We start from the raw sequence: 72,089 nt of genomic DNA, 5'->3' as shown, positions 1-72,089 counted from the left end.
CATTCCGTTATCCTAGTTTTGCTTTTGTTGATATTCATCTTATATCCTCCTTTAAAGACACTGTCCATTCCGTTCAACTGGTCTTCCAAGTGCTTTGGTGTCTCTGACAGAATTACAATGTCATCGGCGAACCTCAAAGTTTTTATTTCTTCTCCGTGGATTTTAATACCTACTCCGACCTTTTCTTTTGTTTCCTTTACTGCTTGCTCAATATACAGATTGAATAGCATCGGGGAGAGGCTACAACCCTGTCTCACTCCCTTCCCAACCACTGGTTCCCTTTCATGTCCCTCGACTCTTATAACTGCCATCTGCTTTCCTTAAAAATTGTAAATAGCCTTTCGCTCCGTGTATTTTACCCCTGACACCTTCAGATCATTTATGTAGATAGATAACAACAGCGGACGTACCACACTTCTCTGTGGCACTCCAGATGAAACCCTCACCTCCGATGAACACTCACCATCGAGGACAACGTACTGGGTTCTATTACTTAAGAAGTCCTCACAGTGGCGCTAATACTTCCAGTCTTACGCGACTGGTGCATAATCTGAATAGACATCATCTTTCAGATGTAGACACACGCGTACCAACTGTCATTTATATAGCACAATTCCTTAATGGTATTGCGTTTTTTTTCTGTCAGTGTAGTTGGGAAAGTTGTAATTTATCTTGATGCCACTTGGTACATCTACATCTACATGATTACTCTGCAATTCACATTTAAGTGCTTGGCAGAGGGTTCATCGAAACACAATCATACTATCTACCTACCATTCCACTCCCGAACAGCGCGCGGGAAAAACGAACACCTAAACCTTTCTGTTCGATCTTTGACTTCTGTTATTTTATTTTGATGATCATTCCTACCTATGTAGGTTGGGCTCAACAAAATATTTTCGCATTCGGAAGAGAAAGTTAGTGACTGAAATTTCGTAACTAGATCTCGCCGCGACGAAAAACGTCTTTGCTTTAATGACTTCCATCGCAACTCGCGTATCATATCTGCCACACTCTCTCCCCTATTACGTGATAATACAAAACGAACTGCCCTTTTTTGCACCTTTTCGATGTACTCCGTCAATTCACCTGGTAAGGATCCCACACCGCGCAGCAATATTCTAACAGAGGACGAACGAGTGTAGTGTAAGCTGTCTCTTTAGTAGACTTGTTGCATCTTCTAAGTGTCCTGCCAATGAAACGCAACCTTTGGGTCGCCTTCCCCACAATATTATCTATGTGGTCTTTCTAACAGAAGTTGTTCGTAATTTTTACACCCAGGTACTTAGTTGAATTGACAGCCTTGAGAATTGTACTATTTATCGAGTAATCGAATTGTAACGGATTTCTTTTGGAACTCATGTGGATCACCTCACAATTTTCGTTATTTAGCGTCAACTGCCACCTGCCACACCATACAGCAATCTTTTCTAAATCGCTTTGCAACTGATACTGGTCTTCGGATGACCTTACTAGACGGTAAATTACAGCATCATCTGCGACCAACCTAAGAGAACTGCTCAGATTGTCACCCAGGTCATTTACATAAATCAGGAACAGCAGAGGTCCCAGGACGCTTCCCTGGGGAACATCTGATATCACTTCAGTTTCACTCGATGATTTGCCGTCTATTACTACGAACTGCGACCTTCCTGACAGGAAATCACGAATCCAGTCGCACAACCGAGGCGATACGCCATAGGTCCGCAGCTTTATTAGAAGTCGCTTGTGAGGAACAGTGTCAAAAGCTTTCCGGAAATGTAGAAATACGGAATCAACTTGAGATCTCCTGTCGATAGCGGCCATTACTTCGGGCGTGATTCATAATGTTTGAATAGAGTATATGCTCCAAAACCCTACTGCAATCCGACGTCAATGATATAGGTCTGTAGTTCGATGGATTACTCCTACTACCCTTCTTAAACACTGGTGCGACCTGCGCAATTTTCCAGTCTGTAGGTACAGATCTATCGGTGAGCGAGCGGTTGTATATGATTGCTAAGTAGGGAGCTATTGTATCAGCGTAATCTGAAAGGAACCTAATCGATATACAATCTGAACCTGAAGTCTTGACCGTAGCAAGCGATTTGAGTTGCTTCGCAACCCCTGAGGTATCTACTTCTAAGAAACTCATGCTAGCAGCTATTCGTGTTTCAAATTCTGGAATATTCCATTCGTCTTCCCTGGTTAAGGAATATCGGAAAACTGCGTTCAATAACTCCGCTTTAGCGGCACAGTCGTCGGTAGCAGTACCATCGGCACTGTGCAGCGAAGGTATTGACTGCGTCTTGCCGCTTGTGTACTTTACATACGACCAGAATTTCTTCGGATTTTCTACCAAATTTCGATACAATGTTTCGTTGTGGAACCTATTAGAGGCATCTCGCATTGAAGTCCGTGCCAAATTTCGCGCGTCTGTAAATTTTAGCCAATCTTCGGGATTTGGCATTCTTCTGAACTTCGCATGCTTTTTCCGTTGCCTCTGCAACAACGTTCGGACCTGTTTTGTGTACCACGGGGGATCAGTTCCATCTCTTACCAATTTATGAGGTATGAATCTCTCAATTGCTGTTGCTACTATATCTTTGAATTTGAGTTACATCTCGTCTACATTTGCATAGTCAGTTCGGAAGGAATGGAGATGCTCTCTTAGGAAAGCTTCTAGTGACACTTTATCCGCTTTTTTAAATAAAATTATTTTGCGTTTGTTTCTGTTGGATTTGGAAGAAACGGTATTGAGCCTAGCTACAACGACCTTGTGATTACTAATCCCTGTATCAGTCATGATGCTCTCTATTAGCTCCGGATTGTTTGTGGCTAAGAGGTCAAGTGTATTTTCGCAACCATTTACAATTCGCGTGGGTTCGTGGACTAACTGCTCGAAATAATTTTCGGAGAAAACATTTAGGACAATCTCGGAAGATGTTTTCTGCCTACCACCGGTTTTGAACAAGTATTTTTGCCAACATATCGAGGGAAGGTTGAAGTCCCCACCAACTATAACCGTACGAGTGGGGTATTTATTTGTTACGAGACTCAAATTTTCTTTGAACTGTTCAGCAACTATATCATCGGAGTCTGGGGGTCGATAGAAGGAGCCAATTATTAACTTAGTTCGGGTGTTAAGTATAACCTCCACCCATACCAATTCGCACGGAGTATCTATTTCTACTTCACTACAAGATAAACCACTACTGACTGACACAAACACTCCCACCACCAATTCTGCCTAATCTATCTTTCCTGAACACCGTCTGAGACTTCGTAAAAATTTCTGCAGAGCTTATTTCAGGCTTTAGCCAGCTTTCTGTACCTATAATGATTTCAGCTTCTGTGCTTTCTATTAGCGCTTGAAGCTCAGGGACTTACCCAGCACAACAATTTACAACTACAATTCCGACTGTTCCTTGATCCAAGGACGTCCTGTATTTGCCACGCACCCATTGAGATTGCAGCCCACCCCATACTTTCCCGAGGCCTTCTAACCTAAAAAACCGCCAGTGCACGCACCCAGCCTCCGCTTCCCGCGTAGCCGCCAGCTGAGTGTAGTCATACTGTTGTAAATTTTGTGTATGAATCTAGAAATGCCCTCAGTTCTGAAGACTGTCGTCTGGTAACACTATCCACGGAAACGGAGCGTTCTGCACGAGGCTATTTGCTAAACGCTGACGTCTCGCTTTGGTGGCGGGCAGCGCAGCGTGCGTTGCGGCTGTCCCGCGCGTTGTGTTGTGTTGTGTTGTGTTGCGGTGTGGTGCGCAGTGGTACGAGCCAGAGGCGGCAGCAGAGGCAGCAGCAGGGGCGGCGGCGGCGGCGGCGGCGGCGGCGGCCGGGCGCGTCCGACGGGTGCCGAGCGGGCGCAGCCAGGGGGTGAGAATCTATGCATATAGATTGCTTATTTTCCAGCGGGGTGGGCGGCCAGCCAGCCAGCCAGCCGGGCCGCCGGTGGCACGGGGAGGGGGAGGGGGGAGGGGTGGCAGAGCAGAGCAGAGCAGAGCGGCGGCAACGCAGCCTCATTCAATTTGCCGGCGCGCCGCGCTGGTCGGCCCCGGGGCTCAACTGCGGACGCCGCGTCGGACGAACCGGCCGGCACTGCGCGCAGTGCGTGCGTGCGTGGCGACCCGCCTGCCGGCTGCGGCGAAACGCAATTACGTGGCCACGCCGCCGCTCCCAGCGTTATTCCCGGCGTTATTTGCAGGTGATTACACGCCGCGAGTCTCGTCTCAATGGTATAAATCTTTAGCGCGAGAGGAAAATGCTTCGGCAAAACCGTGGCAAATATGACGGCATATGCTGGTAGGTAACGAGGCCACCGTGTAGTACGTCATTTCCTACCAGCACTTGTCTACTAGGTCTGTGGCTATTGTGCACGACAGGGTCGATTTCTCTGGGAGGGAAGTTCTTTTCCGCCTCGAGCTGATGGGTCGGTTGTTCCTTAATTCTCGCAGATGACTTGTGGTCCTTAACGACTAGGCTTCCTGTGGCGCTGTTATGTACATAGTTCCGCGTAGTCAGCGCGTACACAAGTTTCACACTAGAGCGCGCCCCGCTAAGCACAACAGCGCAGGCGCAGCGCTCGTCTGTCTCCGCACTACGAGATGGCGCTGCCATAGAGACGGACCAAATTCTGCTTCTGCCGATCCGCGTATTGATATGTAATGCAGCCAATGGGGTTGCTGCTAACGTAGAACCTTTTCTCCTTGCGGATCACACTCGCGCAGTGATACGTGAACACGAGAGGTATTATAATGAGTGTACAGACCTCCGATTAGTCAGTCTGCATTTGTCTGCAACACTCTGTACAAGTTCTACATTTGTCTGTACCAGTCTATAGTCAAGTTTCAGTCTGCGCCTAATAAGATTACCATATTCCTGTACATAGCCATGAAGATAAATGTATAGACACTTTTGTCAAGTATCAGAGATATATGTGAGAATAAGATTAACATACCAGTACCAAAGGAACTTCAGATTGTCAATTGTAAATAGCATCCAGAACCAAGTTAAGTGAGTTTTATGCTTGTTGTTATTTTAAAAAATGTGTGTGAAAATTGATCAAGTTCTGTTTAAAGTTGGTCACCATCAATCTGCTACTCTAAGCGTGCAGTGGCATTTCTCTCGTCTGACCTAACGGCAGAAGATAAACACGCCACGATAAGACCACGAGACATATTGCTGACACTCGCCTACTTCGTTAGAGCGACAAGTCAAATAATCTGATGGTGTGTGTACTGAAGGTCGTACAGTATGCACACCACAGGCGGCTTTGTTTTCCAAAACTCGCAAGGAAAGTCCTCACAGGGATCAGTGCTTTAAACAGCTCCGATAACTGTCAGCAGCAAGTCGCCAATGAAAATGCCTACATTCTCCTACTGATTCCCATTTACTGAAACGCCTAAACGTTAAATTATATCGTGGAGCGGTGTCTGGAACTCTGCCAAGTCGAAGGATCTGATGCCAGCCCTGATGGAGTGTAGAAATGGCATGTGCTCTGGAGTGCAGGCGTTGTTCCCATTGGGCATTCCTGTAATTCAGAATAGTTGATTAATTGTAATCAGCTAAGTTAGACAGCTCAGTACACAAGGCTGAAATAAACTACAAGGGTCACTCCAAAAGAAATGCACCCTATTTTTGTAAAAATACAATTTTCATTCTGCATGTGTGAGAGTTTTACATTGTATAGATACATCCTTCCCGCTTGTTTTCAAACTTAGTTCAATCTGTTCCCGTGAGTGGCGCCGTCACAGCATATCTTCGAGGTGGCTGCTACACTTGACGTTCGTCAGAAGCAACGTGCTGTCATAGAATTCCTGTGTTGTGAAAACGAGACAGTGGGAAACATCCACAAGAGGTTGAAAAAGGTGTATGGAGACGCTGCTGTCGATCGCAGTACAGTTAATCGGTGGGCAAGCAGGTAACGTGATGAAAGCGGGCACGGCAATATTGAGGACTGTCCTCGCAGCGGCAGGCCTCGTACTGCACACACTCCAGACAATGTGCAGAGAGTTAACGAACTGGTGACTGCTTACAGACGCATCACAGTGAACGAATTGTCACGCTACGTTGGGCTAAGGGAAGGAAGTGTTTGCAGAATACTGAATACTTAAAAAAGGTTTGTGCCAGGTGAGTTCCCAGGATGTTGACAGTGGCTCACAAAGAAACAAGAAAAACGGTATGCAGCGAACTAATGGAACATTACGAAAATGGTGGAGATGAATTTCTTGGAAGAACTGTGACAGGTGATGAAACATGGTTCCATGATTTTTCACCTGTGACGAAGAGGTAATAAATGGAGAGGCATCATGCAAATTCACCCAAGAAAAAAAAAATTGAAAGCTACACCTTCTGCTGAAAAAGTTATGGCTACGGTGTTTTTCGATTCCGAAGGACTCTTGCTTGTGGACATCATGCCAAGTGGAACCACCATAAATTTTGATGCATGTGTGACGACACTGAAGAAACTTCAAGCTCAACTGAGTCGTGTTCGACCCCATCGGCAAATGCAGGATGTTTTGCTGTTGCACAACAATGCACGGCCAGATGTCAGTCAAAAAACCATGGAAGCGATCACAAAACTCGGGTGGACAACACTGAAACTCCCGCCTTACAGTCCTGATCTGGCTCCATGTGACTATCATCTCTTTGGGAAACTGAAAGACTCTCTCCGTGGAACAAGTTTGAAGATGATGACTCCCTTGTGCACGCTACCAAACAGTGGCTCCAACAGGTTGGACCAGAATTTTACTATGCGGGTATGCAGGCGCTGGTTCCAAGATGGCGTAAGGCAGTTGAGAGGGATGGAAATTATGTGGAGAAATGAAAATATTGTTCCTAAAGGATGTATCTACACATTGTAAAACTTTCAAACATGTAGAATAAAAGACAGATTTAAAAAAAAATAGTGTGCACTGCTTTTGGAATGACCCTCGTACCATCTGGCAGTGTGCCATCTGAGGTCAACTGGCGTTCACCCTCCCAATCCGCAGACGCTGATGAAAAGCAGCCGGTTTTGGAAACTCTTCGACGGTTTTCTGCTTTGGGGCAGGAGACGTCACGACCCAGAAGAAAACTAATATCGATTTTTTTTTGACACGCTGCAAATCTGTCATCGGCGACGACGGTCCAGACTTCATGGTGAAGGGTAATTAGGTGCTTAGGTTCACTTAATTATGAATAAACGTTTGCGGTGAACTTCATAGGGCCTGTATGTCGGTTCGAAAGATGCCGCCAGTTGGTGGAATGGGTTAGGATGTCATAGTACCAAGGAACGTGGTACGTTATACCGATGCCATGGGAGGTGTATTGTCCTCCCCAGAATTCTTATGTAGTACACCGAGTTACGCAAAGCGTCTACTTTGTTGTGCGAGGCTGTTGTCCGTTTGTGAACTGCTTCTAATACTGTATACATGTGGAAGACAGCGTGCAAGTCAACGATGTGAATATAGTGGTTGGCAGGAAGTAGCCATCCGAGTACCACATTTTGTAAAACTTGTAGAAGGCCAATTTGTGTCGGACTGGCAAGACCCAAGACCGAGTTGCCATACAGTGCCTTACAGAGCACCATCGCCTTTAATAATCGAATTTTTGCTGTGGCACTGAGATCAGTACTCTTGAAGGAGTTTCTTGGCCATACTAAAAGCTTTGTTCCTGAGGAGATCAACGTGTTTATCGAGAAAGCAAAGCAGTGTTTGTCCAAAGTGACCCCAGGTAAATCACTATTGCCCACCCATGCAGTCTCAAGTTGGTAGTCATCGATGGGCGTTTTTTGCAACTAAAATCGAGATGTTCGCCAGCCTTAAGGATGACAACACAAATCACGGTAGTATGTGAGGAGACACTTCTCTCCCATTTTGTTGTTAGTACCATGTGCTATACTGGTTTTGCCATCAAAAAAGTAAAACATCATTCAACTATAAGTCTTGCAGAATAAGCATAAGAGGATGTGTTACATCGTTCTGTGCAAGCAGCGCTCCACTGTCGAAGCTACTCTATACGTTATGTAGGAGATTTACTTTGGTGGTGGGCGATAGTACATTTTTATTAACTGTACCTGGTTACAATAGCCTTGTCATGTTGATCTTCATTATTTGACTATGATATTAACAGAACTTCAGAAATACGATTTATATGATTTTTATACTTCTTTTAAACCAGTTATTTAGTGGATCTCTTAACCACTATGATATTAATCACTACGCTAGATTTTAGCTTTTGACGAATCTTCAAAAAAAAAAAAAAGTTCTAGTTTTTTATTTCGAAAGTGTTGCAACAGTTTATGATCATTTGCGTAAGGTTTGATGGACCGCTTCATCACTAACAGGTGAATAAATACATTGTTGGTTGGTTGGGGAAGGAGACCAGACAGCGTGGTCATCGGCCTCATCGGATTAGGGAAGGAAGTCGGCCGTGCCCTTTCAGAGGAACCATCCCGGCATTTGCCTGGAATGATTTACGGAAATCACGGAAAACCTAAATCAGGATGGCCGGACGCGGGATTGAACCGTCGTCCTCCCGAATGCGAGTCCAGTGTCTAATCACTGCGCCACCTCGCTGAATAAATACATTGCAAACGGGCGTTTCTTGGTGTACTTTAAATGTGATATGCAAATAGGTTTTGAACTACTATATCAAAATAAACTGACTTACTTCGTTTTTGGTATATAAAGGGCCTCACTTATATGACATGACGCAAACTGAGACCACTGTACTTGTTGGAAGCAACTTCGTCAGTTTCCTTCTGCCAGTAAAGTCATATGGTGACATGTACTGCCTGGGACTTTGTTGGATTATAACTCACTCAAATGATGTGTTGACTAAAATGTATCATTTCTATCGGATAACGTGGGGTTTTACTTACTTTTTTATGCAAACAATTCTGACTGTGTAATTTCCTTGTGTTTTAGAACTGAAGATGTCTATTTATAGCTGAAATCTCGAGATGCAAGGATAATGGAAAACCAGTGGGATCGCAACTAACTGCTATGTTCTTACCTTCCCAGCCATGGCTGTGGAATTCTGGTCGTATATTGTCCCTCTTTCTGGCTAGTACTGCAGATTAATAAGTGTGTACCTGTTCGCTAAAAAGATATACTCAGAGTAGAACGCGGAACCATAAGCTAGCACGAACTGATGTGACATAGAAGTGACGGATTTCCCTAGGAGTAATTCAAGTCAAAAAATGTCATTTGTTTCTGTGTAGACTTCAGAGTGATGTCCTTGCATGATGCTTTCCCTGTTGATAATTATGATGATGTTGGATGTGGTCATCAACATCCTTATGAAGTGTCAGCGTATCTTCCTAACGGTAAAGGTGGGTGAGAGGGTGGGAATGAAAGCTATTCCTACGAGCTCACAGACCAATTATAGAAAAACGCCGTCATGAACACTAAACTATGACGCTGAAAACAGATTAATGAAAATGCGGAGGTAACTGGGAGAGCTATTCATTCAGCGCACGCTGACCACACCCTCCCGTCCCCAAAGCTTCAGTGATGAAGCCAAACAAATTCACAAAATTAAAAAAAAAAAAAACCTGGTATTAGCTTCGGTCAGCATGGTGGCCAGATCTCCAGCCAAACAGACGATTGTCCTTGTGATATAGTACACAGGCAACCAAAACATGTTGAACCGGAGGTGGCACACCACAAACTTCACAGACTGTGGGGTCCTCCTGCCAGAGTAGGAAACCGTTTGTTAGTGGCCAGTGTCCTATGTCCAGTCTGGTGATCAGCAGTTCTTTCCATCGGTGTGGTTCGTATTATCTCCGCCATGTCGGTGTAGTCAATTGAAGTGACCGCCATTCTGTTGCTCACCATTCCGCTATTCAATTTCCCACTGACGCATGATTATCTGCGTGTCAGTCCTTACTGGTGAACACATTCTACTCCAGTGGTCGCATCTTGGAATACTTCCAGGTAGTAGAGAGCTACGGGTTTAACTGCAGTTCCAAGCGAGTACGGCGACCCTATTGACATGGTACGACAGAGCTCAAGCTTATTCCAGATACGTCAATAAATGTCTGTAATCAAAACCGCGGAGCGGTACGCCGTTTAATTTGTCACGAACTCCGTACGTCGCCAAAAGTGCGTGGGTTCCGCGTGCGACTGCCAGTGTGCCTCTTCGAGGTACGAACGATAGAAACGATTCTACCAGAATACACTACCTACTTTAAGAAAGAACGACGAAAATGTGTTTTGTACTACTTGGTTAAAAATGGAGCGGTCCACACTGTAAAGACATTGCTCTCCCCGAAAGTCGATAATATTTTTTTTCTTTTCTGCATTACCTTGTCATTGTACGTTGTTGTTGATGTGGTCTTCAGTCCTGAGACTGGTTTGATGCAGCTCTCCATGCTACTCTATCCTGTGCAAGCGTCTTCATCTCCCAGTACGTACTGCAACCTACATCCTTCTGAATCTGCTAAGTGTATTCATCTCTTGGTCTCCCTCTACGATTTTTACCCTCCACGCTGCCTTCCAGTACTAAATTGGTGGTCCCTTGATGCCTCAGAACATGTCCTACCAACCGGTCCCTTCTTCTGGTCAAGTTGTGCCACAAACTCCTCTTCTCACCAATTCTATTCAATACCTCCTCATTAGTTATGCGATCTACCCATCTAATCTTCAGCATTTTTTCTGTAGCACCACATTTTGAAAGCTTCTATCCTCTTCTTGTCCAAACTGTTTATCGTCCATGTTTCACTTCCATACATGGCTACACTCCATACAAATACTTTCAGAAACGACTTCCTGACACTTAAATCTATACTAGATGTTAACAAATTTCTCTTCAGAAACGCTTTCCTTGCCATTGCCAGTCTACATTTTATATCCTCTCTACTTCGACCGTCATCAGTTATTTTGCTCCCCAAATAGCAAAACTCCATTACTGCTTTAAGTGTCTCATTTCCTAATCTAATTCCCTCAGCATCACCCGACTTAATCCGACTACATTCCATTGTCCTCGTTTTGCTTTTGTTGATGTTCATCTTATACCCTCCTTTCAAGACACTGTCCATTCCGTTCAACTGCTCTTCCAAGTCTTTTGCTGTCTCTGACAGAATTACAATGTCATCGGCGAACCTCAAAGTTTTTATTTCTTCTCCATGGATTTTAGTACCTACTCTGACATTTTCTTTTGTTTGCTTTACTGCTTGCTCAATATACAGATTGAATAACATCGGGGAGAGGCTACAACCCTGTCTCACTCCCTTCCCAACCACTGCTTTCCTTTCATGTCCCTCGACTCTTGTAACTGCCATCTGGTTTCTGTACAAATTGTGAATAGACTTTCGCTCCCTGTATTTTACCCCTGCCACCTTTAGAATTTGAAAGAGAGTATTCCAGTAAACATTGTCAAAAGCTTTCTCTAAGTCTACAAATGCTAGAAACTTAGGTTTGCCTTTCCTTAATCTTTCTTCTAAGATAAGTCGTAGGGTAAGTATTGCCTCACGTGTTCCAACATTTCTACGGAATCGAAACTGATCCTCCCTGAGGTCGGCTTCTACCAGTTTTTCCATTCGTCTGTAAAGAATTCGCTTTAATATTTTGCTGCTGTGACTTATTAAACTGATAGTTTGGTAATTTTGACATCTGTCAACACCTGCTTTCTCTGGGATTGGAATTATTATATTCTTCTTGAAGTCTGAGGGTATTTCGCCTGTCTCATAAATCTTGCTCACCAGATGGTAGAGTTTTGTCAGGACCGGCTCTCCCAAGGCCATCAGTAGTTCTAATGGAATGTTGTCTGCTCCCGGGGCCTTGTTTCGACTTAGGTCTTTCAGTGCTCTGTCAAACTCTTCACGCAGTATCATATCTCCCATTTCATCTTTATCTACCTCCTCTTCCATTTCCATAATATTGTCCTCAAGTACATCGCCCTTGTATAGACCCTCTATATACTCCTTCCACCTTTCTGATTTCCCTTCTATGCTTAGAACTGGGTTTCCATCTGAGCTCTTGATTTCATACAAGTGGTTCTCCTTTCTCAAAGGTCTCTTTAATTTTCCTGTAGGCAGTATCTGTCTTACCTCTCGTGAGATAAGCCTCTACATCCTTACATTTGTCCTCTAGCCATCCCTGCTTAGCCATTTTCCACTTCCTGTCGATCTCATTTTTGAGGTCATAGTACGTATGTATCATTTATTTAAACTATTCTTTATTTGTTAATACGTCACATTGCTTCTTCATTCATTTTGCTTCTGGTTTTATATGCTTTGTAAATCTTTGGTTAGGCTAGGAGAAGTACTGTGTCAGAGAGAGAGCGAACGACTATCGATAGAGATCGTGCGAATTGTTGTGGTATTGTGGCCGGTTCGCGGGTGGAGAAACGTTTCAAAGTTCGGCGTGAAAGACGATGGTACGCGGAGGAACAATTAACTACAGTGCGTCTGCTGTGTTCATAGGAGTTCGTGCATTATTTAGTGAACAGTAAAACCTGACAAGCATATCGAGTATTTGCGGTGACGATTTTACATACTGTGTGAACTCGTGACAATCAGCCGTGAACCAGACACCATTGCCGTGTGGAGACCCTAACTGTTAGAATTACTTGGAAGTGGAACAAACCAAAATGTCAAGTAAAAGAACAGTGCTGTGATTTGATCAAGAAACATTTATTATATCATCCAAACTGTCTTAAAGACGACGTAAATTGAACTGATGTTTGTTCCCGGGTTCGATTCCCGGCGGGGTCAGGGATTTTCTCTGCCTCGTGATGACTGGGTGTTGTGTGATGTCCTTAGGTTAGTTAGGTTTATGTAGTTCTAAGTTCTAGGGGACTGATGACCATAGATGTTAAGTCCCATAGTGCTTAGAGCCATTTGAACCATTTTTGAACTGATGTTTAACGGACTGTTCTAGTGATAAACAAATTTGACTGTTTTCCTGTGGCAACACAGTGAAAGAACTGTGCGAAGTATTGGCGTTAACCGGCTATATTTGTAAATACTGAAGACATAGCATAATTCCGATCTACCCGCACCGCGTGGTTAATAATCTTTTAATATTAAACGTCGCGCGCCTAACGACAACGCACACACTGGAACTATTATTATCGCGCCAGTGCTGTCAGCTGATTCGACTACAACGGAGACGTGGACCACCGCCGTAACTGGAATATTAATGAAACAGGAGGATCCATCATTATCTTCCCGCCACGAACCAAGATTAACTTCACACATCGTCTTCACGGCCCACCGCTGACGTCATCGCACTGCCTGCAGCAACAGTTAAGACATTAAAAGAAAATTATTACGCTCTCTCTCATTTCAAAATTAAAGACAATTGCAGTTAAATTGTCTGTTTTAAAAATACTGTCACAATATCAAGGTTCAATTTTGTTTAGTCCCGGTAAATATTCTTTCCATTATTTCGTCTTGTTGACAGTGTCGAAAACCCGCCATATTAAAGTTCAATTAATAATTTTCTTCCAAAATTCTTCTCAGACATTTTGTTGCTCATCATAATTTTGTTTTAATGTTTGTGCCAAACTTCTTTTGTAGGGAGTACATATTTTATTTTTTGTGCAGTAAAATTAGCTACCATAAAATTACGTATATTACCAGCTGATGCTGTCCGCCATTACTGCTTGAAAACTGACCAATAGTATTTTTGCACCTATTTTTTCATTGGCTGTCAGCTTCAAAACAAAATTACGTATTTCGTGGGCATGTTGCAGATGCGCGATGTCTATGTAGGTCCCTACCACATTTTTTTTTTTTTTTTACTTTTGCAGGTTTACTGGAATTATATTGACTTCAATTGTTCATTTGGCCCCCGTTAAAGTAATTTATCGCATCTGTATAATAATTGTACTGAATTACTTAATTTTTTTTACGTAAACATTGGCATACCATATTTAGATTAAAATTGTCGTCTTATTGGCCCCACATAAGATTCTGCACGTTCTGACAAAGACTATGCCAATTTTTTTTTCGTCGATGACTAACAGGGGTAGTCAGATTCCTTGTATAGGTAATGTTTTATTATTTAAAAGGTTTCTTTTTCAGAACCTTTAGCCAGGTCATGGATCACCAATAAATACAAACGCAACGGGTTACCATGTTGAGTCTTGCTTCACTACCGATAATTCTTTTTCTGCACTTTTCGACGAAAGTGGTTCGTTTTGATGAAGGAGCCCCACGACTTTTTACAAAGTGACTGTGTTATAAATATATCAGACAGTTTTACATTCTTCCGACTTCTCGTTCGTGAGCTTCAGAAAAATAGTGATGCCCCTGTAGCTACTGGCGTGAAAAAGATGCATAACTTTTCGAATCGTTACACCACCATCTGCGGGTCGTTAGATTTTCTGTGCACATGGAAAAGTGACCCTGCATATATCGTAAATAGCTATGAAACGCTCCCTCACGTTACTTTCGAATTTTGCCACCTGTTGGCATCGTCCCGTTAAGAGCGATGTGTTGAACTGTATCTGCCAGGTAGTCGTGAATCTAGCGGTAAAACTGCTCCCACAGTCGGCGAATTTGTGTCCCGTTCACGAAGACAGTGCGGAACGGGATCGAATAAGCTTACTGCGAAATGCATTCTGCCGTCCTTGATACACTGTGTAGAGCTTTGGACTGAAACATGATACATTCTGGTGGCACCATCTCTCCTTAACGCCTGGATATTGACGATGTGCACTGCTGATCGTTAAAATTTCAACGCTAGCAAGGACAGAAAACAACAATATTTCGCTTATTGGCCGTATAATACATTAATCAGTTTGTTTGTGAACAGCGGGTACACGGGGTGCGAAATTTAGTATGCAGAGCTGACGCTTTTGCCAGAAACAACGGCTGTAATCCAGTTGGCCATTGAGTCGAACTGAACGAAAGCCACGCGTACGACGTTCCACTTTGCTTCACCTATATGTCAGATGTAATCAATCGTAGCGGCTAAAGTGTGGTGGTGCGCCAGTTTTTCATTAATCCATGAACACATGTTTTCAGTTGGTGACAGATCTGCAGAGGTGATAGGTCAGGACATCACGACCTTGCGTTATTTTGTTGAAAGGTAACGTCAAGAAGACCTCAAGCAAAGGGACTCAACACTGAAACGTTTCCGCCAATTGCTCGCAGGCTTGTTGCACGGTGGTCAATCTCTACCTCTTTTTCTTGGCTAATTTCTCCGTTTCTCTATTTCGAGGGGGTGTGGCAAGGCGAAGCTAATTAGCAGAAATAATAGTAGAAGGTCGGTAGGTGAGACCTCCTCCATCCCATCCCCAACTTATTTTAATTTAGCTGAACACGAGCAATTCTTACTATTCACGAACAAAAAGGCCAGTCGCTGTGGACGAGCGGTTCTAGGCGCTTCATTCTGGAATCGCGCGATCGCTACGGTCGCAGGTTCGAATCCTGACTCGGGCATGGATGTGTGTGATGTTCTTAGGTTGGTTAGGTTTAAGTAGTACTAAGTTCTAGGGAACTCATGAACTCAGATGTTAAGTCCCATAGTTTTCATCTACAAACTTGATGCCTGCTTTCGGCTTCACAGATATTCTGCTTGTAATCCACAGCTGACGAGTCTGTGCGTAGGAAGAAAGGACTCGTCAAAAGAGACGGGACCTGGTGCTCTCTCCCATACAAGCCCTCAGCGGAGGTATGGCCACGGCCGCACTGGCAAAGGCCTCACCAAGACGGTATGTTCCTCTAAAAGAGGTGTCTTGCTGCATTTTCAACGTCGGTTCTCTGAGGCAGCTTGGAAAACATAGGTGTTCTCCAGGCTCCTGGCTGACTGGGTACTGAAAGTCAAAAGGCAAACTTGAGACACGCCCCTTCCCTTGTCCAATAGTGCATTCTTGTTGGGTGTCGCTACAAAGTGGAACCGTTAGAGGCATGCTCCGCTCACATCTCTTCTTTGTAGATACACAGTCGCAATCGCGGTTTATATAGTGCAATGAGGAGCAACCCACTGTAGTACTGACGCCAGTTTCGTAACAGTAAATTTTCAAAGAGCCGACATTCCACAGCGCACAGGAGCTGGAACGATATGTGGAAACAATAAGCGTTATCTGTCTTCCTCTGCGTCAATTCTCTTATGTGGAAAATTCGACTCGAATAATTTTATATTTTATAACAAGGTATGCCAAGAAGCCAATCTGCCTCTGTGTCGTTGGTCAGTCTCCAAAATTCACACAAAAGGAATTTCGGCAGCAGACTCACTCTCATCTTGTTGGCGGATCGAGAGTTGCTAGAACGTGATTCGCTAAAAATTAGTTTATGCGTTTTTTTTTACACAGAGCCTGAGAAGTGAAACACAAGGTTATTCTAATCTGAGGTTCCGAGGGAAACAGACGTTAATTCATGTCTCAGGCTCAGAGAAGAGCAGACACAAGATTCTGGTGTTAGAAGTCTTCTGGCATTGGATTCAGTCAAGATCAGCTTCTGATGGGCGAGCCTGCTGATTTCAGATATACCACCGACTGTTTGGTGGTAAGTGCTGCTTTGAGAAGTGAATAGTTAGGTTCTGTTAAGCATTGTTTATTCTGAGACAACAAGCAGAGGACGCTTATTTTATTCAAATTACCTTCCAAATTTCGCTGAATTCTTTATCTTTACATTGCGAATTTACTGCAGATAAGTTATGAGCCGTGTGCGGCTCGCGTTGATGCCGTTCATAGCTCGGCATCTTGTAATGTGGATAGTGGCGTCTCGTTTACTTAGTGTGTTCACTGGCGCCACTACGTTTGCTCGCTTTGTCTGTCCGTGAGTAGCAGCACCAGCGCTTGTTGGAAGCGCGTACTGTGGCACCATCTTTGGAGCGACCTCTGGTATTTCCGGATCGTCGTGTGTCGAGCGAGTGGAGTTGGGGCGGAGCAGCAGTGAGGTCCAGACAGGAAGTACTCGCCCGACCGCTGGCGACACACTTGCACTGTCTGAGGAGGAGGAGGAGATTTAGTGTTTATCGTCCCGTCGACAACGAGGTCATTAGAGACGGAGCGCAAGCTCGGGTTAGGGAAGGATGGGGAAGGAAATCGGCCGTGCCCTTTCAAAGGATCCATCCCGGCATTTGCCTGAAGCGATTTTAGGGAAATCACGGAAAACCTAAATCAGGATGGCCGGAGACGGGATTGAACCGTCGTCCTCCCGAATGCGAGTCCAGTGTGCTAACCACTGCGCCACCTCGCTCGGTTGCACTGTCTGACGGAAGGATGTGGTCGCGATAGTGCACGACCACGTCAAGGATCGGATTCAGCGAGATTTAGTTGAACGGACCTTGATATTCGAGTAGCGCTGCTTTTACTTGTGCGTGCGTGTCTGCCCGTCGAAGTGACCTCATGTCAATAAGTTGTCAGTCGGTGGTTTATGCTGGGACCTTTCCCGTGCCTGACTTGAGTGGGGGCGACCGTTGGCTGCTCGTTCGGTCGGTCGTCGCAGCGGACGACGTGCATTTGCTCTTCCGACCGCTTCTGGTTTCTCCGGCCGATGAGCCGAGCGGTTCTAGGCGCTTCAGTCTGGAAACGCGCGACCGCTACGGTCGCAGGTTCGAATCCTGCCTCGGGCATGGATGTGTGTGATGTCCTTAGGTTAGTTAGGTTTAAGTAGTTCTAAGTTCTAGGGGACTGATGACCTGAGATGTTAAGTCCCATAGTGCTCAGAGCCATTTTTGAGCTTCTGGCTTCGCAGTGTTTGTGCCGACTTGTCATTTGTCCGTGTTGTTTCACAGTGATTAGTTTTAGTATTGTGAGTTGTTGGTGGAATTGATTTCCCGGATCTGTATGAATCTTGTGGTTTTGAATGAGCAGTTATTTTAATGCTGTCTGCGTACTGGATTTGGTGAGGAGTTGCGAAAGGGACATCAGGTCGATTTGGGGCGCAGCAGCGAGCAGGTCCGTGCGGTGTGCTGCCACTGCTGGATCGAGGAGGGGTAGCTGCGAGAGCGACGACTTCGTTGCACACCGAAACCTGGATGCTTAAATTGAGTGAAGAGTTAGCTGCTAATGCAACCTCGACTATTCTGAGATCTCACCTTTGGCCGGCGGGTTATTGCTCCCAGGGCCACTGAGCCTGGCGGCAACGAGTGAACTGTTTCGAGGCGGTGAAATATTGCAGCCGTCTTTCTCTATTTGTTATACATCATTGAATTTAGTATTATTCTTATTAGTGAAGTGCAAGCAGTGGTATTTCCTGCCTTGTGGCCGCTAACGCCCCAGTTACCTGCCCTGGAGGTTAGCGCACTTTTCCGGCAGTGTACTTTTCCTCGTCGTGTTGATGCTGTCCGACACGGTGTGTAGTTAGACAGCCTCTTGTATTGTACTGTGCATATTTTTTTGGGAGGTCTGCCTTGGTTCTAGTGTTTCCTTCGGCCTTGGGTGTTTGCTAAAGACGTAATACTGTCTGTCTCTTCGCTCTTGCCTAAAAATATTCCATCGTTGTACCGGTGATCGGACGTTAGGCGGATTGCTCAGTCGGTCGGTCTGCGCTTAAGCTGCTCCTAGTTTGAGTTGCCATTCTGTTACGTGAGTACAACTCTTGGCTGCCTGTCTCACCGTACCGTATGTTTGAGTTACCTTCCCAGGCTGAGCCTTGAAACACTTGCTGAGAACCGCTTCTCCTGATTTCGTTTTAAGGATATTTGCAATTTTTTAATTGCTGTTGGTGTGGCCTTCAGCCGAGCAATAATTTCACTTCTTTGGTGATAAGGCCTTCAGCCATGTTACAGTAAGTTTATTTAAGCAAATTTGTTTTAAAAGCAAGGGATTTATTTTAAAAGTGCTATTTGGAATTGGTCTCCTGAGTTCTAATTCAGGCCTTCAGCCGTTTGTTGTTTGAGGTTAGTGTTGGTGGCCTTTGGCACTAAAATTTTGAAATTGTTTTCTGTGTTAAGGCCTTCAGCCGTCATACAGTCAATTGCTTTTTAAGAGATTGTTTTAAAATTTTAATTTCTTGAAATAAAGTTTACGTAGTTGTTGTGCAACCGAGAGTAACTGATTACGGCCACATCCACAATCGTAACCTTATCCTGTCGTATCCTGAGAAACCAGCTCTCAAGTTAACCATGAATGAGTGTTTTTGGTGTACTTTGTATGTATCATTAACCTCCATTTTTATGTGATATGCGGATCCATGCAACTGTTTTTGTTTCTGTCGGAATATAAAAGCCTTGTGATCCCATTTATTAAAAATGATGCCCTCAGTTTCTTTGCTCACTCGTTTTCCCGGTCCCTCACAGGCGAAGGTACGATGTATATTACATTAGTGATCCCATAAAGGTACTGCTTAATAATCTTCTTTCGTTTCATTGATATGTGAATACTGGATAACTTTTTATATCCATTTGTATGACCATGCAAAGTGTTAAACAATTCTAAATTAATATGAACCGGTAGCTTTTTCTCTCTAGCTAGCATATTCCTCAACTATATCATCTAATGGTTGTAGTGTATGCAGCTGTGTTTTTGTCACCCTACCATGTTAGTTCAGTCCATCAAATACAGAAATTTTGTGTATAACTGAACCTGCCAGCATATTTAACCCACTCCACCCGTGCTAAGCATAAGCGATACAGCAGTCATTTGTTTGTTCCTCCTTTTTGCTCCAGTATATTTAACTGCACCCACAATTGACAACATCTGTAACCTTTCAGAAGCTTGACGATTACTGTGTACATTATAGACACTGGGAGGCAAGTATGACCATCCTTGTACCCAATGACACCCCATGCCATCACTGCTGGTGCTCAGTCAATACGACAATGACGAATTCAAAACGGCTGCGTTCGTTCTCCTCAGATCCGTAACATACAGTTACATGCATTGTCATGCTGTACACTTAAAGCGACATTGTGCCATTCTATGAAATCCAGTGTTGTTACTTCGAGTACAACTGTTGGTGTGTCTAACGTTACTGCCACATCAAGGGAAGGAGCACCAAGGCCGCCATGCAGACAGTCCCTTCTGCATCACGGATCGCCATCTTGTCCGTGCGGTTGCTTGTCCCGCTCAAAACAAGTACATTTTTTGATTCAGTGTACTGTATGGTTACAATTACACTGACGCTTTCCGAGTGCTGCATTGCGGGTTGTATACATCGCGGGACGCTGAAACATCGTAGGTATGTTGATTGACTGGAGCGCTCGTGGACTGTGCTGAAGGAAATAACTGTTTCACTTTCTGCGAACATGTGAAAATAAGGTACTGTAAGCAGTCAGAATGTGTTGTGGGTACAGGAAAAGGGGAGGAACGATCAAACACATGATAACGGTGGTTCTGGCACGTTTGCTAAGATATGGTCGCAAGTAACAACATGTGTTCAATATGATCTCCTGACTCAGCAGCATGGTGGATCCGTAACACGGCATCATTGATATTTCCTCGTAGCGTATGCCGTGTAATGACAGCGATATGCAGTCTGGAGCCGAGCGACCGCTACGGCCGCAGTTCGAATCCTGCCTCAGGCATGGATGTGTGTGATGTCCTTAGGTTAGTTAGGTTTAATTAGTTCTAAGTTCTAGGCGACTGATGACCTCAGAAGTTAAGTCGCATAGTGCTCAGAACCATTTGAACCATTTGACAGCGATATACTATCCTTCAGATCAGGATGAGTCCATCCCTGATATACAAGAGTTTTAGAGATTCCTACAACCAGAAGTCACACGAATTCAGATCTCAGGATCTGCAAAGCCACACATGTTGAAATGGCATAGAGATGATGCGGTCTTTACTGAAGGTCTCACGAAGCAAAACTTTCACCTGGCAGGCGACATGTGGCCCTTTCTTCCATGAAAATAGAGGTGAGGACGCAGCTGCGTTCTTGCGAATCTGGATCCACGTGTTGCACAGAGAGCTCCATATAACTTGCAGATGTCGCTGCTCACATAACAGGCCTATGAGGTGTCATCTCCTCGAAGGGAAACAGCTCGAGAATGAAGGAGCTTGTGGTAAGACAGCACACAGTTACATAATCCGAGTGCAGTGGACGTTCCTGCATAACTTTTGGCGAACTAGAACCCCACACGCGACAGTTCTGTTCATTCGCAGCACTGTGCAGAGAAAATGTATCTTGTCCGTCCACAGAACATTCCCCAGCTACATGTCATCCATTTCTATGCGTGCCAAAGAACTAAGGTCAAAGTTACAGAGTTGTCATTCATCTTGGGATTTCATTTGGTGTACGATCTTAATCCTGTAGACATACCATCGTAAAATGCGTTGCAAAATGTTTTCAACTGTTGACTGAGGGAAGCGCCATTCCTGTGACTCAGGCCGAGCACTGGATGCAGAACTTGAGCCGTGTGCTGCACGGCCAGCTACAGATGCAGCAGCAACAGCTATGAGAATGGGTCGCCCCCTTTTCCTGCTGTGCTACTCAATTCACATGTTTCTTCAAATCTGTTGTTGATATTCTTTAGCCTATTGATCGGCATGGGCCCTCTTCACAGCTGCTTCGATTGGTGAAATTCCCACAAGACTGCACTGCTGCTGTTGCCGTTCTGATAAAACAACTTCACCAGCAGTTCAAGCTTATTCTTCTCAATAGGCATTGCATTTCATAAAGGAAAACTTCAATCTTCTTAACCCTTTACACGAACAGTTACATCATCAGACTTCGCTAAGTGACGAATACCACACTGATGCCATAAAGGAAATATCTGGCGTTCTGACTGCTTACACCGCTGTATCTTCACCTGGTGGCAGGAAGTGGTACTATTATAATTACCGAGCACGCCGATTAATGAACGTATTTGAGACGTTTCTGCGTCTAGTGATGTATACAGCCCCGCACTGTAGCACACAGAAAACCGCCAGTTTTACACTAGTGGCCATTAAAATTGCTACCCCACGATGATGACGTGCTAGAAAAGCGAAATTTAGCCGACAGGAAGAATATGATGTGATATGCAAATGATTAGCTTTTCAGAGCATTCACGCAGGGTTGGCGCCGGTGGCGACACCAACAACTTGTTGAGATGAGGAAAGTTTCCAACCGATTTCTCATACACAAACAGCAGTTGACCGGCGTTGCCCGGTGAAACGTTGTTGTGATGCCCCGTGTAAGGAGGAGAAATGCGTACAATCACGTTTCCGTCTTTGATCAAGGTCGGATTGTAGCCTATCGCGATTACCGTTCATCGTATCGCGACATCGCTTCTCGCGTTGGTCGAGATCCAATGACTGTTAGCAGAATATGGAATCGGTGGGTTCAGGAGGGTAATACGGAACGCAGTGCTGGATCCCAACGGCCTCGTATCACTAGCACTCGAGATGACAGGCATGGCTGTAACCCATCTGCACAAACAGTTCGACGACGTTTGCAGCAGCATGGACTATCAGCTTGGAGACATGGCTGCGGTTACCCTTGAGGCTGCATCACAGACAGGAGCGCCTGCAATGGTGTACTCAACGACGAACTTGGGTGCACGAATGACAAAACGTCATTTTTTCGTATGAATCCAGGTTCTGTTTACAGCATCATGATGGTCGCATGCGTGTTTGGCGACATCGCGGTGACGCACTTTGAACTGTGGACGTTACATTTCAGATGTCTTACGATCCGTGGCTCAACCCCCTCATCCGATCCCTTGCGAAACCCTACATTTCAGTAGGATAGTGCACGACCGCATGTTGCAGGTCCTGTACGGGCCTTTCTGGATTCAGAAAATGTTCGACTGCTGCCGTGGCCCGCACATTCTCCAGATCTCTCACCAACTGAAAACGTCTGGTCAATGGTGGTCGAGCAACTGACTCGTCGCAATTCGCCAGTCACTACTCTTGATGAACTGTGGTATCGTGTTGAAGCTGCATGGACAGCTGTACCCGTACACGCGATCCAAGCTCTGTTTGACTCAATGCCCAGGCGTATCAAGGCCGATATTACGGCCAGAGGTGGTACTGATTTCTCAGGATCTATGCACCCAAATTGCGTGAAAATGTAATCACATGTCAGTTCTAGTATAATGTATTTGTCCAATGGATACCCGTTTATCATCTGCATGTCTTCTTGGTGTAGCAATTTTAATGGCCAGTAGTGTATTATAACCACCAGGTACTTGTTGTGGCTAGACGAATCTGCGCAGCCAGTCACACGATACATCTGTCCTCTCGGGCTCTAGGCACGTGGCGCCATTGAGATCAAGCATGAAATTGAAAATGAGTCTTTTAAACCCTTCGATTCCATACTCGCATTTCAGTGATGGGAGCTTGAGTAGCGCGAGTAGCGATATCGCGGAACGGCAGACTGCAGTCTTGACAGACCGGCAGCTGTCGAATTCCGTCACGTACTTGGAGAGGTATCCCACTCTTACACGAAGCGTAAGACGAACTTTTCACAACTAAACGACAATGAGTTGCGATTTATGAATGAGACGTCCGCTATACAGAAAGTAGCTGTCCTTAATCCTACTTAGCTTGTGTAGTTGCATTTAAATGCTAACAATTTTCATATCCCAGAGTATAGTAAACTTCACACCATATTGACCTTTGTTGGAAACTTTATTTGTATTCCTGCAATGTTAATGACTAGCAGTGGATATTGATTGTACGATTACAGAAGAACCACTGAAAGCTGTTACACCCATATAATATCTTCAGGTATGGTTACGAGACGACTTAATCTGGTATGACCACTCGAATTGAATCATAGCAAAGCAATTTAAAGGTTTCTATGGAAGTGTGATAATCCCATGAACTCCCAAATCCCACGTTTGACTAGTAGTTGGGTATTGTTATTCAGCCTGGGAGCCTTACCTAGTGATACTGATAGATAAGTGTTTGAACCTTACATAACGAACAGGATGTCAGATGTTGCGCTCAATGGTTCAAACAGCGTTGGAAGCGTAGAAAATTTTGCGACTGGGGAGAAATCGCTAAGGGAGTTCCAGAGGTTTCAGTTTTGGATCCACTCTCATTTCTTATGTATGTGAATGATCTACCAGTTAACATTCAACAGGGAGAATTGATACTTTTAGCACATTGGAGAGAAAGCTACAGAACGCATAGTCAGTGATGTTTTCCAAAGAATTATTAAATGTTTCTAGTTGAAAATGGACTTACGCTAAATTTTGAAAAATACGCTGTATTCAGTTCTGTATATGACATATACTCGTGCCAACAACTGATGCAGCACATCAGCAGCAGTCACTGAAGAGGGAAGAATGCTCTAATTGTCTGACTGTACTTATCAATGAAAACACCAACTGACAATTGTGTTCCGCTAGTTTTGCTCTTTTTATAATTGATCTCAGAAAGAAACGATTTAACCTTCCGACCTATTTTGCACACCTCGACTCAGTAACGTCTCACGCGGTGATTTCTCGGGGTAACTACCTCTTAGCAAGGAAGTACTGAGTGCATAAATGCGACCAATATGTGGTGTTCATTCAAGGACTTCATGCAGCTACCTCTCTTAATTGCTGCGTCACAATACACGTATTTGTTAGTGAATTTCCTCATCATTAATTCATCACAATTTGGGAAGAAGAGTGAGGTCCATACCTGTAAGAGTAAAACGAAAAATTATGTTTATTATCCAATGTTAAAGCTGTCGGTGGCTCAGAAAGGAGTCCAACTTTCAACAAAAAAATCTTTGACCATTTGCCCAATAATAATGTAAAATGTCTGACGAGTAACAAAGGAAATTTTTAATCTGACCTAAAATCGTTTCTCTTGCACAACTACATCTATTCCATCAAGAACTTCTGGCAATCTGTAAGAAAAAAGGGGAAAAAATGGTTCAAATGGCTCTGAGCACTATGGGACTTAACTACTGTGGTCATCAGTCCCCTAGAACTTAGAACTACACTCCTGGAAATGGAAAAAAGAACACATTGACACCGGTGTGTCAGACCCACCATACTTGCTCCGGACACTGCGAGAGGGCTGTGCAAGCAATGATCACACGCACGGCACAGCGGACACACCAGGAACCGCGGTGTTGGCCGTCGAATGGCGCTAGCTGCGCAGCATTTGTGCACCGCCGCCGTCAGTGTCAGCCAGTTTGCCGTGGCATACGGAGCTCCATCGCAGTCTTTAACACTGGTAGCATGCCGCGACAGCGTGGACGTGAACCGTATGTGCAGTTGACGGACTTTGAGCGAGGGCATATAGTGGGCATGCGGGAGGCCGGGTGGACGTACCGCCGAATTGCTCAACACGTGGGCGTGAGGTCTCCACAGTACATCGATGTTGTCGCCAGTGGTTGGCGGAAGGTGCACGTGCCCGTCGACCTGGGACCGGACCGCAGCGACGCACGGATGCACGCCAAGACCGTAGGATCCTACGCAGTGCCGTAGGGGACCGCACCGCCACTTCCCAGCAAATTAGGGACACTGTTGCTCCTGGGGTATCGGCGAGGACCATTCGCAACCGTCTCCATGAAGCTGGGCTACGGTCCCGCACACCGTTAGGCCGTCTTCCGCTCACGCCCCAACATCGTGCAGCCCGCCTCCAGTGGTGTCGCGACAGGCGTGAATGGAGGGACGAATGGAGACGTGTCGTCTTCAGCGATGAGAGTCGCTTCTGCCTTGGTGTCAATGATGGTCGTATGCGTGTTTGGCGCCGTGCAGGTGAGCTCCACAATCAGGACTGCATACGACCGAGGCACACAGGGCCAACACCCGGCATCATGGTGTGGGGAGCGATCTCCTACACTGGCCGTACACCACTGGTGATCGTCGAGGGGACACTGAATAGTGCACGGTACATCCAAACCGTCATCGAACCCATCGTTCTACCATTCCTAGACCGGCAAGGGAACTTGCTGTTCCAACAGGACAATGCACGTCCGCATGTATCCCGTGCCACCCAACGTGCTCTAGAAGGTGTAAGTCAACTACCCTGGCCAGCAAGATCTCCGGATCTGTCCCCCATTGAGCATGTTTGGGACTGGATGAAGCGTCGTCTCACGCGGTCTGCACGTCCAGCACGAACGCTGGTCCAACTGAGGCGCCAGGTGGAAATGGCATGGCAAGCCGTTCCACAGGACTACATCCAGCATCTCTACGATCGTCTCCATGGGAGAATAGCAGCCTGCATTGCTGCGAAAGGTGGATATACACTGTACTAGTGCCGACATTGTGCATGCTCTGTTGCCTGTGTCTATGTGCCTGTGGTTCTGTCAGTGTGATCATGTGATGTATCTGACCCGAGGAATGTGTCAATAAAGTTTCCCCTTCCTGGGACAATGAATTCACGGTGTTCTTATTTCAATTTCCAGGAGTGTACCTAAACCTAACTAACCTAAGGACATCACACACATCCATGCCCGAGGCAGGATTCGAACCTACGACCGTAGCGGTCACGCGGTTCCAGACTGAAGCGGCTAGAACCGCTAGACCACCGCGGCCGGCAAAAAGGGGGAAAAGCGCCTGTTTCTAAGTGTAGTCGCATGAGGAGGACGAAAGAATAATGTGTTCACGTATGTCACCACAAATTTTATATATATTAGTGTTAATATACATGAGCTTTAGGTCCCATATCATTTTGACAAAAAGTCGTTGAAACGATCTATGCAACATATAACAAAGAAAAGCAGGGCGACTCGTCACAGTGCTGGTCACCCAACTGCAAGGCCGGAAACTACAAGAGACGCGAAGTACATCACGGTGTGATTTGCGCTAAACTTCCGAGGGCGAGAGTGGCTACAGGAACGAAGAAACATATTAGTTCCTCCCACATATACCTGCCTAAATGTCCGCCAGAGTAAAATTTGTGAGTTTCGTGATCATATGTAAACTTCCAGCGTGAAATTTTCACTCTTCGGCGGAGTGTGCACTGTTATGAAACTTCGTGGCAGATTAAATATGTGTGCCGGACCGAGACTCGAACTAGGGACCTTTGTCATTCGCGGGCAAGTGCTTTGACAGAAAGTTTCATAACAGCGCATACTCCACTGGAGGGTCAAAAATTTCGTTCTGGAAACATCCCCCAGGCTGTGGCTAAGCCATGTCTCCGCAATATCCTGTCTTCCAGGAGTGCTAGTTCTGCAAGGTTCGCAGGAGAGCTTCTGTGAAGTTTGGAAGGTGGGAGACGAGGTACTGGCGGAAGTAAAGCTGTGGGGACGGGTCGTGAGTCGTGCTTGGGTAACTCAGATGGTGGAGCAGTTGCCCGCGAAAGGCAAAGGTCCCGAGTTCAAGTCTCAGTCCGGCACACAATTTTAATCTGCCAGGAAGTTTCATACTAAAACTTGTCATTAGTCTCTCTTACAACGTGTTAAGGCAAAGCTAGGGAGCGGCGCGCCTTCCTTACACGGCGCTGAGCTGTAGCTCACACGGAGCGTCAGACTTTCTCGTTCCACAGCATTCCGAAGCATGAAATCCATAGACATCACCAGTTCATTGTCTGCTGGATACGAATTCTACTCTGGTGTAGGCTAACATTTCATTATGATTATTATTATTACTTCCTTCGGTCACGCAAATAATGTGAAAGATGTACTGATAATGGCTAAGCTATGCTTCAAGATATGTAAAACGTGGTTATTCACTGTATCTCAGTACGATAGAAGCTTGAGTAAAAATGGACTGTACTGAGACTTTCCTGTTACTCTAGTAGCAATATGTTCCACAACATTCGGCGTGATGCATACGTAAGTGCTCTCTTTGTGTCTTGACGGTATAATTTTGTTCGAATTTGTGAGTACGTAATGACGAATTGCAAGACTGCTTTCTACTGCACTGCCTCATTCTTCTGAGTCGGCCGCGGTGGTCTAGCGGTTCTAGGCGCTCAGTCCGGAACCGCGCGACTGCTATGGTCGCAGGTTCGAATCCTGCCTCGGGCATGGATGTGTGTGATGTCCTTAGGTTAGTTAGGTTTAAGTGGTTCTAAGTTCTAGGGGACGGATGACCACAGATGTTAAGTCCCATAGTGTTCAGAGCCATTTGAACCATTTGAACCTCATTCTTCCGCAATTCGCAGTTTATTTATCCATTCGAAAACTTGGAAATTTGTGGTAAGATCATATGGGACCAAACTGCTGAGTTCATCGGTCCCTAAGCTTACACACTACTTAAACTAACTTAAGCTAACTAAGGACAACACACCCATCCATGCCTGAGGGAGGACTCGAACCTCCGTCGGAGGGGGGGGGGGGGTTAAGGGGGGGAGGAGCCTCGCGAACCGTGACAAGACGCCCCAGACTGCGCGGCTATCCCGCGCAGCCGAAAACTTACTTTTCGTTTGCTACTGTGTAAATATTTATATGCCTAGTGAGAGCTTCAGATCCACTTGAAGACGGCCTGGATGCGAGGGCCGAAACCAGTCGTGACTTAAATAAAGATCATAGTACCAAGTTGACCGGCTACTAATTAATCTTGGTTTATGTGAAAACTAATCCAAATGTGAGGACGCAAGTTATGTTAACGACGTCTCGTCGATTCCACCGGTCAACGCAAGGTTACACGCTGACGACACAGCCTTCCTTACTTCTGGAACCAGGCCACGAATCTGACGTTGTACAGAGCGACGATTCGACCGTCACTCCTTTACAGATCAACGTCATGGGGTACGACGTGCGCCTCCAGTATCAAACGCCTACAGCCGCTTCAGAATCGCTGCTTGAAATTTTGTCTAGGAGCCCCGCGATGGGTCCGCACAAGAGAACCGTACTTGAACGAGGAGATAAAAACACAGGCAACGAGACTCTTTCAGAACTGGGGGACAATCCGCCAACTTGCGACTGTCGGCCTGGCCATACCACAACATTCGCACGAATACGGGGTTCCACGAGCCATCATTGACAATTCACAGGACCACACAGTCTGAGGACTCCTACCCTCAGCGACGATAACTCCACCATCTACCTGCCAAGTTACCGATGCAAACTTCACCCAAACTAAGGAGTTTAAGGACCTAAAAATAATTTTCTTTTGCGTGTGTGCCCAAGAGCCTGGAAGCGAAACCCTCAATCACTTGTCATCCCAGATGTACAAATAGGCAAAGTCGACCACATTTTGGCCACAAGGAAAAAAAAAGACGTAAGTCATGGAACGAAAAACCGCCCAAAAGGTTACAGGAGCACCTTCGGTGAGAAATAAACACTCTCCACACACGATATTAAAAGCCCCTTTGGATCGTCGGTAGACTCGATGCCTTCCATAATTTGAAAATAGGCATCACCGTGATTTGTCGGTCCACACTACACACCTCCAGCGCCACTGAAGACGTGCAGCTAGGGTCTTTTGGTAGGTACGCAATTCCAAATGTCCATTGCTTGCAGATCTCTTTGTAATGTTCGTTCAGAAATTGGTTGAGATCGACGTGGATTCAATGTGAGCAGCAATTCGTGCCAGATTTGAAACTAATTATCATTGACAAGGTGGGATAACCGTCTCCGGTCACTGTCGATTATGATATTTCTACGGTAACTGTTCTTATGCTGTGACACGTGCTGACCATTTCTGGCGGACGCGCTGCACTGTTGTTGATACATCAATGAAGCCTATAACAACATTTATTGTGTGGTCACACAACATCTCCTTTCTCCCAATGTGTCACATCGACGCATTTTGCAGCGCTGATTCAATAGCATTATATTTTATCAGCTGTATTGAGAACTATTACACATACGTGTCGGGTGACAGTTATTGAACTATATGAAATAAAATTCTCATACCTTCTAAACGGATAGTGTTTGGAGGTTCAAACTGCACAGTTGGCCGTGGGAATTGATGGGAATCAGTACGCTTTTGGTTTAGCGACAAAGCCCACTTTCATTTGGATGTGTTCGTCAATAAGCAAAACTGGTGCATTTGGGGGACTGAGAATCCGCATTTTGCAATCGAGAAGTCTCTTCGCCCTCAAAGGGTGACCGTGTGGTGCACAATGCCCAATCACGGAATAATCGATGCTTGATGGCACAGTGTCTACCGAACAGTACGCGAAAGTTCTGGAAAATGATTTCATCCCCATTATCCAAAGTGATACCGATTTCGACAAGATGTGATTCATGCAAGACGGAACTCGACCTCATCGAAGTAGGAGAGTGTTTTATGTTCTGGAGGAGCACTTTGGGGACTTCGATCTGGCTCTGTGGTATCCAGAGGCCACTGGCATCGGCCTCGATTGGCCGCCATATTCTCCGGATCTGCACACATGCGACTCCTCTTTGTGGGGCTATATTAAAGGCAAGGTGAACAGCAGTAACCACAAAAACATTGCTTAGCTGCAAACAGCCATTCATCGCATTCGGGAGGACGACGGTTCAATCCCGCGTCCGGCCATCATGATTTAGGTTTTCCGTGATTTCCCTAAATCGCTCCAGGCAAATGCCGGGATGGTTCCTTTGAAAGGGCACGGCCGACTTCCTTCCCCATCCTTCCCTAATCCGATGAGACTGATGACCACACTGTCTCGTCTCCTTCCCCAAACAACACAACCCAACCCAACAGTCATTCAGAAGGTCATCGACAGCATCGGTGTTCCGACACTTCAGCGGGTCATGCAGGATTCCGCTATTCGTCTGCGCCACATCACCACCCATGATGGCAGGCATATCGAACATGTCATAACCTAAATCCGAATATTTGTACTGACGTCTACATGTTGAATAAAATGTGTGCACACTGTAGTTTATAAATAATTTACGTTTTTTCATATACGAGGGTGAGTCAAATGAAAACCTTAAATATTTTTTAAAAATATTATTTATTGTGCAGAAGTGGTACAAAGCTGTATCACTTTTCAACATAATCTCCCCCACGCTCAATGCAAGTCCTCCAGCGCTTACAAACTATTCCGCGCAACCACTCACGCACTGCGTGGCGTACCTCTTCATCAGAATGGAACCTCTTTCCTTCCATTTCGTCTTTGAGTGGTCCAAACATATGGTCCTTCACTATGGCTTCAACTGCTGCAATGTTCTGTGGAGTCACAACTCGTTGTGCCTGACCAGGACGAGGAACATCTTCCGCTGAAGTCACACCATTTGCAAACTTCCTACTCCATTCTTAGACTTGCTGCTGTGACGGACATGCATCACCATTCATTCTTCGATGGATTTCAATAGGTTTCATACCTCCACTACGCAAAAAGCGAATAACAGAACGCTGTTCTTCCCCGGTGCAAGTCGCAAGTGGGGCGACCATCTTTGTACCGATACTGCGACGGTACGTGTGCATCTGCACTATGCTGCCACCTACAGGCTATTCTGCACCCTGTTTGTAGCACGCTTACCAACTTACAGGATAACAGCGCGAAATTTCGATTTGTTATTACAAATTTAAGGTTTTCATTTGACTGACCCTCGTAGTTACAACATGCAGCAGGTGAAAAATAGAACCACGTTATAATGAATTCTACTCTGCTTTTGTAAATGATGAAAGTCTATATGAATCCAGCTTGCCGCTAACTTGGTGTAATGTTTTGTCTGTACAGAAGTGTATCTGTCGCCTTTATCGCTCTTTCCCTCTCACACATAAATCGGTACAATAAAGTCAGGGCTTCGTGTTTTCTTATTAGGCTGATCCGTGAAAAGACAGACAAACAATTATGCTAATGGAGGATTCTGAGTAATTTCTCGAATCCCATTCACTCTCTCTCTCTGTCCTTTATCTGTGTACAGTTTAAATATATTAATTACGTGAAATCAGCCTAGTAGAATCTCTGGTGGAGCCCTTCGTCTTAATATTCAGCGGCTGGCTTGCTAGAAAAGATCTTTGCATTTGTTATTATTATTAAGCGCTGCATTCAGTTGGGAAAATCGATCGTTTGAACAATTCGTTCAGTTTACGACAGATCTAAAATTTCAGATGTGGACGAAGCCTTTTTGGACGATTTATAAAAACTCAGAGATTGCAGGCTCTCTTCGTCACAGCTGAAACTTCCCAATTAATTACAGGGCCCAGACAATCATCAGTGATTCAGACAGAGAACTCATTCATCATTCACTCTAGAATAAAATGTTCACAAACCTTATTTCTGAGGAAAATTGTATATTGAATCCATTTCCGTACATGTTTCGTTTTCTGTTTATCTATCACGCTAGCGGCACAAACTTTCCTAGCTCGCTTTAGCGCGAAGAAGAGTAAATAAATCTCCTTTAGCAATCCGACAATCTTCCAACCGATACTTCCGAAGCTGTTCCTTTTTCCCACTATAATAACCATGGAGCATACATTTCTGTACCTCTGTTGTTCCAAAGAATAAACGTACTAGAAAAATACCTTGGCGTCGACGAGCTGTCGGCGCATATATTACTAGAAAATCTGATCAGATACTTTTCAAACGTAAATACATGTGGATGATTTGGTTGACCATTATTAATTATTGCGTGGTAGAGGGTAATTTTCCGTGGGGAGATTACAACGTGATAGTACGACCTACTGGCCTTAGTCTGTCATACTGTTGCGTCATTTACATGTTGCATCATTGTCTGACACAGCGCAAGGTTACTTTGGTATATTTGTATCTACTAGAGACCAATATATGATCATAACTTTTTTAATGTTGTAGAGTACACAGCAGTCTGGGTTGGCCTCTAGGTATCTTTACTGTATGCAATGCAACATTGTGCGTGCTAATGCGACGCTACCGTGGATGAGTTTATCCACACAATAACATGTTTAATCTGCAATAAGAAAGTATTTGCTATTTTTATGATGTATTTGAAAGGTTTTCAAATAATGCAATTTTTGCTCATTTGACTGATTTTCTTTAATCGAAGCTTTTATCGTACCTTAATTACGTTTTAATATGAGCGGGCACCAGTTTGCACTGAGAATCTTCGTTGTATAATATGGAGCCTAATCTTTGAAAAGAAAGGATTTGTTATTTTTGTGATGTACTTTCAAAACTTTTTAAAAACTGAAATTTGCTGATTCCATGTGATTCTCACCAATCGGCGATGCTTACCGTTTCAATGCTGTATGCGCTGTCGCACTATAGTCCTATTGACGAACGATGGCGGTTCGTGCAGATCGAGAACTGTTTCCGGTTGCAAGCGACAGTTTCGGTATTCGCATACACGTGCTTTGCGATTGATTTCTGCGTGCATCCTGCAAATTAAGCTTGTCACTTGATTGTGTAGAATTTGTCGCTCACAACCACCATCAGCCATGACAGCTCGCAACAAATGGAATAAAATATTCTTTAAGTATTTCGCTACGATCGCGTTTAATGCTCACATTGGTTACTACAGTCACAGCAGAGCGCTGAGAGCACTACTGAATTCATTGGCTGTCGGAGAATGCGTGACGTAGATGCGCAGTACAAGCCTAAATTCCGCCGCCATCGTTTACGACTCCAACTACAGTTGCGCTATGGATTTAACTTGTAACAAAAACAAATGTAGGTTTTGCTCATATCAGTTTGTTGTAAATGGGTTGTCTATGGATGGTTTACTGTGTGCTGGTTGTTTGTTTCTAGTTTTTAGTCTTCGTGCGTAACGTGAAACATTGTGGCTTTATGTTATCATAATCAAATGTAATGTTTCGTGACTGTATGAAAAACTGTTTTAATATGTTTTATGTGAAAGTAAGACACTTCTCATCTCCATTATAGGACTGAATATAAACTAATGTATTACTGTTGAGATGATCTAGTGTTGAGACAGTCTTGTTTTAAATTGGGGGGGGGGGGGTTAATTTATTTTTGGATCAGGGGCTGCGCACTTTTTGTTTTCAGTTGTAAAGATATAAAACTATCTAGGGACTGGAAATAAATTAGACGTAATGCATAACAGTATAACTACAACATGTCACGACGTAACGCATAGCACTATGGTGTAATTCGACCCACTGAGTGCTCTTAGCTTGTAGAGTTTTTAGGTCTATATTCAGTTAATGAAAGAAAAAGATTGTATTGTTTACTAAGTAAACATTTTATCTTCGACATGCGACGCTGGCAGCAGCCTCTAGGGTTTTACCTGGCAACCACTGGTATCTGTGCACACCAGTTCTGTATTGTCCGTTCTGTGTGGTCTATCTATTGTTGTTGAGTCGGCCATAATGCCGCTTTGATCATCACTGCAGCGCAGTTTTCTTTTTTTCTTTTTTTTTTTTTTTTTACGTAGACTATAGCCTGTATTTTCACACCTATGACTCGGTGCGTAACAAGTGAGACAACTCATAAAACTAAATTACTATGACAGATTTGTATACATTGAAACCTTCCCGCCTCCTCTATATCTCTTTTGTTACGCAACCTTCCCTTCCATAATAACCTATGAAACCTTCCCTTAGGATTTCGACCTCTTGCTGAATAATAACAAATGAAATCTTCCCTTTGAAATTAATTCTCTTTCTCAATCTTCGCATACAAATGTAAATGCTGCTTATTAAAAGTTATTTTCTGATTATTTCGACGAAACATAGAATATGTCGTCGTCGTGGCCCTCAGTCGTTACCTGCGCAATTACCCAAAACTGTTCCTTACCCTTTTTTACTGTTACTGGATCGCCAACTGACTGCTACATCGAACTGCGACATGAATATACTTACTCTGTTTTACTATACTCTATTAGCTGCTGGTGGGCTGTCATAATAAGTGGCTGTATTTATTACCAAAGCTGACGTTATTCTTTAATAGCAAAGCTGACGTTATTCTTTAATTAATTTGACTGAAGTTACGTAATTCATAGTTAAACTTTTTCTTGACAACAATAAAATTTTGCAAAGTTTTACGTTGACGGTTTTTGGGATGGATCATAATTAGTAATGCAATATTGCAGGCAAAAATTAATTCTATTCTGAATGAAATGATTTTACAAACGTTCAAATGGGAGTTACTTTTTACAATAATCTTACAACTAGCAATGCGCAAACATACCTTCAGTAGTACTGAGTTTCTCAAAAAATTAATTCAATAATATTAGTTCCTCTTATGATAATAGTTAGCTGATGTCCCTGTACATCCGTTTATAATCTCTTGTAAATCATAGCTGGTGGCTGGCAGGCAGACCGCTCCTCTCAACCTCTCGCTTCAGACCTGCTACTGACTCGATTCACTTCTCGCTTACTACTGACTTCCTACGAACGCTGAAGTGCGGTCTCTCATGCCAACAATGCTCTCTGGTGCAGACAATCCCTGCTACCATTACAAAATGTATCAATGCGCCGTCTTTCCCGCTCTTTTCTTAAAATGTATCCATACGCTGTCTCTCCTGCCCTTTTAAAAATTATATCAATGTGCCGTCTCTCTTGCCAACAATACTTTGGTGTATACTTTCCCTGCTACCACAATTATTTCCAACATGACAAATCTTAATTATTCCTACTTAATCCTATTAATAAAATATAAACATCTTTTAAATTGTGGTTTGACAATACACAATAGAAATATACACGTCTTACAACGTTACCTGTGTATTAGTGTAATACAAATGTATTGAGAATATGTTTGCCCCGTAAGTATAAGAACTGTCATGCCAACTCTAATTATCTTTGTAGTATGGTATGAAAGTGGACACGCCATCACGAAATAAAAATGTTACCTCTTAACGCAACTTATGACGGAGCTGCAACCATTTGTTTCATCCCTGTGGATGTTGGGATTACTTCACACTCCGTTTTGAAAAGGGGGATTGTTTGTTTATTTACTTACTGCTTATTTATTCTGTCCAGATTAGGGCCGTAAGGCCTGTCTTACATTTAGCCATTAACAACTCATACCAAAGACACTACAAAACCTCCCAATAATAATAATAATAATAACAAAATAATAGTAATACTGATAATAATGATAATAATAACAATAAGTGAGGCTAATAATAACAATAGTAATAATGATAGGAAACGGCATTTAGAATGATGTAGATTAGCGTATCACATATATTTACTACTGTCAGAAACGGAATGGTCAAAGGAAGAGCAGGAGATTGAAATTATAGTGACAGTGGCTGTTAGGGAAGAAAATAGTGAACTATGCGGACAACAGGCTGTTAAAAGTTTTCAGGGAGCAGACTGCACAAAATGTAGGAGATATGGCTGTTGTGACAGAAGGTGGACCATTAGCTGTCTCTTGAAGTGTGGAAGGAATTTAATTTCTCTGACGTTGTCTGGAAGATTGTTTTAAAAACGTGCTGCTGATACAGACAATGATTTAGAAAATATGGTAGGGCTATGTGATGGTACAAAGCACTCCGTCTTCAGGCCACAAGTGGCCTACCGGAACCATCCGACCGCCGTGTCATCCTCGCTGGAGGATGCGAGTAGGGGGGCGCGGTATTCTTGACCAAAGCCGCTACTATTCGGTCGAGTAGCTCCTCAATTGGCATCACGAGGCTGAGTGGACCCCGAAAAATGGCAACAGCGCATGGCGGCCCATCCAAGTGCCGACCACGCCCGACAGCGCTTAACTTCGGTGATCTCACGGGAACCGGTATACCCACTGCGTCAAGGCCGTTGCCGCCATGTGATGGTAGAGAGAGAATCTTATTTTGTAGAGAGCGTATATGTCTGCTGAGCTGCTCAGATAGTAGAGTAAAGGATTAAAGCAAAGGAGAGGGCGTGCAATGATTGAGAAGACTATGGAGCAAACATAGAGTACGCTTGTCGACACGTATTCGTGACAATTGTTTGTAGGTTGGTGTGATATGGTCGATGAACCGTACGTCAAAAACATATCGTACACAAGCACTCATACGCAATTCCACCCTGCATGAGGATTCGTACGGAAGCCCTTGGGTCTTCTAGATTACTCTTTAACAACCCAATATTTACATAGTTGGCCTCAACCGTACGACAGCGGTATGGGTTTCATCCCTGTGGATGTTGGGATTACTTCACACTCCGTTTTGAAAAGGGGGATTATTTGTTTATTTGCTTACCCCTCCGAACTACACCGGTGTGGGTAGGAGCCAAGAGCTAGGTTGTTGATGCTCACTGCAAAATTCGCCTGCCAGTTCTCTCGAAAACTGGCTGAACTTGTGCTGCGCGGACATAGTCGTTCTCAGGCCGGAGTGATGCGCGTACCGCAGGTGATTACACAGTATCTGGGGCCTCTTCCGCGGTTAACGGCAGTCACAGGCAGCGGATTCGAAGGAAAACGAAGTTAACAACATCTGGATGAGGCAATTACCGTGGGATTGATGTCCCATTCGGCTATTTAATGGAGATGGCGCGCGCATGCGCAGCATAGCTCTCGTCTGTACATGCGGTCGCTATCGATGTTGATTGATTTTGCCGCTGCCGGAACGAATTTCCGCGACAGGCGAAATAACGCTGTTAGCGGGCACAATATAAGAAGATTTCTCTTTCATGTGGCGGGCCGCACATAATGGCGGTCGTTTCGGCTTTTGATGGGGCCCGGCGGATTGACAGTCTGTGACGCGAATGCCGGTGACAGTTTCGCGAAAATACTATTGCCGAAGCAATTACGGTGCTTGTCAAAAGTTGTCGCTTTAACGGCAATAAACTTGCTGTCGTATTAACATGCGGTAATCGTTTCCGACGAAAATTAACCGCGGGCCGGCTTATCCGTGCACAGCGGTCAAGAGCGCACAGTGGGAGGGAAAAGGGGGGCGGGGGTGTTCGGTTGGGAGGTAATTCTGTGCTCTGGAAAACAGAGTGGCGGTGCTTCGAACGGTGCAGGTGGCATGGGGAAACTCTGCACCAAAATGTCTCTCCCTCTTTTTATACTACAAAACCGTCAGTTTTCGTTTTTTGCAGTTATATTGTGCCCGATACTAAATACGCTGCTAATCTTCCGATATAAGGTATCCTGTAACATATAGTTTCACCGGCTCCTCCCAAATGTTCAGAGAGAAAGTGATTCATACCAATGTGAATTTCTGAGGGAAGTCATTTACACAGGGTGGAACTTTTTTTTTTTTTTTTTTTTTTTTTTTTTTTTTTTTTTTTTTACACTACAGCATCACCAGCCTTCTGTGGTCTAACTGTGTTGATGAGCCTGTGAATATAAACCATAGGGCAGTGACATTGCGTCACTGCAGTACACTTTGGAGGTGTGGTGGTGGGACTCGGAGTCCCATACCACCCTGCAACGGTGACAGTACTCTTCTGTCTGGCATAAAAACGTAGTCCGACACGGGCAGGTAAGATGGGAAAGTCGTGGACGTGGAATGCAGGGCTGGTCCAGCCGTGGTGCCAGGCCCGGCGCTAGTCCTGTTCTGAAGCCGATTCTTCGAGGATGGTCAGCGGAACCCGATGGCGATGCCAGCGACGTGGATGTTTAGTCCCAACATGGCGTAGCCCACGGACAGTGTCCCGTAGGGCAGCCACTTTCTCATAGAGCCACCGCGCGTTGTTGCGTATGGTCTCCTCGAGGGAGACGATATCTGCTTCCTCATGGAGAGTCACAATCCGCGTGAGTGGCGAGGCGCGCAGGCTCCACCTGAGAACCTTGTTCTGCAGGCGCTGCAACGTCCGCATCCTGGTGAAACTAATCGTGGCCCATGCAGTGGAGCCATACGTGAGGGCAGGCAGGACAACGGCCTGGTAGATACGGACCTTCGTAGGCAGGTTGTTCCCTACTGCGGAAGAGGGCGCACAAGACCCTGGACAGCTTTTGCTCCTTGTTGGCGACATACTGTGCGTGACAGTGGAACAGCAGCTTTCGGCCCATCCGGACCCCGAGATAGGTGGTCGTCGTGGACCAGGGCACCCGCACGCCTGCAATCGAAATATTGCGGCGGAGCACTGGGCGCCGTTTCGTGAAGTAGACTGCCGTAGTTTTGGCGGCATTAAGAGCGATTTTGTTTGTCCGGCACCAGTTGATGGTGGCGTCCACCTGTCGTTGGAGGCGGGCGATGACGGTGTCAGTGATATAGAGTGACGTGTCACCAGCATATTGTGCCAGGCGGCACTCGGGGATGATCGGGATATCATTCACGTAGATGTTAAAAAGGATGGGAGATAGCACGGATCCCTGTGGAGTGCCAGCTGTCGGTGGGCGAATGCCAGAACGCATTCCCCGGTGAGGGGTGGACCAGACTTCATTAGGCAATAATATGACCATTCACAGACAGAGGTACTGAGCGAGATGGCGCAGTGGTTAGCACACTGGACTCGCATTCGGGAGGACGACGGTTCAATCCCGCGTCCAGCCATCCTGATTTAGGTTTTCCGTGATTTCAATAAATCGCTTCAGGCACGGCGACTTACTTCCCCATCCTTCCCTAATCCGATGAGACCGATGACATCGTAGTTTGGTCTCCTCCCCCAAATCTACCCAACCCCCAACAGACAGAAATGGACTGTTCCTTGCGCTGTCGATAGGTGGCAGCACAGTGACTTGTCGATAGGTAGCAACCCCAAGACACTGCTCTATTGAGTTAGCGTGCACGATGGCGGGAAGAAGGTTATCTATCGAGCAGTCCATAAAATGTGCGCCCTTTTCTTGATTACGAACAGTTTATGCGAAGTGATGCAAGTGTCAGTGCTGTAAATCGCAAACACTATGGCCAGTCGAGAACTTTCCGAACTCCTGACTCACAAGTACGTGTTGTTGTGGAACTGGCATCGTCTCTTGAAAAATCGAAGCCTACCAGTCATTTGTCGACCCTGCTGAACATATCGAGGAAAAGTTTGCGAAGAGGTTTGGGTGACTTGCCATTGCCGAAGCAATTACGGCGCTTGTCAAAAGTTGCGCTGGACGACGACGACTTGGGTCTGTTGAGGCGATGCTCACCAACTTTCTGGAGGATCCCCACATTATGTTCCTCACCTCATGTGATGTCTGTCCCTGGTCAGCGCGACGAAACGTCATACCTAACGGCCCGGGTTCGATTCCCGGCTGTGTTGGAGATTTTCTCCTCTCAGGGACTGGTTTGATGAAAGTGTTAATAACAAATGGATAAAAATGTGGGAAGGACTCATGGACTCTGCTAAAGAAGTACTAGGAATTAGAGTATCCCAAAGCACCAGGAAAGAATGGATAACAGAAAACATGTTGAAAAAGATGGAAGAGCGGGGAAAGTGGAAAAGTGTAGAAACTGAAGAAGGCATAAAGAGGTACAGGAAACTGAAGAAGCAAGAGAAAAATGGATGAAACAGAAATGCGACGGAATAGAGAAAATGGAGAAAGAGGGAAAGTATGAAATGATCTATAGACTGGCTAGTGAGATAGTTTTTGAACATAAAAGAAAGAGGAATAACATGGAAATAGAAAGAACGGATGGTACTCTAGCAGAAGAATCACAGGAGGTTTTGAACAGATGGCAAGAATATATTGAATGTCTGTATAAGGGGGATGAAATGCAAAGCGAAATTAAGGTTGAAGAGGAGCAATATGTACCGGAAGATAGAAAGAGATTTACCATCTTGGAAGTAGAAGTAGAAAAGGCGCTGAAGGAGATGAAGAATAGAAAGGCATGTTGAATAGATGATTTGCCAGCAGAACTGTTGAAGAGTCTGGAAAACAAGGCAAGAAAAGAAATAGTCTACCTCTGTAACGAGATGTATGACAAAGGGAATGGCCTGAGGACTTCCTTGCAACAGTTTTGAGACCAATAGAGAAAAAGAGAAACACTAGAAAAAGGTGAAGAATACCGGACCATCAGTCTAATTTCTCATGCAGATAAAGTCTTGCTGAGAGTGTTGAATAGAAGGCTATATGGCAAGCTGGATAGAGGGATTGCAGAGGAGCAGTTCGCATTTAGAAGAGGAAAAGGCACAAGAGATGCTATTGGCCTATTAGGAACTATAGGGGAAAGATATATGGAAAAAGGTAGGAGAAATCTTTGCTGTTTTTATAGATTTAGAAAAGGCTTTTGACAGAGTTCAGTGGAACAAGCTGATGGATATTTTGAAGAGGAAAGGAGTAGATCGAAGAGAGAGACGACTGATACAGAATCTCTAGTCGCACCAGAAACTAAGGATAAGGACTGGAAATGAAATGTCAGAAGGAGGTAGCATTGGACGAGGTGTTAGACAAGGTTGTTGCCTTTCCCCACTGTTGTTTAACGTATACCTTGAAGAGATTATTGCGAAAGGCTTAGATGAGAAAAGAGGAATATGTATTGGTGGAAAGAGAATAGAATGTATAAGATTTGCTGATGACATGGTATTAGTGGCAGAAAGTGAGCGGACAGTGAATAACATGCTGAAAGATCTGAATGAAGCTTGTGCGGAATAGGGGATGCAAATAAACACAGAAAAAACAAAGAGTATGGTCATCAGTACAAGACGCAGACTGTCCAATATTAAAATAAGACAATCTACGATTAGCCGAGTAAGTGCATTTACATATCTTGGAAGCACAATAACTGAAGACATGAGATGTCACTAGGAGGTGAAAACTCGAATTGCCATAGCGAAGGAGGCATTCAACAGAAAGAGGAGACTCTTATGTGGCAAATTAGATAAAGAACTAAGGAAAAGGCTTGGCAAATGTTTTGTCTGGAGTGTGGCACTATATGGGGCAGAAACATGGACGCTGAGACGAGAGGATGAAAAAAGGTTAGAAGCATTTGAGATGTGGATGTGGAGGAGAATGGAGAGAATAAGCTGGATGGAAAGAGTAAGTATTGAAAGAGTATTGGAAAGGTTGGTGAGAGGAGATGTCTGTTGAAGGTTGTAAGAGAAAGGAAAAAGAACTGGTTGGGACATTCATTGAGAAGGGAGTGCTTGCTAGTAGATGCTTTGGAAGGATTGGTTTGTGGGAGAAGACTGAGAGGAAGAAGGAGATACAAGATGATAGACGACATAAAGGGAAGAGGAAATTATGCAGACATGAAGAGGATGGCAGAAGACCGGACAGCCTGGAGAACTGCCATGTGAAAACCTGCCTTTTGGCAGAACACTGATGATGTTGATGATGGTGATGATGAAGGACTGGGTGTTGTGTTGTCCTTATCATCATCATCATTTCATCCCCGTCGACAAACAAGTCGCCGAAGTGACTTGCACCAGGCGAACCCTCTACCCGACGGGAAGCCCTAGCCACACGCCATTTCCAATACCTCGTGTGATGTATCGTCCGGACTGACGAGGCCAAATTCCACACATTAGGGGCGGCGAAAGAACACAACTGTGTGTTCTGGCGGCGCAGAGCCCCCGTGTCACCAATGAGTATTATTTACAGTCTCCGGGTGTGGTGGTGTCTGATGGGCCGATTTACCCACTCTGCCTGGAAGGTCGCATCATGGGAGAACCCTACCTTCTGTTACTGAGGGATACTGTCATCCCAGAAGTTCAGGACCGAATTTTGAAGAGCAGTGGTGGCAGACAGGTGGTGTTCCGCCCCACTTCGCCAATATGGTTCGGGCGTTCTTGCATAAAGTGTTTCCTGATCGCTGCATTGGCCGTCGATGACCTGTGGAATGGCCAGCCTGATCTCCCGACTACGCACCACCCGATTTTTTTCTTTCGCGTTAACCTAAGGATAAAGTGCACGCTAATCCCATTACCAGTAAGCAGCATCTGCGTGGGGTGACTGTTGAGGATTTCAACAACGTTTTGGTGGACACTTGCAGGAAGCCCGAGTAGACGTAGACGGTGACAGGTCGACCACTAGTTCTTAACTCGATGACTGTCTCTTCATCTCATCTACACATATACTCCGCTAGCCACCAAGCGGTGTGTGGTGGAGGACACAATTCACGCCAAAGTCATATTTCCTCCCCTCTGTTCCACTCGCGGATCACGCGAGGGAAAAATGACTGTCTGAACGCCTCAGTACGAGCTCTAATTTCCCTTATCTTTGAATGGTGATCATTGCGCGATTTGAAAGTTGGTGGTAATAATATATGCTCTATATCCTCGGCGAAGGTCGTATTTCGGAATTTAGTGAGCAGCCTCTTCCGTTTAGCGCGTCGTCTATCTGCAAGTGTGTCCCACTTTAAACAGTCTATGAGATTTGTAACGCTCTCGCGACGGCTAAATGTAACAGTCACAAATCTTGCCCCTCTTCTTTGGACTTTCTCAATCTCTTGAATCAGTCCCAACTGGTAAGGGTTCAAATGGTTCTGAGCACTATGGGACTTAACAGCTATGGTCATCAGTCCCCTAGAACTTACAACTACGTAAACCTAACTAACCTAAGGACATCACACAACACCCAATTATCACGAGGCAGAGAAAATCCCTGACCCCGCCGGGAATCGAACCCGGGAACCCGGGCGTGGGAAGCGAGAACGCTACCGCACGACCACGAGCTGCGGACGCTGGTAAGGGTCCCACACAAACGAACAGTACTCTAAGACTGGACGAACTAACGTATTGCAAGCAATATCCTTTGTTGAAGGACTGCATCGCTTCAGGATTATACCAATCAATCGTAATCTAGAGTTCGCTCTGCCCGTTACGTGTGTAATCTGATCATTCCATTTGAGATCATTTCGAATAGTCACACCCAGATACTTGGCGAATGTTACCGCTTCCAAAGACCGGGAATTTATTTTGTACTCGTACATTAATGGGGATTTTCGCCTTGGGTCCGCTGCTTTTTACGATTTACTTAAACGATCTGGTTGATGGTATTGACAGCGGCATTAGTCTACAGGAAAGTAGTATCACACGAAAGTTGAGAACAAATCAATGAGGATTTGCAGAAAATAAATGCGTGGTGTAAGCGTTATCCTATTTTTGTAACCCTTACTAGCATGTTGTTGTTGTTGTGGTCTTCAGTCCTGAGACTGGTTTGATGCAGCTCTCCATGCTACTCTATCCTGTGCAAGCTTTTTCATCTCCCAGTACCTACTGCAACCTACATCCTTCTGAATCTGCTTAGTGTATTCATCTCTTGGTCTCCCTCTACGATTTTTACCCTCCACGCTGCCCTCCAATACTAAATTGGTGATCCCTTGATGCCTCAGAACATGTCCTACCAACCGATCCCTTCTTCTGGTCAAGTTGTGCCACAAATTTCTCTTCTCCCCAATCCTATTCAATACTTCCTCATTAGTTATGTGATCTACCCATCTAATCTTCAGCATTCTTTTGTAGCACCACATTTCGAAAGCTTCTATTCTCTTCTTGTCCAAACTATTTATCGTCCATGTTTCACTTCCATACATGGCTACACTCCAACGAATACTTTCAGAAATGACTTCCTGACACTTAAATCAATACTGGATGTTAACAAATTTCTCTTCTTCAGAAACGCTTTCCTTGCCATTGCCAGCCTACATTTTATATCCTCTCTACTTCGACCATCATCAGTTATTTTGCTCCCCAAATACCAAAACTCCTTTACTACTTTAAGTGCCTCATTTCCTAATTTAATTCCCTCAGCATCACCCGACTTAATTAGACTACATTCCATTATCCTTGTTTTGCTTTTGTTGATGTTCATCTTATATCCTCCTTTCAAGACACTGTCCATTCCATTCAACTGCTCTTCCAAGTCCTTTGCTGTCTCTGACAGAATTACAATGTCATCGGCGAACCTCAATGTTTTTATTTCTTCTCCATGAATTTTAATACCTACTCCGAATTTTTCTTTTGTTTCCTTTACTGCTTGCTCAATATACAGATTGAACAACATCGGGGAGAGGCTACAACGCTGTCTTACTCCCTTCCCAACCACTGCTTCCCTTTCATGTCCCTCGACTCTTATAACTGCCATCTGGTTTCTGTACAAATTGTAAATAGCCTTTCGCTCCCTGTGTTTTACTCCTGCCACCTTTAGAATTTGAAAGAGGGTATTCCAGCCAACATTGTCAAAAGCTTTCTCTAAGTCTACAAATGCTAGAAACGTAGGTTTGCCTTTCCTTAATCTTCCTTCTAAGATAAGTCGTAAGGTCAGTATTGCCTCACGTGTTCCAGTGTTTCTACGGAATCCAAACTGATCTTCCCCGAGGTTGGCTTCTACTAGTTTTTCCATTCGTCTGTAAAGAATTCGTGTTAGTATTTTGCAGCTGTGACTTATTAAGCTGATAGTTCGGTAATTTTCACATCTGTCAACACCTGCTTTCTTTGGGATTGGAATTACTATGTTCTTCTTGAAGTCTGAGGGTATTTCGCCTGTCTCATACATCTTCCTCACCAGATGGTAGAGTTTTGTCAGGACTGGCTCTCCCACGGCCGTCAGTAGTTCCAATGGAATATTGTCTACTCCGGGGGCTTTGTTTCGACTCAGGTCTTTCAGTGCTCTGTCAAACTCTTCACGCAGTATCATATCTCCCATTTCATCTTCATCTACATCCTCTTCCATTTCCATAATATTGTCCTCAAGTACATAGCCCTTGTATAGACCCTCTATATACTCCTTCCACCTTTCTGCTTTCCCTTCTTTGCTTAGAACTGGGTTTCCATCTGAGCTCTTGATATTCATACAAGTGGTTCTCTTATCTCCAAAGGTCTCTTTAATTTTCCTGTAGGCGGTATCTATCTTACCCCTAGTGAGATAGGCCTCTACATCCTTACATTTGTCCTCTAGCCATCCCTGCTTAGCCATTTTGCACTTCCTGTCGATCTCATTTTTGAGACGTTTGTATTCCTTTTTGCCTGTTTCACTTACTGCATTTTTATATTTTCTCCTTTCATCAATTAAATTCAATATTTCTTCTGTTACCCAAGGATTTCTACTAGCCCTCGTCTTTTTACCTACTTGATCCTCTGCTGCCTTCACTACTTCATCCCTCAAAGCTACCCATTCTTCTTCTACTGTATTTATTTCCCCCATTCCTGTCAATTGCTCCATTATGCTCTCCCTGACTCTCTGTACAACCTCTGGTTCTTTTAGTTTATCCAGGTCCCATCTCCTTAAATTCCCACCTTTTTGCAGTTTCTTCAGTTTTAATCTACAGGTCATAACCAATAGATTGTGGTCAGAGTCCACATCTGCCCCTGGAAATGTCTTACAATTTAAAACCTGGTTCCTAAATCTCTGTCTTACCATTATATAATCTATCTGATACCTTTTAGTATCTCCAGGGTTCTTCCATGTATACAACCTTCTTTCATGATTCTTAAACCAAGTGTTAGTTATGATTATGTTGTGCTCTGTGCAAAATTCTACCAGGCGGCTTCCTCTTTCATTTCTGTCCCCCAATCCATATTCACCTACTATGTTTCCTTCTCTCCCTTTTCCTACACTCGAATTCCAGTCACCCATGACAATTAAATTTTCGTCTCCCTTCACAATCTGAATAATTTCTTTTATTTCATCATACATTTCTTCAATTTCTTCGTCATCTGCAGAGCTAGTTGGCATATAAACTTGTACTACTGTAGTAGGTGTGGGCTTCGTATCTATCTTGGCCACAATAATGCGTTCACTATGCTGTTTGTAGTAGCTTACCCGCATTCCTATTTTCCTATTCATTATTAAACCTACTCCTGCATTACCCCTATTTGATTTTGTGTTTATAACCCTGTAGTCACCTGACCAGAAGTCTTGTTCCTCCTGCCACCGAACTTCACTAATTCCCACTATATCTAACTTCAACCTATCCATTTCCCTTTTTAAATTTTCTAACCTACCTGCCCGATTAAGGGATCTGACATTCCACGCTCCGATCCGTAGAACGCCAGTTTTCTTTCTCCTGATAACGACATCCTCTTGAGTAGTCCCCGCCCGGAGATCCGAATGGGGGACTATTTTACCTCCGGAATATTTTACCCAAGAGGACGCCATCATCATGTAATCATACAGTAAAGCTGCATGCCCTCGGAAAAATTACGGCTGTAGTTTCCCCTTGCTTTCAGCCGTTCGCAGTACCGGCACGGCAAGGCCGTTTTGGTTATTGTTACAAGGCCAGATCAGTCAATCATCCAGACTGTTGCCCTTGCAACTACTGAAAAGGCTGCTGCCCCTCTTCAGGAACCACACGTTTGTCTGGCCTCTCAACAGATACCCCTCCGTTGTGGTTGCACCTACGGTACGGCTATCTGTATCGCTGAGGCACGCAAGCCTCCTCACCAACGGCAAGGTCCATGGTTCATGGAAAATAACACAAAACCAAAAATTGCTTACTTGAGTCTGGTCCACCCTGTAGATCTGATCTTCATTATAATGCAGATTTTAGGAAAATCTATTGAACTCGGGATTTGCACGAATTGCGTCACTTCTTCAGCACATAACAGCACTGAGAGAGGGAGAAAGAGAGAGAGAGCAACTGTACCATGCTTTGACTGAACTAGTAATCCCTGTAAATTTTCTAAGGTTGTGAGAACGACAATGAATGAGGTACAGAGCAGTATAAGTCCGGGAATGATGCTGTCTGTTCCACTACATACACTATGGTATAAGGCAAGAAGATGCTCCGCCTTGGACCCGATCAATACTGTTTCGGATAAGGTTATGAGGAGCACTTGCACAATCTTTTTATAAATCCGTGGACGTACTCGCAAGAAACATTTACAAGAACTCAGAAGGCAATGGAGGGGACGTTCATCGCACTTAGGCAGCCTAGCAGGACTATGACATGGAATATGAACTTGGAGAAAAGAAAAATACGAAGAACTTCAAAAAGCTATTTTCTGTGACAGGGCAAGTGACTTCTTTCGAATACTGCACTGTATTTCGTTATGACACAGATACATGATACTATTTTTAAACATAGTCGCCAAGCCTTTCTAAGCGACGATCGGAATGTTGTGTTACCCGTTTAATTACTCTACTATAGAAATCTTTTGTGACGCAGCCTTTCGAAAACAATTGTGTAAAGTTCTCATCGTCGGAAAACCCGCAGTTCCTGCGAATCAGTTCCCCGATTACCTATACATTGTACTCTGTGAACGATTGCCTTCCCGAACAACGCTAGCCACACCCGAGCGGCCTTGGCCGTATTTCACTATGCGACATTGAATATGGACCTGCAGCACCAAAATTTCACACTGCATCTGTGTGCAATTTAGACCTTTTTCGCATATGAACCGTACTGTCCCACGTACTTTAGCTTTGGAGTACGTCTCCAGTTTGCTGCGTCATTTCACTCCTACACAGTGCTGAACCTGTTATTCGTACCATCGAAGAACCGTTGTCTGCAGGACATCCAGAACAAAAATTCTCTTCTGCTAATGCGCCACTTCCGTTGCTCAAAGGTCTTACCGTGGGACGACGCGTGTAACTTACTTTTTAACGTACACTGGTATACGTCTGTTGGGAGAGCACCTACAGTGAACATGCCACACTCAGTAACTCTGGGTAGTTACACTTTTGAGAGGTGAGGAGTCTAAATATCTGGGATCGACAATCACCTACTCAAGCGACACAGGTGTGTTATGAAACTAAACAGAGATAAACAACAGTCAACGCAGTCTATTTTTCACTGAAAAAATTATTTTTCCCAAGGCTTCAAAATTACCGTTCATACAACAATAGATTAGCGCCAGTTGCTCACTCCCGCACACTGTATGGCTTGCATAAATTTTTTTTGTGTTTCTTTAGTCGAATTTTGATGTTCAAAAATTACAACAACTTCCAAACTTTTCAAGTTAAGTAAGACCATAGAAGCATGGTCTTTCCCGAGTGTACTTCTGACCAAAAAGCTATTGTGGTAACTGGAGGCGTAGGTTTTTGTCAATGATGCATTTTGCGTGCTTATGGAGTCATTTCCGAGGAAACTTTCATCCCCTAACCCATGTTTCTTTACAGCTCGCCGATAACTGAAATACTAGTTTTTATAGATTTCACTATAATTTTTTTAATGTAACGAAATATTTTCTGAAAAATTTTTGTCCGCTGTTTCACCCTTTTACGGATTCAGTGGCCTATTTCAACCCCTTAGGGATGGAATATCGAGAATACCTTCTTTAACGACGCCTGCAGTATAAGAACAGCACCCTCTGTTCTCATTCTACATCTACATCTACATCTATACTCCGCGAGCCACCTTACGGTGTGTGGCGGAGGGTACTTATTGTACCACTATCTGATCCCCCCTTCCCTGTTCCATTCACGAATTGTGCGTGGGAAGAACGACTGCTTGTAAGTCTCCGTATTTGCTCTAATTTCTCGGATCTTTTCGTTGTGATCATTACGCGAGATATATGTGGGCGGTAGTAATATGTTGCCCATCTCTTCCCGGAATGTGCTCTCTTGTAATTTCGATAATAAACCTCTCCGTATTGCGTAACGCCTTTCTTGAAGTGTCCGCCACTGGAGCTTGTTCAGCATCTCCGTAACGCTCTCGCGCTGACTAAATGTCCCCATGACGAATCGCGCTGCTTTTCGCTGGAGCATGTCTATCTCTTCTATTAATCCAACCTGGTAAGGGTCCCATACTGATGAGCAATACTCAAGAATCGGACGAACAAGCGTTTTGTAAGCTACTTCTTTCGTCGATGAGTCACATTTTCTTAGAATTCTTCCTATGAATCTCAACCTGGCGCCTGCTTTTCCCACTATTTGTTTTATGTGATCATTCCACTTCAGATCGCTCCGGATAGTAACTCCTAAGTATTTTACGGTCGTTACCGCTTCCAATGATTTACCACCTATGGCATAGTCGTACTGGAATGGATTTCTGCCCCTATGTATGCGCATTATATTACATTTATCTACGTTTAGGGAAAGCTGCCAGCTGTCGCACCATGCATTAATCCTCTGTAGGTCCTCCTGGAGTACGTACGAGTCTTCTGATGTTGCTACTTTCTTGTAGACAACCGTGTCATCTGCAAATAGCCTCACGGAGCTACCGATGTTGTCAACTAAGTCATTTATGTATATTGTAAACAATAAAGGTCCTATCACGCTTCCCTGCGGTACTCCCGAAATTACCTCTACATCTGCAGATTTTGAACCGTTAAGAATGACATGTTGTGTTCTTTCTTCTAGGAAATCCTGAATCCAATCACAAACCTGGTCCGATATTCCGTAAGCTCGTATTTTTTTCACTAAACGTAAGTGCGGAACCGTATCAAATGCCTTCCTGAAGTCCAGGAATACGGCATCAATCTGCTCGCCAGTGTCTACGGCACTGTGAATTTCTTGGGCAAATAGGGCGAGCTGAGTTTCACATGATCTCTGTTTGCGGAATCCATGTTGGTTATGATGAAGGAGATTTGTATTATCTAAGAACGTCATAATACGAGAACACAAAACATGTTCCATTATTCTACAACAGATTGACGTAAGCGAAATAGGCCTATAATTATTCGCATCTGATTTATGACCCTTCTTGAAAATGGGAACGACCTGCGCTTTCTTCCAGTCGCTAGGTACTTTACGTTCTTCCAGCGATCTACGATAAATTGCTGATAGAAAGGGGGCAAGTTCTTTAGCATAATCACTGTAGAATCTTAAGGGTATCTCGTCTGGTCCGGATGCTTTTCCGCTACTAAGTGATAGCAGTTGTTTTTCAATTCCGATATCGTTTATTTCAATATTTTCCATTTTGGCGTCCGTGCGACGGCTGAAGTCAGGGACCGTGTTACGATTTTCCGCAGTAAAACAGTTTCGGAACACTGAATTCAGTATTTCTGCCTTTCTTCGGTCGTCCTCTGTTTCGGTGCCATCGTGGTCAACGAGTGACTGAAAAGGGGATTTAGATCCGCTTACCGATTTTACATATGACCAAAACTTTTTAGGGTTCTTGTTTAGATTGTTTGCCAATGTTTTATGTTCGAATTCGTTGCTTCGGTTGGGTGATGATGGGGCAGTGAGTCAGTCAGTCAGTCAGTCTATCGGGACACTGCGTTTTATACACACTATAAGACTAGCTTAGCGCCCAGTACTTCGCTCCCGCAAACTGTAATGTCTGCACAGGCTTCTAAACATTTCACGCTAATAAAGGCCATAGAATCATGGTCTTTTCTGGATGTGCTTCTGATGAAAAAGCGATTCCGGTAGCTGGAGTACAAGGTTTTTGTTAATCATGCATTTTGTGTTCTTGTGGTGATATTTCTGTAGAAAATTTGATCTCCCATCACATATTGTATGGTGGCATGGCCTCCTGACCTACAAATCTAATAAGTAAATCGCAAGTGCGCACCGAGGTTGAAAAAGTCGAGGCTGGCATACAAAACATGACGGCCACAGGAATTTTCTTTCTAAAGAGGCAACCAGCCCGCTGGGAGGCCCGTCCCTTCAGAGGGGTGAGTCAACACACACCTACTTCGGCCGGAGCAACTACCCAGAGAGAGAGGACAGCTTTTGCCAGAGTGAAGGGATAACGACCCCCATGTTCGACATAAAAGCAGATTCTGCTACATTGTGTGGGAGTGCCCAGAAGACGCATTTTTTGACGGACCGACTGCGTAGTTACGGAGTTCTCACAGGAGGACAGTATATGCCTAACAGAGATGCTGCATATTTCTGCATTGGTCGACTTAAACGAAACTTTATTCTCCCGTTTAAAAGAGCAAAGCTGATTGGCGGAATATTTCTGATGCAATGAGCCAGAGGAGAGAGGGAAGAGAGTGAATGATATACCCATTCAATTTTTCCAGAAAAAGGGGCTGTTTCGTTGTCGTACGTGTACGCAAAGAGCGAGGAACAAAGTCTCTCCTCAGTACTTCACTGGGAGAGCACCTCTGTCATTAGCGAATCGGAGTGCTACTCTATGTTGAGTCACTCGCGATTAAGCATTGTTCACTGTGTTGGCCACCACACTTATTGTGCGGTGTGAACATGGATAGAATACTAGTTAAATGCCTGCTAGCGAATATTGAGTGGCATCGTGGTGGACTGGTTATCTGACCAGTGTACTACGCCAATAGTTAGTCTAGGGGCAGATAGAAGTCCTTGATTTCATCAAGGCATAGGGAGAGTTTGATTGGTGAAGGTCAATCCAGATAGTAAGAGATAGTTGTGTTATTTGCCAGCAGCGAGCGACGCAGGCAGCAGTCGTTGCAGCTCACGGCATTGTGCGTTACAGCATATGTGATCCCCAACTGTCCTCCATAACAATACACTTCATTACATTTCTCACACGACAGCCTTGACCGTACCTAGAAAAGTTATTCAAGTTGTGTAGGGCAGCTCTCAGCCATTCTTCCGACTAAATAACATTCTTAAAGAAAAGGGAGAAAAGGACGTTTATATACTTTGTAAAATAATAGCATTCCTATCCATAAGAGGCAATCTACTGTTCTGAAAAGAACCCAGAAATTTATTGTTTTATAAGAGAAAGTTTCACTTGATTTCTCAGAATTGTTTGCAATAAATAATATTTTTCGTTAGTTTAATGTTTTTCTTACACTAACTAGCAATACTCCAGTACCCAAGTATTCCATTAGTTACCGAGCGAGGTGGCGCAGTGGCTAGCACACTGGACTCGCATTTGGGAGGACGACGGTTCAATCTCGTGTCCGGCCATCCAATTTAGGTTTTCCGTGATTTCCCTAAATCGCTCCAGGCAAATGCCAGGATGGTTCCTGTGAAAGGGCACGGCCGACTTCCTTCCCCGTCCTTCCTTAATCCTATGAGACTGATGACCTCGCTGTCTGGTCTCCTTCCCCAAACAACCAACCACGTATTCCACTAGTTATGTAAGAATACAGAATATTTTTGTGTCTTTTCCTTACAGCGGACGACTCCAGAAGATATTTGTTGCTGAATGTTTTTCAGGCAGTTCTTGTTGGTACATTAGGAGTGTCTGTATGACTTCTGTAGTAGTATGAGGTGGAAATTGTTTCTTGCAGGAGCCAAAGGGTACTTGTTGGATCAATCCATTGCGCAACTTGAAAAAATAAAACCCACACACTGACAATATTTCTTTGTGTTTGACCTAGAACTGAAATACCAGTTTCCATAGATTTAGTTTTAACTTTTTTTAATACATAGAAATATTTTCTTAAAAATTTCGATCCTCCATTTCACGCCCTTAGGGATTGAGTTTCAAAGAATAGTGAAAATCCGTTTTCTTTTTCTTTTTTTATTTTTTAACAAGGAAGGCAAATACAAATTTTCATACATTTAGATTTAAAAGTTCTTTCATAATGAAATATTCCATAAAACATTTCATCCCTGTTTCACCCGGTTAAAGGCTGACTTTCCAAAAACACTGAAATCCATATTGTTTTATTTGTAACCAAGAAGTCAAATATCGATTTTCATAGATGTAGTTTTCAAAATACTTTAATATTTCCTTAAGAATGATTTATTTTCTAAAAACTTTCATACACTACTTCATCCCTACAGGGGTTAAGTTCCAAAAAATACTACAACGTGTATTTCATTATTTCTGACCGAGAAACAACATACCAATTTTCGTAGGTCTAGTTTCAAAATTGCCTTAAGTGGGCTTTTTTTTAAAAATTATCTGTCATGCTTTACTTCATCACCCTAGGTTGGAATTTCGAAAAATCCCTTGTTAGACGAGGCCTACAGTTTAAGATCAGTACCCTCTCCAAATTTCAGGTTTCTATCCTTAGCGGTATGGGCTCGGCGATGGGGAGTCAGTCGATCAGGACATTACCTTCTATACACATTGGGTGTATCTGAAATGTAGAAAATGATAGTTCTGGTAGAGTGGGGCATAACAAGTTTATTTCACGTTGCCTCCCACCTCCCCATCCCTGAGCGTGCGGCGCTAGGTCTCGTGGAACAGCGTCGCACACCGCCAAGGTGAAAGAGACGTCGGATCGACGTCTTACGACCTTTATTTGCAAACGCTGTAGTCGACGAAACGCCTTGCTTTTGGCTGTGCAAATGCCTGTTTGCATACAGGGCAGCACCTGTGCACCATGTGGAGTATTGGTTCGCCCTGTGTCATAAAATGGGCATACTCTTGTGTTTGTTACTGTGTGGAGCGGACGGGAAATGGAGCGCTATTCTTGAGAGGAAGAAGCAGACATGCACTGTACTTACCGGTCGGCGGGTGGATATGCTCACCCAGCTCAACATTTGTACGTTCGGCGGTTTTCGAATCGTCGAATCCACGCACATTTACTGCCGTCCGCAGGTCAGTATGAGGGACAGGTTGACTTGAGGTACGTTCCCCTCTGGCATGTTCTCGTGATGGCACGTGTGCATTTAAGACCTACTTCGAAACACATTGTGTTCGCTTTGTATTACAAGTGCGAAGGCATGACGGACATGGTCGTCAACACACAGTGCGTACACCAGGGCTTGAAGAGTAAGCGTTAGCACTGTTAGAAAACGCACCCACAACAAGCTCGCTCTGTGACGCACCGGAAATTGTTGAAAATCATTCCACAATTTGGCGTGTGCTTCGTGAAGAAAATTTGTACCCTTAACGCCTTTGGAAGGTTCAAGCCCTCAACGATTTTTGACGTCGAATTCATTTCTGCCACTGCTTTTTGCAAAAGTGTGCCATTCAGTATGAGGTATGTTCAGCAGCCACAATCGAAACGTGTGGGCACGAGAAAATCCGTACGCCACCGTTGATCGTGACCACCAAGAACACTTCGCTGTCAACATTTGTGGCCGGCTTGGGAGGCGACAGAACACAAACTGATACCTAAATTTTTTACGAGAAACTCCGCCAGAGCTGTAAGAAGACGCTCCACTCAACTTGCGACAGCGAATGTGGGACCAACACGATGGTGCACCTGCGCACTTCTCCCATGGAGTGCATTTGGATGAAACCTTTGACGAGAACTGGATAGGGTGCGGTGAGCTGGTGACGCGGCATGCGCGTTCCCACGTCTTGGCCCCCAGCGATTTTTTACTTCTGGGGCCACCTGAAATCTGTTGTCTGTGAAACACTCATTGAGGCTGATGAAGAGGTGATAGTGCCCATTTTGGCAGCCTGTGATGCAATTTCCACTTTGCCAAGAGTGTACTGAAAGAGTGCGACAGTCACTCCAGCGTCGATGTGCTGTGTGCTTTCAAGCAGGAGAACGAAATTTCGAGCCCTTTCTGTAACTGTTTTCAAATGAAGGTTGTAAAACTTCACCCCCACTTCTCATTTCCCTTGATGCCAAAAATACATTGAAATCGTTGTCCTGCAGACCTCCTACCATGAGGCTCGGATGGCGTGTTGTGTGCCTACCCTCTTGGCGACGCGGGATGCGTACATGGTTTGCTACGTGAAATATGATTGATACGACCCGGTGTAGCTGCCCTCTCATTTTCTACATTCATTTCAGCCACACCCTGAATATTGATGGATGAAAACTCTTTAGTATTCTGTTAGATAGCACCAGTACTCTCTATTCTTTAAAATCAACAGAATCCCATGACAAAACGACTTATAACCTCTGGTTACTTTACAGATCAATTAGTGTGTTAAATACGTGACGATATGAATTTAAAACATTTATGGCTGAAAGTGCAAAACCCTATTTGTGTCGGTTTCATTGGTTTAGGATCACCCACTGGATGAGTATAGTCTGGGTAATTTCTGCTCCGTTTTAAGAAAAGCTAGTTTCTCATGCACATCAATGTTTATAATTTATCTTCTGAATTGTGTGTCGTGCAATGATATAATATCGACGTGCATTCACTGGAATACGTAGATACTGTCTGCCAAATGTGTTACGAAAAGAGTTAGTAGTAAAGAAGCAGTAAATTAAAACGTCATGCCTGATGAGGTTTTACTGACTGAAGAGCAGAAATGTAGTAAGGATCTTCATTATTTTGTGGAGAGTGTCAGCGAGAAAAAAGTTTTTAAGTTATTTGAAATTACTTGTAAAGTTCTGTCATTGGTCTGGGTAATGTGCTCGCACTAGTTAGGCTGCCTCAACATATACACACACTTTCTGACGTTAATTCTTGGCTTATTATGTTAAACTTGTAACGTATCTCTTAATCGGTAGACTACGGTAGCATTTTACAATTCTAAACTTGATCAGCAATATAAACATAAGTACTGATAATGAAATTTTTGTGGGCGCTGGCAGCCGTTAGATGGACAACCAACAAATGCGATTGGGTGAGTTTTAGCTGATTAGTAATGTAGACAAGCCAGATGCAGTAATCAGAGCACGAGACTTAACACGTTAGTCTGCTATCGCTTATCGGACATCTTGTTTCAATATCTCGATCCGTTTTTTATTTCCGTAACATTAGTTCAATGGTCTCTGAGCAGTAAAATCAAAACGGTTTCCATTATGGCTTAATCACAACTGTAAGGCACTTGATTTTTTTTAAAAAAAACGATCTGCAAGTAGCATGAAAAAAGAGCGTGTTGAAATTCACAAAAAAGAGCCCACAACATGCTACGGAAGGAGACCCGAAATCTGAAAAGCCGTAACCATAAATTTATCTGAAGATAACTACGAATTTTTTGAGTAAAAATATAGAAACAATGCACTCAGCGCAATCCGGTACCGATGAATACGAAAACACCAGATCTGTATCACGACTAAAAGATTCTCACGAAGATTCTGTGTTACGTCAATTACGGCCAGTGATTCAAAATAACAATGCTACACCCATTCGACCTTCAAAAATCATATCAAATTGGCAGTTCTTCCAGTAGCGCAAAACATTAGTCTCCATTCTCTGGCAAAGTGCAAAATATCCCCACCAACGTCTGATGTTTTCTCGACATCCTACCACACTGTACGTGAGCGCCAGCACGGAGCCCTGCCTCTGAACTAACAGAGAGTACCACTGATTCGAGGTGAGACACCCATCCTTGCTGCAGGACAGGTGCAGTACCCGCCCGAGGCAGGCGATGCATTGTACGGAGGTGAGCGTGTGGATGTTTTAGCAAATAGGCGCGCCTCCACTGACAGAACAGTTCTGTCGACCTGCAGACCATATGGGCCCTCATCATGGCTTATACTGCGTATCAGTGTTTGGTGCTGTAAAGTCTTTGAAACGTAGTACACATTATAACACACTATGTTCAAAACTACATTCGTAACATTTCTCATATTTTTTGATTATCATTTGTAAAACAAAGAAAATGAAAACATCAGTTTAAGAAGTAATTTTCGCAGTAGACTCAAGAAAGATATTCTATATATTTTAAGACACGTGAACTAGCGGTATTCAGAGCAGGCTTGGCCAAAACAGCGCTCCGGCCTGCCAGCTCGTGGTCTCGCGGTTGCGTTCTCGCTACCGGAGCACGGAGTCCCGAGTTCGAGTCCGGCGGGGTCAGGAATTTTCACCTGCCTCGAGATGACTGGGTGTTTGCGTTGTCCTCATCGTTTCATCATCATTCATAAAAGTGGCGAAGATTGAACTGAGCAAAGGTTGGGAATCTGTACGGGCGCTGATCACCGCGCAGTTGAACGCCCCACAAACCAGACATCATCATCATCATCGTTTTGCGTGGCGCTCCGAGCGCCACATCGAGTGGTGCTGAGGGGCGTGGAGGGGGAGGGGCAGCAGGAGGGGAGGGGAGGAAAGAAAAGCAAAGCGAGGCTGCAGCCGGACGCCGCCAAAGCCAGGCAGGTGGTTTGTCGCAGTTTGCCAACAGTACCAAATTGTGTTAGATTAGATTTACGTTCTGAATTACGAACACCACTTGTTCGTATTTGTGAAGTAAAATTATTCAATGCTGAATAGGAATTGCTTTTTGAACGCCATGTAAAATGCTTAATACACCATTTCACTATTATGAGCTGGAAAAACATTCACTGGAACATCGTTGCAATAGTAGGCACAAAGACGATATGATTAGGAAAAAAACTGAGTTTACGGGAAAGTAAAGCAGCGACAGAATCTTTTATGGTCGATATAACCAGTTATTTGGTTTCATCAATTCTTTTAATGTAAGGGGAGAGTGATTTCCTAAAAGATATGGCGGACAAGATGGATGCTATAAAACAAAAGTTAATCCTGTGGAAAAATCAGCTTCGAGTTCATGACGTGGAACATTTCTCATAACACAAGGCAGGCATTTCTAGACCAGACATGACTACTTTCGTTGCAGTAACTGAAAAATCTACTCATGAGTTCTCAAAGGCATTTGAAGACCTTGTATCTTGAAGACTACTTTCGATTTATTTGTCACGCCGTTCTCACTTGTGGTTGCTGATGTACCTCCCCACTACCTCCGACTTGAGCTGACCGATGTACAGTGCTGCACCCGGCACAATCCCTTGTTAGTCCAAATCAGGAATTCATAACTTTTATGACGTGTTACACCAAAGGGAAATATTCTCGTCGGCACGGTGAACTCGGTAAAACTAGTTCAGCGTTTAGTGCATCTAGTGTTTGGTGCAAACGGTTTATTTCCTCCAGAATGAAAATGGTTCAAATGGTTCTGAGCATTATGGTACTTAACTTCTGTGGTCATCAGTCCCCTAGAACTTAGAACTACTTAAACCTAACTAACCTAAGGACACCACACACATCCATGCCCGAGGCAGGATTCGAACCTGCGACCGTAGCGGTCACGCTGTTCCAGACTGAAGCGCCTAGAACCGCACCGCCACACCGGCCGGCCCTACTGAATGAGATTTTCACTCTGCAGCCCAGTAGGAGACGAGGTATTGGCAGAAGTAAAGCTGTGAGGACGGGGCGTGAGTCGTGCTTGGGTAGCTCAGTTGGTAGAGCACTTGCCCGCGAAAGGCAAAGGTCCCGAGCTCGAGTCTCGGTCCGACACACAGTTATAGTCTGCCAGGAAGGTTTATTTCCTATTATGAAATTGAGAAAGTCGCCACGGCTTTCGGGTTTAACAAATTTTAACCTGCATGACACCGTTTGTTTGTATCATGAACAATAGTTCCGTATAAAAATGGTTCAAATGGCTCTGAGCACTATGGGACTTAACTTCTGTGGTCATCAGTCCCCTAGAACTTAGAACTACTTAAACCTAACTAACCTAAGGACATCACACACATCCATGCCCGAGGCAGGAATCGAACCTGCGACCGTAGCAGTCGCGCGGTTCCGGACTGAGCGCCTTAAACGCGAGACCACCGCGGCCGTCCAGTTCCGTATACTGGGTGGTTATAAGTGTAACTGGGTTTTCTCTTTTGATGCTAGTCAGTTGTCAGGATGAGCATTACTGCAAAGGGCATTTGATTCTAAAGCATTATTTCAGGGTGAAAAACACTAAATAAATTACTTTTTCTCTCTTAACATGTGGGCAGGGTGGGTTCTTCCTTGGCTCGGGTATGAGGTAGAATGAAACAGCATTTTTACATAACATAACTTTTATTGAAGATTTGTACAATGGTTTCCTTACTGGATTGTTCTGGCTGGGAGAGCGGCAGCTGTGTCGTTTGCGAAGCCTCTGCTGCGTGAGCAGCGTCGTCTGATTATGTCTGCCGGTGTGTATCTCGTTTCGCCGCCTCGCCCAGTTGACTGGAGATGCGCACCGTGCGTTGGCCCGTTTAATTACTGAGAACGATGTCGTGAATGGGGTGGTGATACCTTGGATGTGGCGTCCTAGTATTTCTCTCTCTTTGCGGCCGCGTGTGTCAATGTTGTGCGTCGGCCAGCGGAGCGGCGCGGCCGGGGAAGGCCAGTGTCCCGGACTCGAACAGTGGACTCCGGCTTGCCAGTCTTTGGCTGTCAGATCTTCATCCCAGCTCCCAGGTGACTGCAGATGTGAGGCTGTCTCCTTCCCGTCCTCACGAGTCACCCGGGTATGTAAAAATCGGACTTCAAATACCTTTTAACTTCTGTCTTCTGGCGCCGAGGCTGCTGCTTGCTATTCCATTACAGCGGCGGACTTGGTGCTTCTGTGTACGATGTAGTCTCTTCCTGCATGACGGTCTTCAGCATCGAAACTGAACTGAAAACTACCGTCGGGCCCACTGCGTCTCGCGTATTTATTTCCTTCAGTTCACTGGAGGTGAACGACTTCACGGTCATTGCCTCTTCTGTCACGCCGAAAAGCTTCTCAAAGAATCTTCTTAACGTCGGTCATTGGCTCTTGGAATGTAGGCGACGGCCTTTGATCACATGTGACAATTGAGAAACACGTGATCCGGTCGGGCGAAGCCCTGACGGCTGAATCGAGAGGTTCCGCTTATGTGGGGAGGGCGATGGCTTCTTCTGAACGCGCTGATTTCACGGTCATTGCCTCTGCTGCTTTGCCCCCTGTTTGCCAATGTGTAATTCTTCTCAACTAAACTAAGCCTTTCATTTATTTTCTAATTTCTACTTCACTTCACATTGATTTCACTAATTTATTTACCTATCTTAAGTACCACTCAACATAACTAAACTTCCCTATTTAACACGTTATAACACGGAAACTAATTACCGTACGAGTACCAAACTTGGTAGCATTAATGCTCAGAGTATGGGGTGCATGATTTCCAAGCGTCACAGCGCCACCGTCCAGTTCCAGCTATGGCCACCAGGTGCTGTGGTCAGTCATCGTGATTCATAGCCTCACACACCTGTGCGACGAGTCGCAGTGCACTTGTTGACATGTCAACATGAGCTTTGGACAAAAGAAGCAGGGCATTATTGGTGAAGCTCTATTATCAAAACAACAGTAATGCTGCAGCTGCTGAAAATATTACGTTAGGGTCGTCTTTCTCCACCTGCTGTGCTGAGAATGATGAAGAAGTTCGGATCACTTGGAGCAGGCTGACGACCGGTTGTACCACAGGTGGTTTGATGAAATCGCTGTCGCCGTGGCAGACAACGCTGCGCGCAATTCCCGATTGTCAGGCAGTGCGCGTGCTGTGTCACGGCGGTTGAACATTCCGTGGTCTGCTGTACCGAAGGTGCTTCTAACCATTCTCAAACGGTATCCATACAAGATCCATATCGTACAGCAGCTTGCACCACAGGATGCATAACGATGTGTTAATTTCGCTCTCCAGTTTCTCGCAAGGACTGAAGTTGAGAGGGCAGGCCCTGGGTCATCTTATTGACAGACGAAGCTCATTTTTCTCTGACGAGTGAGGTGAAAACACAGAATTGCCGAGTGTGGGGAACCTCACCTCCAGTCACTGTGCGTGAACTTCCTCTGCACGGTTAACGCGTCACCGTACGGTGTGGCTTTCCGACTACGTTCGTCATTGACCCATTCTTTTTTGAACACGATGGAGCTCGAGGACCAAAAACATACAGTGTGACTGGCCAGCATTAATGCGCTATGCTTCGCCAGTAAGTCATACCCGCCCTACAGGAGAGAGACGCATTGAACTCAACAGTTTTCGTGTACGATGGGACCCCAAAACACGTCGCTCTTGAAGTTCACCTGCTACTCCGAAGCACATCTGGAAACGATAGAATTATCAGGGGATCATTTCCAAATGCTTTGCCGGAACGATCACCTGACCTAACTCGCTGTGGTTTCTGGTTGTGGGGCTACGTGAAGGACAGGGTTTACCAGAGGAACATTCACACATGTGCTGAGCTGAAGCGCGTCATATCAAGAGAGATAGCAAGCTGTGCAGAATACAAACCTGCGCTTTAAGACTCTTCTGGACTCTGATTGGCGCCATACTGAGCCGCTTTTGTAGTACCGGTATGGAATGGTATGACGTACCGAAGCAGCACATTAAAAGTGCTTCAGTTGAGTTGATTCTGCATTATTTCTCCTCTCCATGTCCTTGACATTAATGCTACCGACTTTGATACTGCAACCCTCCCCCCCTCCCCCCACACACACGGATAAACAAAATCGTGAATGGAAATAAATTTATCCGGCGGCTGTGGCCGAGTGGTTCTAGGTGCTTCAGTCCGAAACCGCGCGGCTGCTACGGTCACAGGTTCGAAACCTACCTCGGACGTGGATGTGTGTGATGTCCTTAGATTAGTTAAGTTTAAGTAGTTCTAAGTCTAGCAGACTGATGACTTCAGATGTTAAGTCCCATAGTGCTTAGAGCCATTTGAACAATTTTGGATAAAAGTTTACAGCTTAGTACATTTCATTTTCGCCGTTCATGCAGTATAGCTTCAGCATCGGAAATGACGTCTTAATTTATTACTTCTTTACTACCGACTGTATTTGCGACATATCCACATATACCTCGGAATGTACCTGTTAAATCACATCATTGTACGAAATGTAATTCACGAGGTTCGGCATCAAAAAATTTGAGATGAATGAACAACTTGCTTTTGGTTAAAATGGTGCGCAAATTACCCAGAAAATATTTACCCACTGTTTCATAATGCCAGTACTTAGCGACTTCCAACCAAATTTAGCCTTAATTTCAAACCATTCCTAAACTGTTTCTCTCTTACATGGTTATCGGCCAGTTAACTCACTTGTAAAATAATGAGACGTTTGAGTCTTTTTTATACGTGTGAGTTCGATTCTTTAAGGAGTCTGCGGTTTACTGCGTCAAAAGGAAGCAAGGAAAGTTAGGAACTGACGTCACACCAACTACATACATTTTATTAATGACAACCAAGAAAAAGTTCATTTTGACACCATAGAATATTACTGTAAATCAGGCTTATTTCGGCAACAAAATCCGCATTTCTTTGCAAACCCAATTGAAACGAAAGCCATTTGAAAAATGTGATAAAGGGTTTCCCGAAAGATGTACCTCCGGTAGATATCAAAACCGAACTTTCATTGAGAGGTTTTTAAGTTGAGAACGTTAATTAATATAAGACACGGAACCTAGAACCAGGAGCACCGACACCACTCTCGTGCGGTGTCATCTCACTTCCGAAGAACGCAACAAACAAAACGTGCACTGAGCGCTGTCTTCTCGGGACTCATATCTGAGTGTAGAATTACGTCTCAGAAACCGGACGCGTTCACTGCAAAACCTGTGCGGAGTCCTTTCCCACTGCAAGAAATGCGTCTTCTGACAGGAAGCGTTTCTCGCTTCCTGGCGTGGCTGCAAACACCTCCAGGATTCCAGAACCTACAAAGAACGCAACCGTCCGCACTGGAACTGCAACAAAGTCTAAGGCGACCAACAGACCGTCTACGTCTAACCAAACCATTGTCCCATCATAGCCAATTTCATGACAAACTGCGAAAGGCGAGCAATAAACAAGAATACTGAAAAATCCTGAATGTCAATGTTCAAAGATACCAAGGGACACACGTGTTTCAGCAATAAAGGAGGTCGTGGTTCTTTTTTCATCATAAATCAATCAGCATCGTAATTTAGACCGCCGAAGATATAAAGCAGGGACAGAACAAGTCTGAAGAAATTGCAAACAACGTCTGATTGTCTTGTTTGAGTGTATTCTAATTGGGCCTGTTATCTGTTGTGAAATAATTAGACATCCTCCACACTAATGAGTTACAGATCCATTGACTGCTAAATGAAACAAGAATCACTATTAATTCGTTTCATTACGTTAAGGGACTCGTAAGTAATCTGACAAGCGATGGTATTTCTAAAGAACTGACAAGCGACTCGTAGTACTCTAATAATCACATTTATAAATCCCACAACTTGCAGTCGTGAAGTTGTACAATGACTGTTGTGACGTTAGTATAAAAGACAGATAGCTGTAGCGAAGGGAAAGCTTTGGATCTGTGGCCAGATTTGGGAACAAATTGGTCATTCGAATCTGAAAGCAATTCTTCAGATCGAAGTTTGTGGGTATTGGAATTGTATAAAAATGACTTTACTGTCCATACGCATGATTTTGCTGTCACAGCTCCATCTCACCATACCAGTCTATAGGCGAAGGCTTAAGCGGCTGCAGAACCAGCTCATCTGCTTTGGGATGGACGCCGCTGATGGTACTGAAGGCCGGCAAAGGCCATCACTCCCAGTGATCAAGCGAAGAAGTCGGAGAGTCGAATGCCGAATATCGAATAAATTTGCACTTACTGATTCTTAAAAAGGCAAACTCGTAGTTTTACATTTTAAATCCGTCATTTTTTTCGGTCTGGCTGTGATGCGGGTATTCTAAAGGGCCGACCAGTAAAAGACTTCCTTAAAAGATGTCGATCTCCTTCTCTGAATTTTTCTTCAGGCAGTTATTAGGACACTGGACTTTCATTCGGGAGGATGACGGTTCAAACTACGCCCTGCCATCGCGATTTAGGTCTTCCGTGATTTGCCTACACTGCTTAAAGCAAATGCCGGGATGGTTCCTACAAAAGGGCACGGCCTCTTTCTTTCTCCATACTTCCGTATTCCGAGTTCGTGCTCCGTCTGTAGTGACTCGTTGTTGACGGGAAGTTAAACACCTCCTCCTCCTTCAGACGGTTTGCCAGTATCGTGCTTCCTACGATTTAGTGCTGAAAACAGGCGTCTCATTCTCTCTCCATCAGTCAAACAGGATATCAGCAGCAAATTTGAGTTTTCTTCTCCAACTTCCAGTTTATTTACGTTAGCCAATCCCGGCAGTCCTTGTATTGCATGAACATTACATTATTGTGGACCTGACTTTTGTTGGCATCCCACGATTACGAAGGGGTCGCAAGCTGGGGGCTTTCACTCTGTTTTCTAGATGTTATCTGTGGCATCTGCTGCATCCCAAAGAAACGCAGCGTTCTAAGTTTTGTTTACAATAGTGCGTTTCCTGGATCTTGATATAAACAGCATTCCTCCTCTCTTCACCTTCGTATCATGAGAACAGTCGCTGCTGAAGGCCCCACATCACAGGGGATCGTATCGGTGTTGCCTGTGGGTACCCAATGTCCAGTTACAGCAGCTCAAAGGAAAGCCGTTAAGAGCAGTAAACTGAAGTGGATACTTTCATAATCACAACTGTGATGATACCTCCTCCAACATGGGTTAAAATATCCAATATGTGAACATCTAAAATTGAAGTTTTACCAACTTCTGTCCTACGTATCGATCAGTTGTTATGGTACAAATGAAACAACGTTTCGTGAAGCCTTACTGTAGAGATGTTCGTATTTACATAGTTCCACAGTGGTAATACACGCATAGTAGGCAGCTAGAATGCGACAACTGCTAAGTCGATGATGCTGTCAGGACTGGAAATCAAAATATCATAGTAACGAAGTCTGTAAATAACGTTGTATTACGGTGTCGTTATTTCGCTTATTTTTTATTTATTACCCACTGTTACTAGAAAATTTAAAGTAAGTTCCTAATTTTTATTTCTTCATTTTGTAAAACTTCGACTTCCAGGTTCCTCTAATATGAGGAAACTATATGCACCTACCACAAAAGTACAAGTTTATATGCCAACTAGCTCCGCAGATGACGAAGAGATTGATGAAATGTATGATGAGATAAAAGAAATTATTCAGATAGTGAAGGGAGACGAAAATTTAATACTAATGGGTGACTGGAACTCGACAGTAGAAAAAGGAAGAGAAGGGAACGTAGTAGGTGAATATGGAATGGGAGAAAGGAATGAAAGAGGAAGCCGCCTGGTAGAATTTTGCACAGAACATAACTTAATCATAGCTAACACTTGGTTCAACAATCATAAAATAAGGTTGTATACATGGAAGAAGCCTGGAGATACTGGAAGGTATCAGATAGATTATATAATGGTAAGACAGGGATTCAGGAATCAGGTTTTAAATTGTAAGACATTTCCAGGGGCAGATGTGGACTCTGACCACAATCTATTGGTTATGAACTGTAGATTAAAACTGAAGAAATTGCAAAAAGGTGGGAAATTGAGGAGATGAGACCTGGATAAACTGAAAGAACCAGAGGTTGTAGAGAGCTTTAGGGAGAGCATTAGGGAACGATTGACAAGAATGGGGGAAAGAAATACAGTAGAGGAAGAATGTGTAGCTTTGAGAGATGAGATAGTGAAGGTAGCAGAGGATCAAGTAGGTAAAAAGATGAGGGCTAATAGAAATCCTTGGGTAACAGAAGAGATATTGAATACAAAAATGCAGTAAATGAAGCAGGCAAAAAGGAATACAAACGTCTCAAAAATGAGATCGACAGGAAGTGCAAAATGGCTAAGCAGGGATGGCTAGAGGATAAATGTAAGGATGTAAAGGCACATATCACTAAGGGTAAGATAGATACTGCCAACAAGAAAATTAAAGAGACCTTTAGAGAAAAGAAGATGCCTTGCATGAATATCGAGAGCACAGATGGAAACCCAGTACTAAGCAAAGAAGGGAAAGCAGAAAGGTGGAAGGAGTATATAGAGGGTCTATACAAGGGCGATGTACTTGAGGGCAATATTACGGAAATGGAAGAGGATGTAGATGAAGATGAAATGGGAGATATGACACTGCGTGAAGAGTTTGACAGAACACTGAAAGACCTGAGTCGAAACAATGCCCCGGGGGTAGAGAACATTCCATTAGAGCTACTGACGGCCTTGGGAGAGCCAGTCCTGACAAAACTCTACCATCTGGTGAGCAAGATATATGAGACAGGCGAAATCCCCCCGGACTTCAAGAAGAATATAATAATTCCAATCCCAAAGAAAGCAGGTGTTGACAGACGTGAAAATTACCGAACTATCAGTTTAGTAAGTCACAGCTGCAAAATACTAACGCGAATTCTTTACAGACGAATGGAAAAACTAGTAGAAGCGGACCGCGGGGAAGATCAGTTTGGATTCCGTAGAAATATTGGAACACGTGAGGCAATACTGACCCTACGACTTATCTTAGAAGCTAGATTAAGGAAAGGCAAACTTACGTTTCTAGCATTTGTAGACTTAGAGAAAGCTTTTGACAATGTTGACTGGAATACTCTCTTTCAAATTCTGAAGGTGGCAGGGGTAAAATACAGGGAACGAAAGGCTATTTACAATTTGTACAGAATGGCAGTTATAAGAGTCGAGGGACATGAAAGGGAAGCAGTGGTTGGGAAGGGAGTGAGACAGGGTTTTAGCTTCTCCCCGATGTTATTCAATCTGTATATTGAGCAAGCAGTTAAGGAAATAAAAGAAAAATTCGGAGTAGGTATTAAAATCCATGGAGAAGAAATAAAATCTTTGAAGTTCGCCGTCGACATTGTAAGTCTGTCAGAGACAGCAAAGGACCTAGAAGAGCATTTGAACGGAATGTACAATGTCTTGAAAGGACGATATAAGATGAACATCAACAATAGCTAAACGAGGATAATGGATTGTAGTCGAATTAAATCGGGTGATGCTAAGGGAATTAGATTAGGAAATGAGACACTTAAAGTAGTAAAGGAGCAAAATAACTGATGATGGTCGTAGTAGAGATGATATAAAATGTGGACTGGCAATGGCAAGGAAAGAGTTTCAGAAGAAGATAAATTTGTTAACATTGAGTATAGATCTAAGCGTCAGGAAGCCGTTTCTGAAAGTATTTGTATGGAGTATAGCCATGTATGGAAGTGAAACGTGGACGATAAATAGTTTAGCCAAGAAGAGAATAGAAGCTTTCGAAGTGTGGTGCTACAGAAGAATGCTGAAGATTACATGGGTAGTTCACATAACTAATGAGGAGGTATTGAACAGAATTGGAGAGAAGAGAAATTTGTGGTACAGCTTGACTAGAAGAAGGGATCGGTTGGTAGGACATGTTCTGGGGAATCAAGGGATCACCAATTTAGTATTGGAGGGCAGCGTGGAGGGTAAAAATCGTAGAGGGGGACCAAGGGATGAGTACACTAAACAGATTCAGAAGGATGTAGGTTGCTGTAGGTACTGGGAGATGAAGAATCTTGCACAGGATAGAGTAGCATGGAGAGCTGCATCAAACCAGTCTCTGGACTGAAGACCACAACAACAACAACATATTTGTTTTAGATTAACGGTAACCGGTCGGAGTGAAAGACACAGAGCTAGACCGACATACTTTTTGCGTAGAGAAAGTAATAGTTATGTCGACGTTCTTAATGATAATGCAAATGTATTATTGGACGATACATTTGAATGTGCACTGCAGGTAATTCGACATAATTTTGGTAGATAGAGTTCCTGTTTGAAGAATTTACAGTGCAGCTTTTGTAAAATAAAAAATTTCGCATCAGAGGTTGCTCTACGTGATACAACGGTACTCACATTGTGTTTTCATAGGGGAAAAGTTAAAACGCCAGCGTTAATTCAAAATTTATTTTTCAACGAACTTTGTCAAGAACGCACATCAAATGATCCAAGTATTCAAGAGAAATAAAAGAATTATTTCAATAATATAGCAATATTTCAATAATATAGAAAGAACACAAAAACGCACAACATTTCGTGAAATCTCACTCTTGGGACGTTGACGTTTATATGTTGCAGATCGTTCATTTGCAGTAACGTACGCATACCGGGCAGCTATAATGCCAAAACTGTTAGATCGGTTAATGTTGTCAGCAGTGGAAAATAAAAACTCATTGGAACAAAGCTATAGGAGGCAACACAGACAGTATATAATGTTATTTACTGGCGTACATTTTTCGCTTAGTTTCGTCTAAATAGTTTCGTCTAAATGGAAATAACCTTCTAACATTCAGTTTCTTCAAATGTTATGTTTTAGGCTATGCCTCGAAGAATAGCGCAAACGGGCCGGACTGACAGACGAAGCGCTAGAGAGATACTATTTTTTGGGTTGACAAAGTAATAGGAAAATGTGGACATTGATAACACTATCGTTGTTTAGAAAGATAGTGTTCAGCTAAGAACTAAGCATCTGCATAAATAATTCCAGTTAATTACATGAAACAATGGACTTTTGTTACTTTGTAAACACAATTAGTCGAATTTCTACAACAGGCAATACCAGTTAATAGTATTCTCCTAGCATATATATTCAGATTTACACAGTTAACAAACGCTACATTAAATAAAATGCGACCAAAACTTGGTCACTTATAGTACATCCTCCAACGCCTTATAGAAGTCACCTTATGTGCAGGAATTTGGATGTAGTCGCATTTGGCTTTGCCTTCTTTGTTATGGTTCGATCTTGCCATATTAAACTCGGATCCGCTCACGCCCGATCAAAGTCTATTCAAAAACTTCCATATCAGCCATTCCTTGTCATACATAGGTGGCAGAGTTTCAGAAACTACATAGCTTTCCACAAGTTTAACCTGGCTCTTTCACCTGTAGCTGTCAGTACGTCTGCTCTTCTGAGAAAGCCCTTCATGGACTTTGCACGTCCATTCTAAGTCCGTGTATTGGATGAGTTACCTACTGCTCTATTTTCTTCCTTTCCTTGTGCGTTGCTAATTTCTCTTCGGACATTGGATGGAGCTGTTGCGAACAGGCGGTAAAGTCACACAGGTTTGGAGTAGATTTTAAACAGCCTGTTATAAGTTTGCACGTATCTTCGAGCGCTACATCCACGTATCTGACGTGACTTGAGTTACACGAAACAACGAAGACGCACCCAGCCAGTGCTATTGCGGAGGATCGTATTTTTTCAGCTTGACTGTCTCACTGTGAGCCGATTGTTGACGGCGTCGTGCGCTGCTGATGTCAACAAATACCAGTTCAGTCACCTTAAACCAGCATCGAAAGCGTCTTCTGTGAACTACGAGAGATACAGGAGTTTCCCAACTTTTGTCAGGAAGGAATCCAGCTAGACTGAGAGGTCAATTACAGGCAGAAGATTGTTTTAGGTCCGTCTTTCTAGCAGTTTGTAGAAGTGATACAGCAGTGCGGTTGGTCTGAACTTAGGATTATCCCCTTCTTAGCCAGGTTTTAGCAGCAATTTGGTATCTCCTCAGAGGGTTGTTTGAGAGCTAGGTGAACCATATATTTCATGCTAGGCCAAAATTCTCTGTTCCATCCAAATCAGCCAATTTTCCATTTTTATGCTGTCTGATAGACTTCTCTAATGCATTCATGCTGTTATAAGCTCATTACTCTCCTCTTGGTCTTTTCTAAAAATCTTGAGCATTTTATTCTGGATAGCAGCAATACATCAGATTCCTTGCCCATAGTGTAAGACTGACTCTTCACATTAGTGATAGCGACAACAACGACTTGGCAGTTGCAGATGCCGCAATCGCAAAATTCGACAGCAATAAAAGGATCAACTATAACAGCAATACTTGCATAATATTATGACGCAGAACGTCTACCTCTGTTATTAGAACTCACGCGCTAAACAAGTAAATAAATAAGACGGGTGAACAAAATGGTAATGTGAAAAGCGGGAGGAACATATGGATACCGTTTTCATGCAGCCGTAAGAGAAACTGCACCTTGTTAGAACTCCTAAAATTCCGAAACAACGAATAAGTGCAATAGTTACAACACGAGGACTCAGCTATGATGAGGGTGACAATAGCAGAAGCATTCGCCGAAGTGTATCAAGAACGAAACGTGTACGTATCTACAAGCTTACTCCCAACGTGCAGTAATTCCGACAGCGACAGTACGGACATCGTCCACAGCTAACAAGGCCTTGAGAAATCCAAAAATAGTAAAAAACGCAAAAGACACATCAGTTATAGGTTTAGACGGCACCGGAAACTAACACCGTAATACCCATTAGCCCTCCGCAGGCGAATTATTAACAAATGCTTGCAATTACATTATTTTCTAACTCAGAGAAGAAGACCAAGAGCATCACGATCCTTAAAACTGGTAATGATTTAAAACTTTCTACACGCTAATTAGTTTATTAAGAACTGTGAGAAAAAGAAAATGAATGCAGCAGAATTAAACGAAAGAAGAAAGAAATTAGGAGGAATAGTAAATCTACAAGAATATACAGGGTGACAATTATTGAACTATATGAAATGAAATCGTCATAACTTCTGAACCGTTTGCGTTAGGACGTTTAAACTGCAGGGTTGGACGCGGTGCACGTTGGGAATTAGTATACGCATGTGAGGTTTGTTTAGGGACGAAGCCCACTTTCGTCTGGATGGGTTCGTCTGAGAGGGTACAGTACAGCCCGACATTGAAAATAGGTGCAATATTCTTCGTTATTCTTGTTAGAAAAACATATTTTTTGTAACAAAAACTCTGTTTCACTTAATACACTGAAGCCGGATACCAGTGTAGGAAAGTAGGACAATTTATTTATTTAATTGATCACATGTTCACTCCCACAAAATAAATCCCTACATCCAGTTTGGTGAGATCTGTGAAATGAATGAATGTATGGTCGTCTGCTAACCGCAGATAGTGAATGTGAATATATGATCATCTGTGAGACGGTCCTTTGGTCACCTTTGGTGGAACCAAAGAGATGAAATTTACCTGAGCTTTGAGCTCCTGAAATGTGGCTGACCAATACGGTAGCAAGGTGCTGCCCCACTTCGGCAGAGGTGTGAGATGACCTGAAGAACGGCCATGTTTCAGCACTCTGCCGCTGGATCTAGTGTTTGTAAGACCTGTCTTAGGTGTGCTCCATAAAGACAAAAGGGTGGAGACATGGTATGCATGAGGAATACTTAAGAGTAGTTTGGCATAATTATTTCTTTATTTCAGGAACTTTTGGGGGGAGAATTAAATGACAGGCAGGTAATATTAAGGGGATCGTAGTAATCTTCGGAAGCGACCAACGGTCACAATGAAACAAAGTGTAGCAATAAGTTGAAATACTTGCGAGTGCCAGTACTAAGTTGAAATACTTGTGAGTGCTAGTACTAAGTTGAAATACTTCCGATTGCTAAAGATAAGCTGAATTACTGGCGTGTGTACTATAAGTTGGAAATATTTAAGAAATGGCGCGTGCGGGACTTGAAATTAGAGACGAACACATCCACGTGGTGAGTTCTGTGTGAGTCTCAATCTGCATATGAGACAAAGGATAAAGAGAAGTACTCGTCCAAGGTATCAGTTGAGGACTCGCGTGTGTGACGAATATGATCTTAATATTACTTTGCGTGTTATGTTTCCGTGTGACGCTCGATTCAAACTCTAATGCTCTGAGAGAGAAGCAAGGTGAGTCAGCCATCTATCCAGCAACGCCACTTGGCTTGCATTACACAGGAAGACGTTCATATATCCTCCAGAGTTCGTAGTAGGAAAGAAAAGTTACGAAGTGGGGCAGTGCCGTGTGCAACTGGAATGTACCGCTCGGTCTGGAGTAAATTTTGGTAATGATGAGTGTGAGAGTCCTATCCAGAAAGTGCACTGTAGCGTTAGATAATTACGAGACCATAAGATAGAGAATCACCAATGTAAAGCCATGCCCACTGGGCGGAGTTTCTCATGTGTAATTGTTGTATAAAATGTAACAGCGTGTTTAGGTTATCTTTGAATCATAATAGAATTTATCGGAATAAGAAAGATAGTGAAAAGAAAAAGACTGGTGGCCTTGTTCTTCGAACAGTGTGTAGTCATGATATCCATAATTTATAATGTGTGCGCCATTCACATTCAGTGCGATGGCCATGTGTTGATCAAAGCCGTTGGGTAAGAAAGAAAATGTGGTATTGCCAGAGCGTAGTGGACAGAGTTTTGTAAATTCCTAATAGTCAGATGTGCGTTATCCGTTTCCGTTGCGTAATATTAAAACAGGAGAATAATTTGTAGCTTAATTGTGGGTACTAGAGCTCATAATCAGTCATTGATGTTACTCGACAAATAAGAATAAATCCATTCGCTTGGCAGACCACTCATCTTGCAGGCCTGACTGCTTGATGCCACAGTATGAGCAAGGCATGTGGGTACCTCTCACGTCAATAAGCAAAACTGGCGTATTTGGGGGACTGAGAAACCGTATTTAGAGATCGAGAAGTCACTTCACCCTCGACGGCTGACTGTGTGTTCTGCAATGTCCAGTCACGGAATAA

This window comes from Schistocerca serialis, chromosome 9, assembly GCF_023864345.2.
Source record: "Schistocerca serialis cubense isolate TAMUIC-IGC-003099 chromosome 9, iqSchSeri2.2, whole genome shotgun sequence".
In the NCBI taxonomy this organism is placed as follows: Eukaryota; Metazoa; Arthropoda; class Insecta; order Orthoptera; family Acrididae; genus Schistocerca; species Schistocerca serialis.
This window is presented reverse-complemented; position numbering follows the sequence as displayed.